This window comes from Mytilus galloprovincialis, chromosome 4, assembly GCF_965363235.1.
Source record: "Mytilus galloprovincialis chromosome 4, xbMytGall1.hap1.1, whole genome shotgun sequence".
NCBI classification, from domain to species: Eukaryota; Metazoa; Mollusca; class Bivalvia; order Mytilida; family Mytilidae; genus Mytilus; species Mytilus galloprovincialis.
Window position 1 is genome coordinate 65,296,223 of NC_134841.1, and position 64,193 is coordinate 65,360,415.

The 64,193-nt window shown below is 31.0% G+C and overlaps 1 protein-coding gene across 4 annotated transcripts; it reads right to left on the bottom strand.

Moving 5' to 3' along the window:
* Positions 1-9,570: 9,570 nt before the first annotated feature.
* Positions 9,571-60,677, bottom strand: LOC143072711 (zinc finger protein basonuclin-2-like). 4 transcript variants are annotated; one of them, XM_076247800.1, is made up of 7 exons: positions 60,564-60,677; positions 58,851-59,038; positions 56,012-56,142; positions 54,859-55,070; positions 47,701-47,803; positions 25,108-25,346; positions 9,571-16,032 (listed from the first exon to the last, which is right to left on the bottom strand). In XM_076247800.1, exons 4-7 carry the CDS (start codon positions 54,871-54,873, stop codon positions 13,591-13,593), a joined length of 2,799 nt encoding a protein of 932 aa, XP_076103915.1. In that variant the 5' UTR covers positions 54,874-55,070; positions 56,012-56,142; positions 58,851-59,038; positions 60,564-60,677; the 3' UTR covers positions 9,571-13,590. The 4 variants fall into 4 exon arrangements, with proteins under 4 accessions (XP_076103915.1, XP_076103916.1, XP_076103917.1 ...); XM_076247801.1 differs by lacking the exons at positions 58,851-59,038; positions 60,564-60,677 and having other exon boundaries at positions 56,012-56,194; XM_076247802.1 differs by lacking the exons at positions 47,701-47,803; positions 54,859-55,070; positions 56,012-56,142; positions 58,851-59,038; positions 60,564-60,677 and adding an exon at positions 41,175-41,211.
* Positions 60,678-64,193: the final 3,516 nt, after the last annotated feature.

Consider the following 64,193-nt stretch of genomic DNA (forward strand, 5'->3'; position numbering starts at 1 on the left):
AGCTTCTGGGCCCCTGGAGGACATATTTTGCCTCACTATTAGAAGAGGCTAGTTACGGCCCTTGATTGACAGTTGATACATACTGTATGATTATACCACAAATTTGTGAAAGTTTTAACCTGTGTATATATACTTAAAATACTATAATAAAATTCATATCTTTTCTAGGACTTCTGATCCAACCACATAGTATGGCATGTTTGCGAGATATGGTTTTAGTGGATATGATGTTCAATCATGAAGAACCTGTAGTACAAAGTATATCACTGGATTGAGCTCTTTGTCAAAGTGTATTATTAAAGTGCTTTGCTTTGAGCTCAGTTCATTGTTATGCAATTCTTTCTTTGTGAAATAAATATTTGACACACAACTCTCACGTACAAAGATTTGTAAAGAAGTATCCTTACTATGTACAATGTAAGTAATACGGAGATAAAAGCATTTTATTTCGATTGGTACAAAACTTTTTTTTGTCCATTAACCAAATTTAATAGAACAAATTTACCCGACAATGCTGCTCTCGCAGAGGCGTATTTGGAGGGGCTAGAGGGTTGATTACATGGAGAATCACTGAAGCATGACCGGAGCTGGTCCCCTCTTAGCCAGTCAGTGGCCCCACTTATAAAAATTTCTGGATCCGCTACTGTCACGCTACTAGCAATATGGTGCTACTACTAGCAATATGAAGCTAGGTTGTTTTTGCAGTTGAATCGGGTCCTTCAGCATGTGACATACCTCACTTAGGTTTTGGGGACTAAACACAAGTATATATTATCAAAACGAAGAGCTTTCAAAATTATGATCCTTTTACTTTTCATTCGAACGCCAAAAGAGGCTGATACATCATCATGTAATCATTAATGATCAAAGCAATCATGATTAAGACAATACAGTTCCGGAAAATACGTACAGATTTAACATACAGATACATATATATTTATAGATTATTACATGGCATTTTTCATATTGCCCTGGTATCAGCCCTAGACTCCCATATCAAGCCAGAGGGCTTTAGCCCGAGGGCTTGATATGGGTCGTGGGCTGATACCAGGGACCATATGAAAATGACATGTAATAATCTATTTATCACATATTTTTAAGCAAGAGAAAACAAATAGCTTACACCAAATTATGTTTGATATTTCATCAAAAATCAAAAAGATATTGAACGAAAATAAAATAAAAAATGTACTGTGAGTTTAAAAGTTCGTATCACAGTAGGTAAACAACGTTTTGTGAAAAGTTTCAGAAATGATTAACAATAAATATATTAATTCTAAGAATTGCAAATATTAAACGACTTTAAAATGTTACATTACAAATGTTAAAAATGCTTAAGAAGAATCCTATATCGCTACTCATTCCAGTGTGGCGTCATATATTTTATAAATTCTTTATGACGTCAAAATTTTACGGGAACTTTTGTGATTTTCACTGTTGATTTCTACTTTTTTCTTCTACAGCAGATTCGTAACTTTCTAAATTTCTTTTCATTGTGTTCAACTTGTTTACAAATAGTCTTTGATTGACAGTTTACCGGAAGTTAAACTCGGGGGCTTGATATGGATTTCGAGGGCTGATATCGATATCGGCCCCGAGGGCTGATAACCAACCTTGACTTCCGGCTATTATTGGCCATGCAAAAACGTACATATAAGTACAAAATATGTGATAAAGAGAGAATAATACATGGCAAAATCCGTATCATATGTCGTATCATCCCGAGACATCAATATCAGATATTGGTCGAGGGTGATACGGCATGTGATATGGATTTTGCCATGTATTATACGCTTTATCATATATTTCAACAGAAGAGTATTATATTATATGAACTGTTTTCTGATCCATAGCACTGGGTTACTTTCAGTTCTACTTTTGTCTTGTTTCAAAGGCCTTAACAGAACTGCTCAATTACTTATCCGAAGCACCTGGGTTACTTTACAATTTCCGTGCTGTTGTTTTAAAAATATTTTGTTTATTATTGTATTTATTTGTATGTTTTGTATTTTTCATAGTTGCATTTAGTGTGCCAAAAAATATGAAAACTTGTAGGGGTGTGATAAAGGGTAGGGGTGTGATAAAGGGTAGGGGTGTGATAAAGGGTATGCGATAAAGGGTGCGCATCGAAGTTGCGCGATATACATGTATTAAACAGCAGGCTATTTATCAAATATGCAAAACTACTGTATTTACTTCTAAACATATGATAAATATATTTATAGTACTACATGTATACATGTCTGAGAAGCCCAAAGTATATACTCTTAACGAAATACTTCCATTTAAGTCTGTTTTCATATTCCCCACAGTTAATTGAGCAAATTTGAATAGAAAAAATATGTTAAACCTGAACAAATTGTGTTATCTGCATAGTGCGGTTCCAAGTTGTCTTCTTTTCCTGCATATTTCTTGAAGTATTTGTTTAACCTGGTTAGTCACTATTAAGTGTTACAATTCATATTTAGACGCAAAACATAAATAGTGACCAAAAAGGTACCGCTTTCACACGCATGACACGAGAGAATTCTGAAAAAAAATCATATGTAAATTGTACACATTTTCAACATTTCTTTGGGACTATCATATACAATTAAGGAGATATGCAGGTGGAAACTGCTGTCGAATGTATCAGGCTCTGCTTGGCAAAAGCATTTTATTGCTTCAGTCTGGTTTGTAGTTTTTTTACTTTGGTCATAAAAGTTAATTTGTAATTGTAGAAGTTGTTATAATATGAGGGTACCCCAAATTTGCACCTTTTTGAAAGTTTTTTTTACAAGTGTTTTTAACAATAGTTTCGGGTTTGAAATCTATGTGCTTGTCTGTGAGCTACAGCCTCAGGAATAATCGTGTTCACATTCAACAGTATAGAAAACTTCATTATAACTGTTACTCGATATTGGGAATTCCGTAGCAAATGAAAAAGTAGTCATGGTCAACCAGAGTACCAGATTTTACTACCTCCGGCTACGTTTCTCTCGAAATTTATCGCTTGCAAAGGGTTTTTCTGTGTTCTCATGGCTGGACGGAACTTTAACACTGTAAATGTTATCAATAATTATGAAATTGTCATTTTTAATGAAGTATACTACCTGTGGTTATTTAGGAAATTTGTCACTGGTAATGGAAATATGAAGCAGACGCTAAAAAATGGCGTAAGATTTTCTAATTCGAACAGCTTCCAAATTTCATCCTGCAAAACACAGCCTGAAGTGTAGGGTTGTAAGTGCTGATACTAGAATCACGGTTTCCTTGTTTTGTTATCAATTTCTTGCAAAATATCAATATAAACCTCTCAATAGTGCTTTAGAAGCAATGGCAATGATTGTGTCTGCTCACGAGTTCCATCTGGGTTTTCAAAGTACATGTATAGGTATGCACCAAGTTTTTCTGATCGAAAATACGCTTGTTCTCGTCATACAACCAATGATTTGAATATGTGTCTTTGGCACCTTCAACAGTTCCATTGTCAATTTTATCATTGACATTCGTTTTCAGTAATTGATCTTGGTATAGATTGAGCCCGAATTAAGACGTTATGTCGGGCATTATTCATGATTTTCATTATCAACATAGCCATATTGCAGTAACTAATTATAGTGATAGGCAATTAATGTAATTTTAGGTGACAATCCCGCATGTTAGAAAGTGTATAAAAGTATTTGCCTGAAGCACAGCTGGTTTAAGTATTCTTAAATATTAGATTTGCAATTTCAAACACAATGTTTCTATCGCAAATGATTAAAAGCGTGCATAGGAATTATCAAAACAGTCTTTGATTAATCTCATATAATTTTGTCAATTTATGTCTAATTTGCCACTTTAACAAATTTAGAAAGTTAATCAAAACCAGAAGAAAGTTAATCAAAATCGAACGCATTCAAATTCAGTTTCATACCAAACATAATTAAAGATTTGAACCTACTTCCACCGGATATTTTCATTTAAAAGTTCAGACAGCAGAATAACCTTCTAAAACTTTCAGTGATTATTACTTACAGATGATGGTATTCTGCTTTTCTGCTGTCATATTCACTTGACTGCTCATCTTTCTACATCTCTGAATCTCTGAAGCTCTCACTGGTGCTTTGATGACTTCAGATAGTACCAACTTTTACCAGATGTTTCGATCCTGTACCATTACACGCTCCGGTTGGCTGGTCAGTATAGAGGTGGCCTAACCTTTATACTCATCAGCACTCGGCTCCCAGGTCAGATTATCTCGGTGATGCCATAACTAGCATTTGTACTTCCATACTGACTGTGTAGGAAAACCTCTACGTGGAACAGCCATGCTTTCCAACCTCTCTCTCTACATGTTGTCATCAGCTCTATGTACTTTTGGGACAAAATTATAATGTTTTTGGCGTAGGGTTGTCTATACGCATTTAGGAAACACAAGCTTCTTGTCAATGTCAGCCCACATGTTCCATTTATTGCCCTTGTCCAAAATGAAGTGCTGTTGTGACTTAGTTGCATGACCAGTATCTCCCTCTCTGACGAATCTGATCTGATTAAACTCTGTTGTTGATGGTGTCTTCTTCCTTCTCTCAATCCAAGGATCTCTTCCATATGTTTTAGAACCTTGTCATGCCGCTGGAAATAACCCTAACCCCAATTGGATAAAAAAAAGAAGTCCTACAATGATACAAAAATAGTCTAAATCAAGAGTTTCCCCATACATTATCTTTTTATAAAGTCAAAATTTCGAATTCTAAAAAAGTAAAAATTTCGACTTTTTTTAAAGTCGAAATTTCAAGATTTTAGAAAGTCAAAATTTCAAGATAAAAAAGTTAAAATTTCGAGTTAAAGTCGAAATTTTAAGATTTGAAATGTCAAAATTTCGACTTAGCCATAATCATCATTGGGGTATCTAGTTAAAAAAATGTGTCCGGTAACTCGGCCGACAAACCAAGATGGCTGCCATGGCTAAAAATAAAACATGGGGGTAAAATGCAGTTTTTGGCTTATAACTCAAAAACCAAAGCATTAAGAGCAAATCTGACAGGAGGTAAAATTGTTGATCAGGTCACGATCTATCTGCCCTGGAATTTTCAGATGAATCGGATAATTGGTTGTTAGGTTGCTGACCCTGAATTGGTAATTTGCTGTTTTTTTGTTATTATCTTGAATATTATTATAGATAGAGATAAACTGTAAACAGCAATAATGTACAGCAAAGTAAGAACTAAAAATAAGTCAGAATGACCAAAATAGTCAATTGACCCCCTAAGGAGTTATTGCCATTCATAGTCAATTTTTAACAATTTTCTTAAAATTTGAAGATTTTCAATAACATTTTCCACAGAAAGTACTGTTATAGATAGAGATAATAGTAACCAGCAAGAATGTTTAGTAAAGTAAGATCTACAAACACATCACTATCACCAAAACACAATTTTGTCATGAATCCATCTGTGTCCATTGTTTAATATTCACATAGACCAAGGTGAGCGACACAGGCTCTTTAGAGCCTCTAGTTCTATTTGTTTTGTTTCTGACTGTACCATACTGCTCTTCTCTTTTGGGTTTGCCTTTGGCCACTGTTGGAAATGTGAAATTCATAAGCCCTGTCTACCAGTACAGGTGTTGTCCACAATGTCTTTGTGATGAAGAATACTTTCTGCTTGATCTAATCAGTTCTCAGTGACCGTTTTCGCCCAGTACGTGTTTGGATTTTAGCCTTACTGATCTTGCTCTCCTTTGAGCCTCCGAGAGTTATTACACAAGTCTGCTCTTGTATTCCTCCATAGATGATGTTGAAGGTAGCTGGAGTTGTGATGATCTACCGTAAAGGCCTATGTAAAATTTGGTGGTACTCCTAGCCATCTTCTTATGTGACTGTTTATCTTTTTTTTTACGGCTTCGACTGTCATAGATCATGAGAAGTCATGTCAGTCTTGGTAACAACCCATGTTGGTATATCAAATTTTAAACATCCCAGGCAACCCACTCTTATCTACCTTCTTAAGCCATTCTGTAACCTGTGTTTGTACTGTCGTCACATTGGTATTGTCGTTAAAGTTACCATCAAACCATTTCAAAGGCACTTTATATGTTTATCTACTATTGTTGGTATTTCGTCCCTTTGGATAATAAGCTGGAACTTCGTTATTATCTGACCCTTCCTCAGTATCATTGATCTTGACTTCCTTGGCTTAAATTTCATCCTTGCCCAAGTGACTATTCTTCCAGTGCACACAGTATTCATCGTGCTTAAATATGGGAGGATGGTGTTGGTGTAAGGCCATCCATGAACTCTCTGGTTGCTGGAAGAAAATCCCTGAATCCGTCTTTGGGCCTCTCATTTCTCTTTCTGCTGCCTTCATGGTGATATTCATACTCATAGTATAGTATCGGTGAGATGGTACAACCCGCAACATATATATTTAGCATTTCTCTAAATTATGCCATGCTGTTGTCTTAAATTGTTACCAGAAATCGCAGGTGTATTACACCAACATACTTTTGGACTATTATCTTGATGTGATCTGGAATGTGGTAGTGATCCATTGCCATTTCTATCAATGTGTGTGGTATTGATACATATGCGTTTGCCAGGTCTTACCATACAACTGCCAAATTTATTCTGTTCCGTATTCGCCTCATGTATGAGTTGGCTACGACTTCTAGTACCGGTATGTTCTACATATCCCGAAAAACCTGCAATGCCTAATTTCTGCATGATTTGACTGTATTAATGTTTGCTTAAGCATTTTCTGTGCAAAAACTGCAAATATAGAAATATATCTTTCAAGAGCAATATTGTCTGAAATTTCACATTTCTGGTTCGTATTGACGTGAGCAATTAGGATCCATTAACGATTTCAAATATAAATTTGTGGATATCATTTTGCTGAACATTTATGCTAATATTATTCCCCATCTATCAGTAAAAATGGTAATTCAAGGGCAACAACTTCTAAAAGGGTCATTTGAAAGTTTTTTGACTTTGTATAATTTTTACAGAAAAAGTACTAAATTATAAATAAAAGACAAAATTGAAAATTAAAAGTTCTCATCACTTCTGTCATAGCAAGAGCACAACTTCAATATGTGAACATAATTTCTGTGTGTGTTTTTTTTGGGTTTTTGTTTGGGGGGGGGGGGGGGGGTAGGAGTGGTCCTAATCCCGAAATCCCTTGCTTTAAACACGAAGCAACAATTTTCAAATGATTTTATTATCTTCTATTGGAAGTTTCACAATTTGAAGATCTGCATGTGTTAAAACATTGCTGTGGCATCATGGAATAGGTAAAACCAATTTGACTCATAAATTATATGTATCATATATCTATGCATTGCACAATTTTATACTAAATATTGAATGATTTTTTTATTAATATACATCATTTACAAATATTTCAAGGCCATAACAAATTATCAAGAGGCCCAATGTTGTGGTGACTGAACTACAGTTTTTGCCAAACTGTGTTGTATTAATTATTTTAACTTCAACATATGATCTATTTAGGCAAAGGTGGAGGTTTGTGCACACATAAATCGGATTTGATCCCCTTAAAGTCTATGCTAATGCCAAGTCAGGCTATTTGGTACATTTGTTAGATATAAGGAGATGTGGTATGAGTGCCAATGAGACAACTCTTCATGCGAGTTGCCTTTATTGTATGTGTGTTTTTTTTTATAGGAGTTGGGTGTTGGCATGTTCTGTCCATTATTGTGGTTAGACCAATTCAAACTATCTGAACCGTTTGTTGCTTTTATTGTAAGTATTTTGTTTAAGGAGTTGGGTGTTGGTATGGTCCGTCCATTATTGTGCTTAGACCAATTTAAACTATCTGGACCATGGTTTACCTTTATTGTATAAAATTGAGAATGGAAATGGGGAATGTGTCAAAGAGACAACAACCCGACCATAGAAAAAAACAACAGCAGAAGGTCACCAACATGTCTTCAATGTAGCGAGAAATTCCTACACCCAGAGGCGTCCTTCAGCTGGCCCCTAAATGTATATTTTCCAGATTTGGGTGTTGGTAAAGTCAGGCTATCCAGATAACGTGTTGCCTTTAATGAATGTATTTTCTTTTTCAGGAGTTTGGTGCTCGTATAGTCTGTCCAATATTGTGCCCATGCCAAGTTAGGCTATCCGGATAACGTGTTGTCTTTAATGAATGTATCTTTTTTCAGGAGTTGGGTGTTGGTATGGTCTGTCCAATAGTGTGCCCATGCCTAGTCATGCTTTCTGGACCATGGCTACCCTTTATTAGCTCACTTGGCCCAAACGTCCGTAAACTTTTACAAAAATCTTCTCCTCTGAAACTATTGAGCCAAATTTAACCAAACTTGACCACAATCATCATTAGGGTATCTAGTTTAAAAAATGTGTCCGGTGACCCGGCCAACCAACAAGATGGCCACCATGGCTAAAAATAGAACAATGGGGTAAAATGTAGATTTTGGCTAATATCTCTTGAAACCAAAGCATTTAGAGCAAATCGGACATGGGGTAAACATGTTCAGATGAATTGGACAACCCATTGTTAGTTTGCTGCCCCTGAATTTGTAATTTAAGAAAATTTTGCAGTATTTGGTTATTATCTTGAATATTATTATAGATATAGATAAACTGTAAACAGCAAAAATGTACAGCAAAGTAAGACCTACAAATAAGGCAAAATGACCAAAATGGTCAATTGACCCCTTAAGGAGATATTGCCCTTAATAATCAATTTTCAATAATTTTCATAAATTAAAAAAAATAATTTCAAAATAGTTTCCACTGAAACTACTGGGCCAAGTTCATTATAGATAGAGATAATTGGAAGCATCAAGAATGTTCAGTAAAGTAAGATCTACAAACACATCACCATCACCAAAACACAATTTTGTCATGAATCCATCTGTGTTCTTTGATAAATATGCACAAAGACCAAGGTGATCAACACAGGCTCTTTAGAGCCTCTAGATGTATGTACTTTTTTCTTAATTTTGTTTTCTCAATTGAATTATTCATATTTTCTTGTCAGAGCCTTTGATAACTGACCTTACTGTAAAAATTTTTTTCATTAATGAAGACATTACCGTTGCCTTTAATTGCTTACATTTATTTCTTTTGAACTTTTGTGGATTGTCTCATTGGTAATCATACCACATCTCCTTATTTTCATATTCAATTATGTAAGCCTTTTACAGTTCGTCACATTATGATCTAGTAATGGTATTTTTATAAGACTTGCTTGTACCACATGTTTAAATTTGGTAAGTAATAGAATAAAACCAACCAGTTTGCCCTTCATCATAGCTACCAAGGAAAATAACTCCATATCAAATACCATTCCTAGAAATGAACTCCATGGGAAATAACTCAACCCAAATAAAATCCTGGAAATTGAATTTGATCCCAAGGGAAAGAACTCCAACTCAATTACCATCCCTGGAAATGAATATGAAGGGACATAACTCCAACTGAAATAACATCCCTGGATATGATTCCCAAAGGATATAACTCTAACTGAAATAACATCCCTGGAAATTAACACCAAGGGAAATAACAGTGACCCCAAAAAAAACATCATATTTAGTAAATTATTGGCATATAATCAAACAACATTTCTGCTACAAAAGAACTTTATTCTATGCTAATACTGATACAAAACTGGTCTTCAGTATAATAAATAATAAATTTAAAAATATTCAACAACCAATGAGTTCACGAAACAAAACTAAGACATTGACTAGATGCTTGAGTGAATGGCTACTAAAATAGCCTCTAAATGGCTACAAAAATAGCCTCTAAACACTGATACATTTAGTACACAATTGCATTTCATCAAATGAATTGAGAATTTGAGACTGCCATTTCAGATATTATGCTTTGTTTATAAAATGTGCATAGTGAAGCTTAGATGTGAAAATAACAATAAATTATATAAACATATATTATCGATATTTTAAAGTTAAACAATATTTGTACTACTATTAATATTAAAAAAATGCAAAATGGACAAAAATATGATACTGAATAAAAATTATGTATAAAATGTTTACTTTTGATTGACATTTGCTTCTTACATGTGTAACTAAAAAAAATACCGGCCAATGGGTCCATGATTCATAGTATATATTTGAAATTATTGGTATAAATGTGAACTAAAACTAAGATTGTTTGCATGTTCGATGTTGACTAACTGTATCTATTTTTTTGGCATAGAAAATAAAACGGTATATCACAGGTACGTACTTTGTACACACTAAATTACAAAAAAAAAATATCAACAATTTGGCAACTTGACTGGCAGGATTTAATGTGTAATGGTATTAAATCATTGAAAACTTGACAACAGAGACTGAACTGTTACATGTTTCAGGGAAAGATGGCATGAAGTTTGTTTTATTTATTTACAAAACACCAACACCTATCAGATAAGCTATTAATGTTTTTCATTTCAGAGTTTAAGTGAACAAAAAGCTTGCACCAAATGTCAAAGGAGAAAATCTTATCAATTTGCATACATATGTAACAAGAAATTATACAAGATGTCTACAGATTTTTGCATTCTGACCCGAAAATATTTTTTCTTTTACTTTTTTCTTTTTCTTCCAAAGTCGAAAAATAACTTTTCAAATAATAAATACATCCAGTACATTAAAAACAATATGTTGTAAGATGACTGCTTGCATAAATTTATATAAAAAAATATCGCTATTTTATTCTTTTCTTTTAAATTAGAAATCTAGCAAATATGGTCAGAAATCATGGTCCTTCAAACTAATATACTTTCTTTTGGATATTGAGGTATTTGAAGTAAAATTCAATCTCTGTTGCCTTTCAAAAACTAGTCTACATATATATAAACAAATAATACTTTAAACAATGATATTTGCATCATGGGAAACTTCTGCATAAATTGATAATTCATATCCCTGTAAAACATATAAATAAATTTTGCATGCATATTATAAAGAATTATTGCTTTGATACACATATTTTAGCATAGTTGCTAGAATCTGATTAAAAATATCTCTATCTATATCTACATTTTACTTGCATAGGTTTAAAGTGAACTCTAGACAGAACTTTTCTGAAGGCAAAGAAAAGACAACTCTTTAGAAACTTAAAAAAAAAAAATCCAATTTTAAAGATTAAAACTTTAAAAGAATGTTGCAATTACTATTTCAGGTATTAGTTGATTAAATCTTAAAGAATAAATAGGCAAAGAAATAAAAAACATAAACAATTGTGAATTTTAATGAAGAATTGAAATAACCAAAGTTTTGAGATTCAAAAGAGTTATCTCCTCTTTGGCCATAGAATGTCTGTCTAATTTTTAGAATTGACTATTTCAACATCAAAAGCTTATTTACAAATGCATGGATGAAAATTATAAATATAGTTTAATATGAAAAGGACACAAGCTAAGTTGATAGATTGTTAGTAGATGATATGCTAACATTCAATTTCCTCAATGTATTATGAAGTTTGATTGAATCATTAGAATACCGGGTACTGTAATCATAAAATTTGAAATGAGAAAATTTTTTTAAATTTTAAACTTAAATTGAAGAAATTATTCTACAATTGAAAAAAAACCCCAGATATTAATAGAAGGAGATATAGGGTACATGTCAATGAAACAGTAGCCCAACAACATAATAAAAGCAAGTATACTGTAATTTACCAGTATAACTTGTTTTCTTTTCATGCATATAAATATTTCCTGTATTAAAAGGGAACCTTCAACTCAACAACATGTTGTACATGCCCTAGTCTTATGTTAACTTGAAAAAAAAAAAGAAGTTTTCTTTGGAAATAAACTATTATTACAATGTCATGTATCAAGCTCTCAAGAATATAACTAGTACTAAATGGTTACTACTATACTACTGTAGAAAAATGGAAAAGATATGAGTTCATCCACAATTCAGCAAATTTCTTCAGATTTTTGGTTATATTGGTAGAAAGAAAATTATGGATTTCGAAATACAATTTAAACAAAAATATTAACATATGATCCTGTACATTTTGTTGTTATTCGGACAGCACTAGAAAAAACATCAAAATTTATTTCTTTTTTGAGATATACATAGATATAATAGATATCTAGACATCGTAACGCAAATATGAATTATTTTTTTGATGTAATGCAATTATGAACATGATGAAAGCATGCATAGAATACTGATACATATAAATGCATGTGTATAAATGATACAAATAAAATAATGAAATGTAACATAAATAATATATATGTGTCTTCATACCTTCGAATAATTCAACTTTTGTTATAATATAATTACAAGACATTCAATTGTCTGAAAATTATTTGACTAGAAAAAAGGGATTGTCATAAAACCAACTTTTATGATCTTTAACAGCAAAACAAAAATCTACTCACTACTTAAAAAAAAACTTCCTGAGCTAAAATATTCATCACAACACATGAAACAATACAAAACAACCATGCAGGATTTAATATTTATTCTAAATAATTGTTTTCAATTCACCTTTTCAGAATCTAAAGGACTATGGGTAATCTCATTGTTCATACACCAAAAATAAAATAATGTTCATTGGTAAAATTTTCATTGTTTAGAATGTTTTAAACCAATCACAACGTTTTGGTGTACACTTTTGAAAATATTACCCAGGATGCATTAGATTTTGAAACCTCCAATTAATAATGATTTATTAAGACCTGCATAGATTTGAAATTGTTATTTCAATTTGAGGATGTGATTATTATCCTTCAAATTTTACTTAAATAAAGGAAAAAGTAAACGAAAATTAACGCAGAAGACATTAAGTGAAACCATTCACATATAACATTGATATCAACAAATTTTTATTTTTCATCAATTATATAATTTAAAATAAATCTCCTTAATCATCATAGAGATTTTTGTTGTCAAAATAAACTGACAACAAACAAACAAACAGTTGTGGACGGAAATCTAAACTGAAACAAAACAATAAAAGGTAGATTGCATTTTGTATATTCAGCTCTGATCTTTACATAGAACGATTTGGTCTCTCTAATAACTTGAACATCAAAGGTAACATCAACATTCATGTTGTCGTTAAAATAAGTTTTCACAGATATTTTATTGTGTATTTTGTTTGACCAAAATCATTATCCATTAGATATTTTGCATATGAAAAAATATGAAAAAATGAAGAAAAAATTCAAATATTATATGCAACAAAATGAAACAATAAAGACAAGAAATGTACACATCTCTGGAGATCTGATTAACTACCACAGTATGCTATGGTATAACAACACAACACAACAATTAAAATGCATAGATTAATATTATACAAATAGTGCATAAATATTTGGCAATCGTGGGAAAGGTCTGAATAGAGTTATCTCCCTTTGACCTGTGAATTTATAAAATGAATAATAAATAAATCAAATTTAGTTTGTTTTGAAAGAACAAATTTTAAATAAATCCCCATAAAATGGCAGACTATTTGATCTGTGTACTCATTAACTTCACAATATCAACAACTTTGTTATAAATTAAAGAAATTAAATAATACTAAAACATTTAACATTTGCATATTGACAGCACATATCCAAGTTTATTGCATACATATTCTTCAGCACTTTTCTATTATGAATCATTTCAGCTTTTTGTTTCCGGAAGATGATGATGTAGATTTCCATTCTGACTATGACGATTTCGACTTTTGCGGGTTGAGAAAATCTTTTCACAGCCTTTTATTGTACAGTGAAACATTTCTTTTGGATGATTGATTTCAAAATGTTCTTTCAAAGCTAAATTATCCTTGAATTTGGATTGACAGACATGACAATGGACATTAATACCATTTTTATGGATGGCAATTTCGTCTTTTTCAGTTTCATTGTCAAAGTTGTTGTTTTCGTTTTTCTTGTCGATTTCGTCATCTGAATCTTCATCATCCCCATCAGAACTATCATAATGTTTGTTCCCATTAGTTTTGGCATATTTGTCAACAGAACTCTCCGTTTTTTCAATATTTATTTCTTCACGTTCCTCTGACTGATCATTGTCATCATCCTGTAGGCTTTGTCGCAACTTTTCACAGTCAGCGCTATGTCTCTCCTGATTTCGTTTAGATTTAAAAAATGCATTGCATCCATTTACAGAACAAAAATGCATAGATTTGAAATGTAAGTTTTGAAGATGAGAGCGGACATCTTCCATACTTTGAAAGTTTTCATTACACATGACACAAGTTTCTGGATTTTCCTTACTGAAAGGTAATTCTCCAACAGAATCATCAGAAGAGGATATTTTTTGCCCAGTTTCCAAATTTGTAAAAGATGACTTAGATTCAGACAAAGCACTATGGTCACTTGAAAGTGAATCCTCCTCGTGATTTAACGGAACCTTTTTAGAGTAATCAATAACCTCATCGTTGCAGGATTTTGACAAAAGGGAAGCTATTTTTGGGTACTCCTTCTGTGCATGTCCGTTAGGTAGTTCATGACTTCTGTAATCTCGCCTAATTTCACCCAATTCAATGTCATTATCATCACTGGTATCCACGACTAATTTACGTTTCAAATAATGTTTTTCGGCTAAACTATCGTTATCCATTTGATACCTTTGATGAAGGCTAAGGTATTGTTCATCATTCATATCTTCTTTTCCGTCCTCTTTCACATGTTCATCATCAGAATTATCATCACTCATATCAGGCATACTAGAAGGCTGTGTCAGACGTGTTGGTACCATATTTTTACGACGATTTGATCGGTGGTGAGGAGAATCATCACGTTCTGACTTGAAGTCTGAATCTTTCCTATCAACAAGACTGAGGTCTTTGGGCATATCGTCATCCAATCGGTATCGTTTCTCTGGTGATGGAAACACGGACATCTGTGCATTTAAAGCAGAATAGAACAGAGCATGATTAGCACGAGCAAGCTCATGTGTGTCAAACTGTGAAACAATACTTGGATCTGACAAGCTTGTAGGCAAACCAACCATACTTGGTGGACTTGCTACCATATTTGGAGACATACAAGAGTCCTCATCAATAATACTGGCCCCTTCAGGTAACTTGACTCTCTTCTGCGGCATATGTAATTTAGGATTAGGATTAGCACTGTGTCTGTTACGACTCCTTCTGGAACTAAACATCATGTTACATCCATCAACGCTACATTTGTGCATCTCCTTCAAGTGCACTGCACTGTAGTGAATCTTCAATGCACCTTTATCACAGAAAGTTTTATTACACGCTGTACATAATACCCGCTTTTTACCGTTAGGTCCTATGAAAGAAGTACCAAAGCTAGCTGATGGAGTCCATTGTCTTTTGACTGGATTGTGCGATTTTCTTAAATGTTTGGCATTGTGGTCTTCATACATTAAACTGTTCCCATGATCCCTTGGTGAAGAAAAATCAAGAGCTCTACTACTACCCAGATCTCCAGGTTGCATGATGGGTAATGACATCAGAGCTGATGATTTGACTGGCGTGCTGTCACTCTCTGATATCTGAGGTGTGTATGGTGGTGTATCTGATTTCGATGATGTTGGTGTCAAACTCATATTTTTAGGACTATCACTTGAATATGATTCTGGATTATGTTTCTCAGGTATGCCTGGGCTAAGGGCAGGACTACTTTGTTCCCTGTGGTAATCGAATGGCTGCATGGTCTGTAGTCTGCCTAATGGTGATGATGTGACGGGACTTGATGATGGAACTCCGGAGGTCACATGACTTCTGACATCATTACTCAAAGGTGGAGAAAAGTTTAAAAGTGATGGAGGAGTCATCAGACGACTTCCAATTGGCACAAACGGAAGTCGATTTCCAAACAAATGACGAGGCTCAAGACCTCTCATGTAGTTATGTACTGAATGATTGCTTCTTTCAATGAATTTTTTGATTTCAGATTCGGCTCTGGTTGATTGCATCTTAAATAAATCCTGTTGTTCTTTGGTGTCTTGAAGAATAATTTCTTGTGCTATAGATTTTGTTTCTCCAAATCGTAAAAACTGCTGCAACATAATGTGTTCCTCTTCTCGAGAAGCAATGGACCATTTATCTAGGACTTTTCCATTAGTATCCTGAAAAAAATAAAAAAAAAATAGATTTAGAATTATGCTCAATTGGTCTGAAACAGAATACTGCTACCGGTAATTCAAAATATGCCATACACAAGTATGGCTAATCCTTTCAAAATTAATATTCAAATCAAAATTCACTTATCAAAATCATACCTTTTTCACCAATGGTTTTAAATCAGAATTGTAATTTTAAAATACAGTACCACTAATGTGTCAAATATGAATTCCAGGAGTTCAACCTTTTGTAGCATTGTAGACCAGTAATTTATAGGTTATAAAGTAAACTACAATGTAATAACAAATAACCTTATAATTTAGTCAACATTAGAAAACCTTTAGATACACATTCTATACATAAGCTGATTCATCATTAAACATATATCAAGTATCTATTAACCTAATAGCAGAAGGACAAAAAATTATATCTTTTTATTGCCTATAATGTTTTTCTGCTGAACACTGTAATTTTCGTTGACCTATCCACATAGAGTCTCCTATTTATCAGTTCTAGTCCCAGTAGTAATCGTGTTATAATGTTACGTGATGGCATTTGCTTATTTAGACTACTTATTATCGTTACTATAATACAAATTCTCCCAACTGGACCATAAAGTTAAATCATTCAACGATCATGAAAGAAACAATCAAATTACAGCAATTTTTTTCTTGTCAAATAAAATGATGTCCCACACGTTGATGCAAATATTATTTAATGTATCCTCATAATATTGGTAAACTAATTTCTGACACCTTGATGGCGTATTTTCGTCATAAAATGTCATTTCCCAATGCAGCGATTAAGACGAGAGGTGTCCAGTTTATTCCAAACATGCTGACATTCGTTAATATTTTATTCAACAGATCAAGTGAGTTGCTCCACCGAGGACAGTCTAGAGTTTTATTGCATTGCAATTGACAAAGAATTAATTCTGTTGAACATGACATGGGTACACTGGAATAACCATAAATGTCTGCAGTGTTTGGTATCAATTTAGAATTATATGGCTTATTTAGTAAAACTCTCACAGCGACCATATTAGATCGTTGTCAGTCAGAAGTTAGTCAGCTAACTTGGAAAATTACATGCCCACTGTATATTATAAAGCATATAAAAATGTTATATATTTTTTGATAAAACTAAAAATTATTTGCAGTAAACTATGATTAACAAAAGTATTAATTGGAAAAACTGCATTTTTTGCGGCATGGAGACTAAACTTAATTATTATTTGATTAATTCTAATACCCTGTTAAAAGTTTTGAAAATGAGTCGTTGGAACCATTAAATGATGACAAAACTTATTTTCATGTATTCTGAATATCTATCTGTCTATACACTTCTACATTTCCTGAATATTTAATTTTTGGGAAGTTGCAAATTTAATTCTATGTAGACAATGACAGTTTTAGTTTCTGTCCATTAATTTTGACATTGCAAATGACATTTGTGTGACTAGACTCTACCTCCCTATTCCTTTATGAATAAATGAACATAATTTAAATTTCTAAATTATTTTTTTATTTAAATTTTGCTATTAAATCTGCAAAATATGACCCTCACTTATAATACCTCCTCCATGTCATAGAAAACTGAATAAAACTTCCATTCAAAAGACAGTATCTTAGTTTAAGAAACTGAGCCATTTCTTGAAACAGAAATTACTGTTTGATGTGTCTATGGGAGAAATTGATTAACCGGTGTTTTTTTTCTAATCAATTTTACATGAAGTCATGCTACCCTTGTCTCACATGGGACAAACCAATAATTAAGGAATATCGCAGTTGGTCGTCAGAATGTCATGTCTACAAGCAGTCTTCCTTTAAAATCAAATCAAATCATTCCTTTTTTTCCTTCTTCTTAAGATCAAATAAATTATTTCTTTGATTGACATGCAGAAATTTTTCATTTCTTTGCAAAGTTCGTTAATATTACTTTAAATTTTTTGTGTTGGGTTCTTTAATTTGTCAACTGCTAGTTTAAATTAAATAGACTTACACATTAATTATGCCTGATATGGTAACTAACACTTATTGTTTTGAACTTAACTTATACTTTCACATTAGCTGGAGAACTCTTAGGTCCTTATGATATTTTTTGACAATTTGCTGACTTAAGATCTAAGTTCTGCAAATTGATAAAAAATAGATACTTTTACATCTACTAGGACACAAATCAATGCTATGAAGATTTCAACACAACTATGAGTAACTTTAAATTTGTTATTCATTAATTCTGAATAATGCACATACTAAAATTTTGTGAGGCTCATTATTTTTTCCATTGATAAAAACCGTCAATATGCTTTCTGTAAGTCATCTGCAAATGATGGATGAAAGGCATTAAAGCTAAAACAGATCTTTTATGTCAGGCAAGGTGATACTTCTTAACAAATTAATGAAAGATTTCACTTGTAAATGCACTAAATTTAATCCCCCATAAACTGTAATGAACATTGTGTTATAAAGAAACATATATTTACGAATAATAAGAGACCTCCAAATATCTCATTTTTTTTAATATGTAACGTCACATTTTCATGATAAAAGCACCACAAAATATTCGGTTTTATGATTAGGAATCAATAAACAACACATGTAAACGGGACGCTTTTGCTTGTTTTTTTTTCTGCACATGCATCAAAAATTTAGCTAATTATTGTAGGAAATAATTATAAATCAAGCAAACTCTGATGTTTTGCATTTTCTAAATTATCACCCAGTAAATATGTGCTTGGTTATTATCAATTTACAGTGTTACACTTCGCCAAAAACCATCACAAAAAGATAATGGCAAATCACCTGAAAGAATGTCTACAATTAGAGACCATACCGATAATATCATCTTATAATCACTTTTTGTTCATTTTCCAAAATCCTAATGTCACAACGCTAATGAATTACACGATTCAGACTCGTCCTTTATTGAAGTAAAACCTAGTAGATATACACTCTATACCCTTTCAATTCAAATTTTATTTATTTTCAATTACATATTTATTAACTTTGAACCAAATGCTTTATTGCAAATTATTTGAAAATATGATTCAAATTTAAATTTATTTCATTTATCTAAGAAAATAATCTTTAAATTAAAAATAAAATTACTAATCCAGGTGGTCTTTAACTTCTCTTGAAATAACAATCACTGATTTGCTGAATGTAAATCTGTCATTTTACAAATGCAGAACTTATATTCACAGAGGCTATGGCCGAGGTGCATATACATGTGAAAACAAAATGCAAATCAATTTAATAAAAATTTCAATATTTTGTTTTTAAATTTTAAAAGTTTATCCTTCAATATGCTGTCTGAACACTTCAGCCTCCCCCACCCCAAAAAAAAAGGGATGCATATAATAAAATATGAGAACTGCTACTAATTCCCTGTCCCCTGCAAATCTATGTTGTGGGTAAGTATTTCTTACCATATGATCAAGCATAGCTATGTGGGTGTACAAAAACATTTGAATATTTTCAGAACACAGAAAATCTCAAACAAAATATTTCAAGACACCTGCATGTACTCTAAGCAAAAAAAGAAAAGACTGCTTGTAAAATGGTTTCTACTTCAACATAAAATACAAGACCGTCCTTCATGTTAAAAGACAAAAACATAAAATCACTTCTGTTAAAACTTAATGTAAAAGTGAACTTTACTTATATTTTATCAATTAAATGTGCATTATCTCCCATTATATAGAGAAGAAAGAGTGTTTGCTCGTAATAAATAGTTCCGACACAGATGTAGATCAAAGGCTATGGGAGAGGAAAATTCTTGCCAAAAATACAAAAAATCACTATCTGTTTGTAATAAATTAAAAAGAAGACACGGAAAAATTAAAAGAATGAAACCGTGAGAAACAACTACCGGAAAGAACTTGACAATCAAAGATACTTATACGTAATCATCAACCAAAGAGGGAACACTTCTCCCCCATCTGCATACCATCAATGACAATTATCTGTGCGTTTGTTCACTAAGGCAGGACACTTGATTTATTCTTAGCATGTGCTGATGAATGCTTCCGGACAAAAAATTCTAAAGCTGCAATTATCTAATTAACCCTCTTCCCAAATGTGCTTTAGACAAAAAGACAGTCATATGTTTTTTCTTGTTTACAATGAAATATGAGGACGTATAGGCTAATTAAGAATAACGAGAAAACCACAAGTAAACAGTACTATAGGATTTCATAGATTACATAACATTATGAGGGTCTCTGCAATGTCTGTCATAAAAACTATCAGAAATAGTACTTCCAAATTACTACTACTCAATAGTTCTGTCGTATAATTAATCAACTATATCAGTACTAAATTATAACTCTTAACAACAAGTAGTTGATGTGGTTTTAGTGTGAGAACAAGAAAATAAACAAAATCACAAGATTTCTACAATGTATTTACCATGCTCAAAGTCACTATTGGTTAAATCTGCTTAAAATAATTTAACTCAATAAAAAAAACAAGTCCTTACTTGAGAGTTTTGGTAAAAAGAAATCTCTTATTGAAAACTGAATGCTGTCAAATAAGGCTTACTAATACATATTCCACGCATCTTTAAGGTGGTACCCAACACTTTCACCAAAATTAATTTGACTCGTTTAATTTTCATAAAATTTTGTCAAATTATTTACTTTGACCCTTTAACAAAAATATAAAAATTTCAAAAACTTTGAACCAACCGTTTTGTCCGAAAAATTACACTGGTTATATTGCAGTTTGACAAACACCAATTTTGATCATTGAGAAGCTTAATATTCCTTTTACAACACAATGTTATTAAAACGTTTAGCTGACTTTACAGAGTTATCTCCCTGTAGTGTTAGGTACCACTTTAAATTAAATGAATTTAGATTTATTGATTGATTTTTTGTGTTTAATGCCACTTTCAGCACTGTTGGCTATATTGTCAGTTTTTATTGGTAGAGGAAGACAATGCTAAGAAAGAACCATGACCTTCAGCAGAAACATTATAATTTTAGTAAATTAATATTGAAGTTGAAGGCACCAGTGCCATATGAGTGTATTAATAAAATTGAGAATGGAAATGGGGAATGTGTCAAAGAGAAAACAACCCGACCAAATAAAAAACAACAGCAGAGGGTCACCAACAGGTCTTCAATGTAGCGAGAAATTCCCGCACCCGGAGGCGTCCCTCAGCTGGCCCCTAAACAAATATATACTAGTCCAGTGATAATAAGACTGAATTAATGAAGCCTTTATGAGTTTAGTAGTTGAATTAGAAATGAAAATCATTTATTTATGAATTTCTTGTTATCTTCTTATGTTCTGAGTTTTTACCAAGTTTGTGACGAACTTCAAATATCTATGAGAAACAATAAACAGAAAAATAACATTCCATGACAATATTTGATGTAAATAAAATGTACATATTTCCAATATTTACAGTGACATGTTCTTTAGAATCATCCTGTTTCTGGTCAAAATTGTATCCCATGATACATCATTATACCACATCATAATCCAGGTCACAAGTGAGTTTTCTGGATATTGTATAAAAGATGAACAAAAAAGATCTGACAAGAAGAGATGTCTAGAAACAAACATAATGGTCCACAAGAGACATCAATAACATATAATTAATGATGTCTTTTTAATTTAATAATTCAATATATGGGACATTATTGTATGATAGAGTTAATTATTCTATTGGAACAAAAACAGTCGATGTCCCATTTGTAAACTTAAGGGAAAATATTGAATGAAGTATCTTAAATACAGAAAAACAGAAAACCTTTGTGATAAAATGAAACAGTCGACACTAAAGTTTACAGAAAATGGTTGATTTTACCAAATGTTTTAAAACAAATTAATTATTATAAACAAAAATATTGTCAATCAATTATTAAATCCTATTTGGTGACAGTGGCGGATCCAGAACTTTTCCTAAGGGGGGGGGCCGCTCGAGTCATGCTTCATTGATTCCCTATATAATCAACCAAATTTTTCCCACCAAAGGGGGGGCCCGGGCCCCCCAGGCCCCCCCTGGATCCGCCTATGGGTGATTTGAAGAAGATGAATGATATAAAAAATTACATTTCATTTGGTAGCTTTTCTTTTGAATCAAAATGTGAAGAAGAAAATTATCAATAAAGAAAGATAAAAACCCTACCTATAAAAACTAGAAAAGATGCATTCATTTGAGTAAAAAAGGTTTAAAACAATGTCAAATTACTTATTTCAATTACCATTACAACCCACAATTCTGATTAAACTGTGAAAACTAGTGACTATGATTTTGTATGTAAGTGCTGTTTTGTGTCTGAGTGCTCACAGAAGGATTATTTAGACAGATTTTCAGCTGTAGGTGTATATACAGAAGACAGGATATGACTTCGTAAACACTACTATCCTAAAAATCATCCAATTTTCTTCAAAATCATTGACAGGTTTTAAAAGATGGCATGTGGTGTGATTCAGATTGACGTCAAACGTTTTGGTGATTCTGACTCTCTGCCAAATGATGATACCACAGATAGATAGGTACTTCAATAGGACAATTTAATGTGCCTATTCTAAAAGTTGATAAATTTTCTTTGAGGAGAAACTTTTTCTGATATTTCTGCACTGCAGGCTGTCTTAGTTTAATGTTTATAGATCTTCATGTCTTATCTATTATTTTGAAGATGAGTTTTGATATCATTTCTGCTATGTCAAAACTTGAGAAAATTGACAATTTTTGCCATACTTATGTCATTCAATCGTGTATAAATAAATAAATAGCGATTTGAATAGTAAATTCTTGGACCTAAACCAAAGTGTCATCAGTTAGCTGTTTCATTCTTTATAATTTATTATTACAGTTTGTATATATCATTCAGGTCTGATGCATATTAGAAATTATTCTTTGTTTAACAAACGAATATAATATTATCTGAGCATCAATTTGATCTTGCACTTAAAAATTAGCAAATATTTTTTTGAAAAGCACATCTGGTGCATTAAATTAGCTACAGTATCTTGTAGTTTGATAATACTTAGATATTAACATTATTAATCTATTAATGACGGAGACATAGTGTTCTTATCAAGAGACATCAACCTTCAAAAGATTTGACGGAAAAACATTAAAGTTCTGAGAGGAGAAGGTTAAAATTATTCAGCCCTCAGAAAAAAGCATCCACCCCTTTAGCAGACATTAATTGAAATGGTTAAAAAGTATTACATATTGATGGAAACCAATGGAAACCTGCAACATCTTGCCCCAACATTAAACATTTCTGTTTATGACAAAGATATTTGTAAGTGTGCCAATAATGACCCAGAAATCGTGGAAGGCATGTGGCCTGTCTTTCTGTTGTCAGTTTAATGAGATTATGATGATAGACAGAACTGTGTGCTACTACCAATACATTTATTGAGGACCTGCAGGAAGAATTTCAGGGGGTGACACAGGGGTGCTCATTTCCAAAATCCTGTTTTAAAAAATATTCTTTCCATCCAGTTGTTTTCCTTGTTTTTCCCAGATCCCACATTTTTATAGACTTTATCCCACATCCTCATTTCCTTTATCCCCTATATTCCACATCCTATATGCGTGTCATCCCGCACCTTGAAAATTATGTCATACCGATTCTCTTTGATGAAAGTTGCTATGACAATTTAGTTTTTGACCATGTTTCTATGGATCAAAAGCACGAACTACCAAAAAATATAGTGTAACAGAGATGTGAGTTATAAAACAGATCATTGAAAACTCTTGTAAATTTGTTCTGATTTGACTTTGATTATTGCAGAAGAAATGATTTAGTTCATTTTATGTTATCATTTATCTAAATTTGAATATATAAACATTAATATAACAAGTTTGTTCCTCAAAACTTATGATAAACTATTATTTATGAGTCTAAGACATGAGGTTCATCCATTTTTAGCAAAGAAAGTAAAATAAGAATCACTGATAGGTTTTAAACAAGTAACCGATTTTCAAAATAAACATTGTCTTTACAACTATTTAATAAATTTTGGTGAACAATATTTCAAGACATGAGGTATAAAATTTTGTGGTAACTTTTTCATCATTAGCATTCTTCGTTAATGTTACTCTGCAAGATGTAACACCTTAAACTTCCGCATCAAAGGAGGCACAATTACGTTTATACCAGTTTCCGATTTTAACAGAACTCATTTTCAAGAAAACCTATTAGCAGACATAATTACAAATGACATATACACGTGGCATTTGTTAGGATCAATCTCTCTACTATCTATTTACCTGCAGAAATTATTATCAAATGGTCGCATATGCCTTACAGATGTCCCATTAAAATAGTTTATATTTAGAATTTAATGTAAAAGTTGTGTTTTGTCATTAAATTTTGGCTTTGTTCAGGGTACTTAATGTAAGCTGCAAAACCCAAAAAATACATTTGACAAAATATCACACAGAATTAGTTGCTTTTTCGAAAATTTGAGCAACTGCCAAAGTGATTGCTGATTCATGTGCTTCAATTTATCAAAAGTCACTCCTGAGGTAGAAAATAAAAGTGTCAAAAAACAAAGCTCTAAGAATTGATCACAGTTAGATCGCACACTATTGTCTCATATTTATCATATGCTTGCCAAATTTTCACGCCTCTTAAACTTATGTTGTTGTCTAGTTAATTTTTTTGGCAAAACAAAATCTATTTGAAGAAATAAAAACAGAAAAAACGTGGTAATTTGTCAGTTACAAAAATTAATAAACAATTTATAAAAGATTTGTGAAATTCAATACAAAAAAGTAGGTAGTTAAATACATTTATATTGACTTGTGATAAATTTGATACAATGGAAAAATAATATTCAGTTATGATTTCAAGAACAAAAGACACATTCAAAAGTATAGGTGTAAAGTAAAGTAAAGAATTGAGGTTTCTTCTAAAGCTACAATGATTCTAAAGCAACGGTACTCTCTCTGAAAGAAAATTATGAACAAAGCTTTAGTTGCTTATATTCATTTGCAACTAGTAAATAGCTCAACATCATTTGGACTCTCAGACCGGTGGATAGTTCTATCATTGGCAATCATACCACATTTCATTATTTAAAAAAAAATATTACTTTTTTTACCTGTAAGATGTATCCTCTTGCATAGTCTTCATATGACCAACCAAAGCTCTGTAAAACCTGAAGGACTTCATCATGTTGTAACACACTAAAAAGTCTGTCTAGTAATATCTTCAGTCGGACTGGTGTAGCTGTGGCTCCATATAATAGTAGACTGGCTATGTCAAAGACAACATTGGGCTGTACCACTTCCACCGACATTCCTAGATTGTATATGTGTCTGTATCCTAATTTATCTAGTGCTGAAAATAAAAAAAGCGAATATTGTAGCAAGAACAAATTGATATACTTTTTGAGACTGAGCAAGTTCTCTGTCCTATTGTGTGCATGATTCAAAGAAAACCTGCAGCATTATTCTCATGTACATATTACAAACAATGAGTTTTAGTTATTTCTTTTTTCATGTTCAAAGGATATCTCAAATGATAGCTGAAACAACAGCAAACTTATTTTTTTGCTTTCTTCTTTAGTCTTAGTCTTATTGACCTTTTGTAATATTATTCTTCATTATTTTGAAATATATAAAAATTCATTTAGGAAGAGTTGAGAACAAACATAAAGCACCATTGATTCCAATACATAAACCTTTTCAAACATTGCAACAGGGACAGCATGTTTTGACCATCAACGCCCAAGTAATTTTTCCCCCTTTGATTTTCATCTTTGTTTTATTCCCATGATTTTTGTTTTCATTTTTTCCCATGATTTTCATCTTCCGTTAGTGTGAAGAATTGCTGTTTCCCATAATAATTGCTATAAATGACAGCTGAAAATCAGTCCCACTCAGGATCTAAGTGTATCAGTAATTAAATGTCTATTTCTAAAATATGCTAATTTCATGTCTCTTAGAAACACTGTATTATCAAATAGTCTAACGTAATTGCCATCTATGAAAGTGATACCTGATGATTTTCTGACATCTTCTAATGAATACGATTGATCTATGTCTTTGGAAGAATTTTTTGTGAGAGGAAACTTGTCAGAAATTTTGAGAGTGGAAACTGGTGTAACAAATTCTGCAAGTAGCCAGTTTTAAGAACAAAGTTAATATTTTTATTTTGGAAGGATGGATATTTAAAACCAGTGATTTTTATAATCTGTTGATCACATTTGTTCATATAAAACAGCATTTGATCTTTTTCCTCTACAAAAAAAGTTTTTGGTTGGATAAAATTCCATCAGATATATTTCTTAGATTTAAAATACCATCAGAGGATATATAAAATGTATTGGGGAATAATACACTAGGACATGATTTAAGCAGATTCCATTTTAGTATATCTTCTTCCCATCCCAAGGTCAATGGACGTGCATTGCATCTAATTATTTTATGAATTTTGCAATTGGACCTTAATTATTGTTGCCAACAGATGTGCACAAAATGCAACATGTGCTCAATATTCTATTAGCATTTACATCTGCATGCAAAGCCAAAATGTCAACCATGAAATACAACCAATTTTTTTTTATAAAACCTTGAAATTGTTGCCTTGCATTCCTAATTGTGTATAAAACCATATATCGGAACATCATCTGGTAAAGCAAGCTATTTTTTCTCTCAGTGTGACGATTGCTCAAATTCTGGCATTGGCTATCATGTCAAGTGCAAATTGTTTGAGGGTACTTATTGTAAATTAGAATGAACCTGCTGATGAGCTTCACATATTTATAGATAACAGGCCGATATACCAAAATACTGTCTTAAATCACTGAATTCAAAGTCTCTTTTATCATACATCCACTGTGTCAGTCGTAGCTTATATCAAATGATGAACCATGTAATTATATTTTATCAAAATGAGGCTACCCATCCTAATCTCGAACGCAGGAAACATTTGTACAAATGTATATACTTCCTACTGAGAAAGATCAGTGACAAATAATGTTTTTTTCTCCAGTATGTTTTGTATAATGCTGATTGTTAATTTGCTGGGCCAAATAAACTAATCCCCTGCTCATTAAGTTTGGAGGTAACATATAGGTTATTATTAATAGAAATAACACACGTTTATTATCAGATTCATCCATCCTGAAAAAAGTTAAGCTTTTGATGGACAAAAAAAAAGCAAAACATTGTCTCTTGTATCAGTTTTAGTAATATGTATCTTTTTAGTTAAAGACCTTTGACCTGTGCATAAATAAATCCAACATTTTGTAACTAAACCAAATAAACACCTTAAAATCCTATCATTATAAAATGTATTGTAAATTTTTATTTATTTTTTCTATAAGGCAATTTTCAAACTTTTCAAAGATGATGCAAAAAGAAAGTTCAGGGGAGACAATCACTCATATTTTGTTCTAACTCTTGCTAAATTAACATGCTTTAAGGATATACAATTTTATCATACTATACGTAAAGGGATTATTTAAATAAAATCCATTTAAAACATCATATTTAATTATGATAATTTCTTTTTTAAGTTAAGATAGCTGATGTTATCTTTTTTCTTAATCATAGAAGGGAGATAACTCATAAAAGGCAAATTTAGTTAATTAATTGACCAAATGAAAATTGTGAATATAATTTCTGGCAATACAAAATAAACATGACTTTATTTGTAGGAGTGGGGTTGAAAGTGTAAAAAGGTTGGAGATGGGCTCATTAATCTTATCCTATTGATATATAACGACAAATACTTGTCACAACAAGCGACATTTCAGCGAAAAAATACAATGTTGATTATTGGCGTTGTGAATCGGAGACACTTTTACAGAAAAGTCGTTATATAAATTGTCTCTATAAAAAATAATCCTGTTAGTTGTAAGAATAAAAGTAAAATGTTGTCAAAGCACTGTAGACATTGATCAAACAGAGATACAGCAACAAAAGATAAGTGTTCTATCACTATTGGCCGTCATTAACTATGTTTACAATAGTCGTGTCGCGGGACAAAAACTACAGCTACAATATCTGTTATTACAGTTTGGACTATTTTAATGTCCACTGATAATATTTTGTACTAATGATTCTTGCTGTCGCAGAATTATCAGGGGAGTTCTAATGTTATTATTTTGTCCATTGCAAGTGAAATTTTGCTTTAAAATGGATTTGTTAGCTAATGTCATCATTTTTGCTGTCAATTTATAACGAAAAATTATTTTTAATAATTTGAGATGGATAACAGCCTACAAAACCATTTTTATATATTGAACAATTAAATCAATTCTTTTTTATTTATTTCTTCCCAGACAGTCTTTATAATACATGTATGCCACATGATGTCTATTCCTTGATTTTCAGTACAGCAAAGACTTTGAAAGAAAAGTAGCCATTGCACACTTTTTTAGAACTCTGCATGTACAGTAGCTTTTGTTTTGACATGTTTTCATTTCATGGATAATATAATGTGAAGAGAATGGCTGAACTTTGTACATTTTTAACCTGATATCATGTAGATAATTTATGTTGTCTTTCCTCATTCTTGGCATTTACCTCTTCAAAGACACCATTTAGATAAGCATGATTAACTTCCACCACTACTGTTCAGAGATAACTGTTTATAATGAGTGCATTGCCAGTCCCTAATCTTCCAAGATGACATGTATACATATACTGACAGTAAACTGCACAAAAACAAACATCAAAAGCTTTTATTTATCAAATAAGTTACATATAAATAAGAGACTTTATCATTTGTGTGCTGATCCATTAGCATATTATGATTATCAGTGGGGAGTACTTGTATGACATCAAGGACTGTCCAATGACATTGCCTTATATGGTCACATGGTATGTCACTGATGGAATTACCAGATATCAAAGCAGACGGTCACATGTAGCATGACATCAAAGCCATCCACCAAATTGTTGACATAATACACATGATTAATTAATCATGTCTAATAATAATCAGAATCATGATTGTTATCAAGATGGCAGTTTTGTTGTGGATATTTATTTGTACAGTATCTGGTCAAGCAAGCAAATCTCGCTTCAATTATTCCTTGTAATTGAAGTAAAACAAAGTTTCTTGTTCTAGTAAACATTTGATAAGCTTCAAAGATATTATCATGAATTTCTGTCTTTAAAGAATTTCTTAAAAGTTGAATGAGACTCATTTTTTTTTACCTTTTAGTTTAAATTCTATAAAAATATATAATTAAATAACAGTATGTTGTAATCCAAAACTAACAGTAAATATTGTCAGAAATATTTTTTTTATTGTCCGATATTTTTCTCAAATCATTTTCCCCTTTGTTTAGCCCCAAAATTATTTGACAAGATAGTCATAACAAGATAGAAAGGACATAAGCCTAGGACATCCCCACTGAGATCATCCTCTTACTGTACAATTATCTCCCAGCATTCCTTGTTTATCTCAAAACCAGTTGTCATGCTGAGTTATCTTCCCCTGATGTGCCATCTTTTACATTGTTTTGTCACAAAAGCATTGGCTGCTCTCCAAATTCTTAAAAGCTATTTTCATAGCCAAAATTTACAGATGATATTCCTCTTTGTCATATCATTTTCATGTTAACTTTCTTACAATATTTTCATCAGAAGCACTTAACTGCAGCATTCTTAAATTTTGGTGGTGACGAACATCACTTTAAAAAATATCTTCAAGATACCAAAAACACATAGAATTTCAAATAAAAGATTTGAATTTGTACAAAAAACACAGAATTTCAAGTAAAAGATTTAAATTTGTACCAAAAATATAGAATTTCAATAAAAGATTTGAATTTGTCAGAAATGAGGACAATTTGATAGATTAGTTTTTGATAAACCTTATCGTATGATCGTACTGTAAATGATCACTTTGAAGAAAATCTTATTCCTTTTAAAATCTATACTTAGTATGGAATTGATGGATCTTAAATCCATTACTAAAACAATTATTGTCCTAAGTAAAAACCGAGGAGGACTGACCAAGCCATTGTTGTATACCATGTTATTTTGTGACATTACGCCAATGACAATATTGATCTTAATTTCTACAGTGTCAACTCTTCATATTAATTATATCTTCAGAATTCCAGGAATGTGTCTAGAAGCTTTTATTAACGGCTCCTGATGTCTTATTTTTGGTGATGGGACAAACTTTAGGGTGTCGTCTGCCATTTTAACTTTGTGACAAAGATTGAGTGTACTTATCCCATGCCTTATTATTTACCATTGATGTTTGGTCTAATGCCAGTGAAATAATTGCAAGTAGCACAAAAGGAGGACAAGTGCACGACTTATACTCAATACTTCAAATCTTAGAATTGTCTGAGAAAAGTAATATATGTATATAAAAAGTAAAATCACAAAAATACTGAACTCAGAGGAAAATCAATTCGGAAATTCCATAATCACATGGCAAAATCAAATAACAAAACGAATCAAAAACGAATGGACAAGAACTGTCATATTCCTGACTTGGTACAGGCAACTCTATGCCTATACTGTTGTTTTTGTTTTCTCTGCAGACAACATTTGAAATGAGTAGTTCTTTTTCCATTTTATTAAAATTTTAGAAGAACTTCACATAAAGTTGATCGCTTGAATTAAAGCAAAAAATTAAAAAAAACAAAATTTGAAAGAAAATTGAAAAGGATAAAAAAAAAATGAAAATTATTAGAAACTTAACAAAGAATTAATGCTCTTTCAAATAAAGGAAAGTTCTGACCTTTATAATCTACAAAGTTAAATCTGAAAACAAACAATTCCCCCTTAGAAAACCTTAAACAAACATACTTTTCTATATATAAGTCACAATAAAAAAGGTTTCAAATTCTGACATACTACATTAATTCACAAAACAGAAGAAAGCTTTGAAGTGTATCAATCAAGTTTGATGATGGTACATGAAACATTTGTATGAACTGTCATCTCTAAAACAAAATGAAAAATATTTTTGTTAAAGATTTTGACAAAGGTAAGCTGATTTTGGACGTGTGCCTACATTTTCCTGACCATATGTTCTTCCTCACCACAGTTGTGATGTATTTTCTTGGTGCATACTGATTATAGAAGACACATGTCCATTCTTTTAATGAGACAGCCAATAGGACTATTTCCAGATGTACTGAAATTCAGGAGTAAATTTACCTTCCTGTGTACTAATTAATGAAGCGTCTGCAATCAAGGACTACTTCCAGATGTATAGAAGTGACAGTTGGTACATACAAAACAAAGCCATTACACCTACATAAAGCTGATATTAGAAATTAATTGATGCTTGACAGTGAAGAACATGGTGCATATCCATCTTCAAAAGGGAATGAAAAATCTATGTGAAGTATGAAAGATGGCTTTTTCTTCCTTTTGCTTTGATAACCACATTCATAGATTGCACAATGAATCCATTTGACTAATAGTTATCAGTAAAACTTAGGGAGTAGAATTTAAGACTTATAAACTTTCTACAAGAACTTATCTGTTTGATGACAAGCAACATTTTAAACTTCAAACTCTCCTCACATGTAAAGTCAATGGATGCCTCTTAACTAAAAAATATTAAATAAATAAAATATCTTTAAGAGATAACCTATTTATGTCACAAACCCTGAAACTCAATCTCTTTCAGTTGTCGCTGGTCTTTTTTATGCCTTTCCTTTGAAGATATGAGGGCTGATATAAATCTGTCTATCTGTTATATGGAATCCTGACTGATGCAAATAATTAAAACCTAGAAGATAATCTTGAGGAAGAATCAGCCTGGGTCCCAGCTGTTTTTGACAGCAGGTGATACTTAACAGCTTCAGGACACCAGATACATCAGAGGTTTGGAAATTCAATCCTCCCTGACTCGTGCTGCATTAGATAGCTGTATATTTCTGAGATTAATTATGACTTATCTATATGGTTCAATGCTGTTGCTTCTGTGCAGTTTTTATTATATTTAATAACTTTACATGAATTTTTATGTTTTTCTATTTTACACACAGTTGGTCGCCTGATGATTCTTGATTGCTAAAACAGTTATTGTCATTTTCGGTTTTTGAACTGCAATGGTTGAAAAAGAAGGGGAATGTATCTGCTTGTCAAATCAATAATTCCTAGTTTGTAAAACTCTATCTGACCCAAGACAAACATAAAATTATCACTTCATATTCCTATTCACTAAAATAAGATTCAAAAACAATTCAAGGACAATTTATTTTAATAGAAAATCAAAATTTTGGGTTTACTTAACTACACAAATACGTCTTTCAATTTTTTGGAAAGCAACCAATTAAAGCTCTTAAAAAAGTCAACATCCATTCACGTGTCAAACCCATCGCTGAAGTCAAGAAACAGAAAATTTATACACAAAGCAGACGTTAATTCAGTGTAGACAAAATTTATATTTCCAGTCTAAGTGAAAGAGACAAGATAACTGTCTTTAAAATATTTTTGTCAGCAATTAGCTCTCTGAAGTAACGAAAATAAACTTGAGCCAAAAGTGATGTTCTCTGAACAGATGTAGAAATGACAAAACATGTTAAAGTAACATCCCATCATATGTGCTGTCAATTCTGATTCCTCAAGGTCATTAAACTATAATTCTTACATCCTCTACCCTCCCGTTTCCAAAATTAATTTACTTTTACATGATTTTGACAAACTGTTTTTTTCTTCTTATTATTTACATCATACTTATTCTACTTAATACTGATGAATTTTTCTCAACATATTTTGCTTATTTATATAAACACATAGATATGAATTAACATATCTCATCTTCAGTGTTTTTACCAAAGAATCTTCTAAATAAATGTTTTTGAATATTTGTCTAGATGTGTTTGTTAGCTATATGTGTTGTCTCTATCATTTTCAAGAAAGCAGAGCTTTTTTTTTAACAACTGACAAAATTACTCATTTGACATTTTATCAACCAGTACTAACTGTTTTTAAGTTTCTTTTTCTCTGGAATTTCAAATTAAAACATCTGTATCTATATAAAAAAACAAAATAAACCACAGAAAAAGATAAATACTTTACATTCAATAAAAAAAAAGCTAAGCCCAGCCCAAGATATGCACAAAAACCCCCAACAAAAACTGATATGCCTTAAACCAATCAAAAGTATCCCTTAAAAATCATTGTAGTAGAAAACATTGAACTTCATCTATCTCTTTTGGCTGTTTATTTACAATTTTCAATTGACATTTGTGACACACTCTCTTTTTTTGGTAATACAATGTACCATGAATTCTTAATTTGCATAAATCATTTGCAGCTCAACATATTAAAGAGAAGAAAATTTAATAATTATTTAGAGCTAAAACAAGTACCTTGTATCCTCAAAACATAACCTTTTCTCTCAGACAAAGAGAATTGCTGCAATCCATGAAAAAAAAAGTAAATCTATTGAATACCCATATACATTATCTTTATCCTAATAGGGTCTTCTTTTAAAAAAAAAAAATACTTCCAAGTTTACTGAATTGTTCATGACTTTGCTCTAATTCAAGACTACGAAGTCAAAATTTGAAACAGAAATCATATAAAAAGTTTAAATGTTTCTTAAAAAATTTGTAAAACAGGCGTTTTGTTCCAGGTGCGGATGTCAGTATGGTATAGAATTACACTGAAGGACAGAGCTAATGGCTTCATTCAGGAAAAAACACACTGCTTTTTTGTAAAATTTGCGTGAAAGATTACTGCCAGATAAATTTCTGTGTGATCTGTGTTTTAAATGTGACATTTCCCAGGTATCCCACGATAAGACACCATTCTAAGGATGTATGGATCATGAGAAGAGTCAACGTTTTATCACAAGAGCGTGTCCGCATCAATGAATGAAGTATCTGCCAGCCAGGCTTGTGTCATGTACTTATTGTTTTGCCAACAGTTGTCTTTAGAAGGGTTACCCCGGGTCATGAATAATGAGGTTACTGTTAGTTTTAAATGAAATTCATTCACGTCTTGATTTGATAACAGACACCATTTCCTGTCACAGGCTCACAGCGGTAACCTACACTTGATTCATCGTCGCCAGTTTTATATGAATTTGAAATTTTTCTTTGTATTATTTCACCCACCACAATGCAGATGAAAAGAATATATATGATGCAACAATTAAATAATCTTGTTTAGCAATTATTGGGACAAAACAAATTATCTATGCTAGCTACATTTTTGCCGAGCATGTAAACTCATCTATCTGTGTTGAATTAAAATATATCTGACTTAAAGAATAGTTGCTTTAGTAAGAGGAAATGTATTTGAGTTTTAATAAGATTTATGTATTTTTATCTTAATTTACCACTTGAAAAATTATAGACCTAGTCACAAATAATTGGATAATCTTTATAAACGTCTTTGTCAGGGATGCTATAAAAGGACATACAAAGACTTACAGTGAGTGACACAATCAGCCCACAGCTGAAGTACTCGGCATATATCAAAAGTCTTAAGTAACTTCCCAATGCAGATTTGTACTTTTATGTTAGAGTGAGAATTAACTTAAGTATAACAAAAGTACAAAAGTCATTCCTGGTTTTGTAATTGATTAAGTAAGAGTTTTTTTCCAATTATAGTGTCTCAGTAAATACAAAAATATCTTTTTCCAACTCCTTTAAGATATATTTGTATATGTGTATACATTTATTTATTTGATGAAATATTTGATTTGATTTGATTATTAATGCAAAAATACCAATTTCATTTTAATATCAAACTGTCCCCTCCATTTTGGATTCAGCAGAAGATAGCACTCAGTAATAAATATTTTATCTGTTATAATCTATCACTTCCTGTTTTGACATGGAAGATGAAAAATCTACAAGTCCTTTCTTCTATCAATAAACAAATATCTTCTACAGATTTAATGACAGTAATTGGCTCTTTGACATACTGTGCTAATATCTGATGGAATTCCCAAAGGCATTTCTCTTGCATGGAGTTATGATTCTCCAATTTGTAGGTGACATTCCGGGGATTCTCTTTTTTCTATTTCTTCACACTCTCTAATAGTTTAATGTATTTCTATTGGTTGTAGGTATGATTTGAAGCTTTGTGAGTCGGAAGAAATCCCGCCATATGTCTGTCATACTGCATTAACAAAATACCATATGATAAACAGAAACATGTGGTGCATAGAAAAAACATTTCGGAAGGAGACATATATTTGTGTGCATTTTGAATGACAAGTTGAATGGCACCTCTCAAAAAGTTCTACGATTGTCAAGCTGGCATCTCTATGTTCCTTTTCCACTTGTACCCTTCATGCACAAGTAGACATTAAGAACTAATTTCCGTTAAGATGTGCTTGAATTATTACATAAACTATGAATGAAATTGTCATAAGGCTTCTTATGTCATTATGACACACAGTTTTCTTACTGATGATGTTTTTTGTTGGAATTTTATGACAGTTTTACCAATCAAATAAAGTGTGATTATGGTAGTAAAAACTTAAGTAAAATTCCATATGGCACCCCTAGGGAATACACTGTTAGGTGCTATTGTGTTTTTTACTAGGGTGGGGTTGTCATGTGAAATTCTTGCCACTATTGCAGGTATTCCTTTTCCAAAATTATTAAAAAGTATCAGAGTTTAATTTCTCATGTTTTTCCTTATATACCTTATTATACACTTCTTAGAGGTTTCAAAGTATATTTCCTTCAACAATAACCAAATTAAAACAATTTAAAATCTCAGAAAACTGTAAAGATAAGGTAAAATTGTAGTAGAACTCACTAAAGTTCCATATAATTGTCAACATCTATTAAATATCAGATATAAAACATAATGTATTACAGATAATACTTATTGATTCTATAGTCATTACATGATTAAAGGAAACTAAAAAAGAAGGCTAACGACACAAATGACATTTAGCTGACACCAGGACTAATTCCCCAACACTTTTACTAATTCTATCACAATAGTATTAAATTAGATTGATTAAGTTCCGCGGTGACATTGCAATTAGCCTTTTGTCTCTGGATGGGGACAATTCAATAAAAAAAATTGTGTAGCACTATTTTCTTGTAATCAGATGAATGTATCATGCGGTTTGGCTGGATATTCATGGTTAATTTATTAAGTTGACACACGACAAGCACAGTAAATGACTATTTGCTTGTAGCCAGATAGTCAAATTAGTGCTAAATATATTTTCCATCACTTTTGTCAATAAAGTGACAATTTCAACCCAGGAGAGTTTGTGTTTGTGTCAATGCATTTTTAAGCTTTTATCAATGTCCTTGGCCTTTTAAAAACAACTTCGTAATTTTTTTCTGTTGACAAACATTATTTATAATATGAAACAATTCTGTATCAAAAATATTCAAAACTCTTCAGGACTAAATTATTAAATTATTTTGCAATAGTTATCTCCCCTTAAGCCATATCTGAATAATATGGTCTTATTATTTTTCTTCATTTCATTTGCTGGAACAGTACCATAGTTCTTACCCCTACAACCTCTCAGAGACAATTAAACCATCTTTCAAGAGAATTAACCAAGCCCTAGTTGACTTTAATAAATTTTAAAGACAGCCAATTTAATAAGAATTTTAACTTTTTAACCTAAGTCTGATCGATAAATAAGAATGTTTCCAGCAATTATTGAAATATGAAAAAATATAGTAATATTTGTGTTAAACATATCAATCAAGTAGATATGCCTTAAATTAATCAGAAGAATCCCTCAGACAAATAATTTTTGGTTGATAAAAGACAACTTGTCAGCCATCACGACCAAGCTTCTAATTAATCTCAAAAAAGGAAATCAACTGTGCTGTGTTGATTTGACAAAAATAATTACCTCACATAAATGTAAGCAAGATAGAAAATTTGCTATATTAGTTAGCAGTAACTGTTCTGTCAAAACTGATGACCCTATTTTGATAAATAGCTTGTCATTAGAGAAAATCGACAGTCAGAATTCGGGGTTCAAACTTTGCAAATGTGATCGGCAAACACCGTGTGACATTATAGAGACAAATGTTACCACCAAATACGCACTGAATTAAGCCGTGTAGATATTTTATCGAGATTAATCAAGCGATATGATTGAAATGATATTTTCCTACACCGTCTCATTAGTGCCGATTGTAGCATTTCGTCCATAAGCAGCCCAGCGAAATGGATTGTCATTGTCTTTTGCGGATCATTTACGTAAATTGATGCTCAAATCATTGCCTTCCTCATTCTGCCAAACAAACAACACAGACAAATGTTTTACACTTTTTGCTGTTTGCTTTTTAATCCAATAGAATATGACAAGAAAGGCAGCACTTACAAATGGGTTGACTCAAGAAATTGCAATAATGAAAGACAAACATTAGCTGTCAATTGTCAATGAATTTAATTAACCCTTATTTATGAATTAACTCCTTGACACATTAACTCAAGTTGTTCTCTTTATATAAAAGATGCTCTTCAAGACGTGAATAGAAAACACTGCATGAATTAAACAACATCTTCTTCAACATTCTCACGATTAACTATCATGTTTGAGTACAGTGTCAATGAGTTTCAAAAGACAAGCTTCACAGCTCTTTGCTTTAAGATAATCTGCTATTGGTTTTATGAAACTATTTGCTGTAATAAAATGCATTTTATTATGAAATGCCATAATGGTAATCTGCACTAATCTATTGTAACAAATACACACAAAAAATCACTGATATCATAATTATAGTTAAAGAGAGCACTTTTTAAAATAAATGGAATGCTGTTTGCTCCCAGCCAGAAAGTCTTATAAGCAAAATAATAAATTTAGCTATTAAACCAAAGGCAAGCTGAAATGATTGGGGTGCCAAAAAATGGCTGATTTTGAACACAAATGTAAATTTAAGCCATATACCCTGAATTGATGAAATTATTCTATTTTTTTAAAAATAATACCTCACCAAACATAACTTTTTAGATTAAAATTGCAATTACTCGAAATATATACTAAACAAAACAAGAGCTGTCAAAATGACAGTAAACCGGATTCTTTAACATTTATTTGTGTTCTGGCATTTATCAATATTACAAGGACCAAAACTCCTAATAGGTAAAATTTATGATTATCAATATCAAACTTGACTTCATGAGCAAATGCACGGACACCACATTTTTTAAACTTTCAAGAACCATAACTCCTGAACAGTAAAAGTCAAAATCGTCATTATTGAACTTGACCTCCATTTTGTTGTCAGTAACAACATATTAAAATTTTAAAAAGGTTTGGTTGAACGGTTCATGAGTAAATGCACGGACACAATATTTTTTAAACTTTCAAGAACAGTAACTCCTGAACGGTAAAAGTCAAAATCTCCATTATTGAACTTGACCTCCATTTTGTTGTCAGTAACAACATATTAAAATTTTAAAAGGTTTGATTGAACGCTATATGAGTAAATGCACGGACAACATTTGGTTGCCGCCCGCCCGCCCGCCGTACATCCCCAAATCAATAACCGACATTTTTGACACAAAAATCCGGTTAATAAAACTGTGTCTGAGGACTTATTGTAAAGATACGAAGCTGTTAATTCAAATTCCGCTATTGAGAATAACAGAATAGTTTTATTGAGCCGAGAATGATGAATGTAAAAACAAACAATGACAACACTGTGGGACAATCTAAATGTCCCTTGTTTACATACATAAAGTGTATATATTTGTCGTAGCTGGAATCACTAAGATATTGATTCCAATCTTTGATTTTCTTTTGTTTGTGACAAGATATGGAGACAAATCTGCTGCATTCCCATATCTTGTATCAATAGAGCTGAGAATGACGTAAATTATTAAAACACTGCGGTTATATCTATAATAAACTTCTATAGAGAGAAATATTTGTAATTAATCAATTACTCAAAAAGAAGTTATTTAGTTTGGAATATGCTATGTTACAATATCAAATTGATAGTTTGCATAATGTCCAGTGCCAAATATGTCATGCATGTTTAGGACAAGAACAAGTTACAAGTTCTGTATATTGTATGGTTTAAATTTTTTAAACTTTCATACAGAAAAGAAGAAAACTTGGAATCTAAATACAATGTGCACTCGTATTTTCAAATCAATTTAAATCAATGTATGCTGACCATATTTGACTTCACAAAAATATTCAGGTTAAGAACAATTATAGAAATTTATAAAATTCAGATGCAGAATAATTGTTTCTGTCCAGTTTATTATTTGTTATGAAATTTTCATAAAACCCTTTTGCCTTCATACATTTGTCACACTTATAAAATGTATCATTAATTGAAAAATATTATTTTCAAAAAATCTTCTGGTTATTTGATATTATTCATAAACATAAATGTTTTCGTAAACATTTGGCAAGAGAAATTAAGAATCAGGTTGCAGTTATTTTCTGATAATAAAATCTTTGTGACATGGGCATGACAGTTATCTGTAAAGTAATACTGAATTATTACATTATATTTGTTACTTTTGTCAATAGCGGTACTGTATTACAAACTCAAGATTTTTCACACAACTATTTTGATAAAAAGTTTTTGATTTCGTGACTTTTCATGAGTAAGACTCTTTATTGTCATGTTATGAGACTGGTAAAATACTTGATATTTGACATAATGAATCTTTTGTAATAAAATATCGCTGACAACAAGCAGTAAAAGAGCACACCCTAACACATGACCATGAAAAATGGCTAAGACATGGATGTCTCTTAGTCAGAAAAAACATTAATGTCCATTATATACAGTAATATTAAATTGAACTAAAAAAATTGTCAATATAGTTTGAATTCTAAATGAGGAATTAGAATAATAACTACACTGATTCTTAGATTATATAAATCACAATACAATGTAATAACAGTTCAAAATGTTGAAGCACTTATAAATGACCATTATACAGTTATTTTAAATTGAGTTAAAAAGAACTATTGCCATTACAATTTGATTAAATGAGGGGAGGTAACAATAACAACTTCATTTGCTTTTAGTTTTTAAAAACAAAATAATTATTGTTTAAAACTTTGAGGCATTTTTCCCAGAGCATTAGCCTTGTCAAAATAGAGGCAGTACCTTGACAAAAGAATCAGATTAATGTCCCAGGGTACCAAGGGTTAATCTGTGGACACACCATTATAATTCATACCAAATGTGCTTTTAATTTGGACATAAGCCATGTGTTAAGTTCTTCATGGGAAACTACTTAAGAAACATGATGTCAAAGGGGACTTTCCCTGTTGTCAAGGTGACTCGTTGACAAATCTCAACATGTGACACATATCAAAAACTGTTGAAAGCAAACTAACCATATCTTTGTTTTTATTGAGGCCATGTGGTGTTCTGTGTGAGAAAATTTTTGCTACTGTGGCAAATTTCCATTTTAAAATTGTCCATAAATTGTTGACTTCTGGTTTTTGACTGACAACTGATTTTGAGATTATAACCACAAAAAATGACACATTAAAACTCCCAGGAATATACAATGAAATATGAGATATTAAAGTGATTATTGTTCTAATGAAAGAGTTATGGTCCTTCAAAACATACTTTACATTCAATTAGACATCAATTATTGACAGAATATATTTAATGAATGGCTATTATTTATTTTGAATTTATTGAACCATAAAATTAATTTTTGACTCTTCACATTGAATAATCCGCCAAGCAGATTATGTAAAATGTGAAGAATCAAAAATTCATTTTATGGTTCAATAAATTCAAAATAAATTATTGCCATTCATTATAAATAAATTTCTATCAAAAATAAAGCTCAAAGAACTTTTTATATTATTTATATTAACAATAACAACGTACACACATGTTGGCGTATGAATACACAACGTCAGAGTGGGCGTGTCGCCATAAAAATTGACAACATTGAAAATAAAACTAATAAATTTAACTAATCAGAAGACAGTAAATCAAACAAATATAACTGTTGAACATTTAAAAATTTGTTTGTTTGGTGCATACAAAAACGTGTCAACCCCCAGAACAATGAGCTCTAAATAAAAATTAAAAATGTATTGACCATATTCTTCAATTGTTTCCTTCTATTAAAAAAAAACCAAACAGCAATGACCATTTCTAATTTTTAACTTAAAAAAATAAATAAAGATAAAACATATATAGACAGTGCAAACACTTTCATCCCCTATCTTAACACTATTTAAAAAAAAACCAAGATGTCCTCCATAAATCCTTTTTTTAATACTCACCAAAAACAGCCTTTATACACATTAACCATTACATGTACATCAATCCATTGTTTTCATGCTTAGTGCACAAAAGTAAAAAGGGTCAAGGGTTGTTAACAAAAAAATAAAGACAGAATCAAATTTCCAAAATGGAAATACTTTTCAAGTACTTATAGATGTTTTTGATTAAAATTTGTCACATGAGAACCAACGAAACTGAGACCTGATACCATCATGAGGCTGATATTATAAATTTGCTGTCTTTGTGGGATATCACATGACAAACTTATTTTCTTCACAGGTCATCTGGGTCAATAAACCAAAAACATCACATTCTGTCAATTTGAAAAACAGTAGGTGACATGGAAGAAAGTCTCTGGGGATTTTTATAATGCTTTTTGTCTGTCACTGCTAAAACAAAAATTGGTGGGAAAATACTAAAATCTGAATGAAAAACACATGTCCCATATTTTCCTGACAAATAGAAATTATCAGCATCATAATTCAATGGAGGTGACAAGCATTTTAAAGCTTTTAATACCAAAAAAGATAAGAAAATCCATAATCATTTTAAATGGTGATATTATGTTTATTAAAATAATCTAAATGAATCCAGGATTACGCAACAAATGTGTCACTTTTCTCTTTAGATAATGTCCTTCCCTTGTCCATAGTGTCTTTATTCAAACATATTGAACACCACGAAATAACAATTGATCATGTTCAAAACGGTTTTTGTTAAGAAACATTTCCCAAATCAATAAATCAGCTATATTTAAATGTCACAATGTTTAAATATCATAAACTATTGTGTCCCCTGAAACGGCAGATTTTCAATAGCTTTTGCTTTTTGTCAAGTATAGTCGATAAATGACTCTTTTAACTTATGCGACAGGAAACATGGCTCTCAACAGAACTTTGGAACCATAAACTTTAACAGCTAGTGTCCTCAAAGACTTATTGAAATATTGGTTCTCGAAAACAACTTGAATAATGTTCCCATAACACTTGAAAGATTTGTGAAAATGCATCAATATATTTCATTTTCCACTAAGACTCAAAGTCTTGGAGGAGACAGGGCAACAGGAACTTCTATGTTGACATAAAATGGAAAGTGATTGGAAAATTATACAGTGTAAGGTTTAAACATTTTCCCAGAGACATTTATGGAAACTAAAAATGTTGTTTTACAACATTGCACAAAAGTCCCTCGATCTTCACTATTTTAAGAAAGTAAAAATATATAAATAATAAATCTTCTTGAATAAAAAAGGATTTCAGATAAATACAACCTCATCTTAACCAATATATTCTGTAAAAGTTGATTTTTTGAAATTTAGGTTTTTAGTTCATGAATTAGTACTGCAAGGAGGTTGGATATGTGGAAATAGTCAGAAAATAATATTTTTAAAGATGGTCCCCCCCCCCCCCCAAATTGTTTTCAAATCAATGAATCTATCTGCCTGTCAGCTTTCATTTCTTAACTTAAACACACTTAGATTTGCCAACCCACACAATGAAAGACAGGGGAATTTTTAGTAAGTTTGACAGAATCATGATGTAATAAAACACTGGTAATAAAGATATGCTTTAATAAATTAATTGCAAAAATTATCAAAGTAAATTAAGCCTTGCATGTTCTGAGCTTGCAGAAATTTAAATGTCACACATCAGGTTCCGGTTTCAAACATTATAAAGATAAGCCATTACCATAAAAGGACATCAGGGATTTGTGTATTACGACCATTTTTATTAATTTTTGCTCTTATATCTTCCCGTTTTTTTCATAAATTGTGTGAAAAAGATATAAAAATTATCGAAAGACACCATATTACTATGAGATAAGTTTTATGTCTTGGTTTTAGAGATTATGATGTGACAGATTTTAAGTTTTATGTCATACTTAAAGATAATCTCTAAAAGTAAACGTCTTTGAAGATGGTGTCAATTAATCTGTTAATTGCCTTTAATTTACTAATCGGTGTCATTTATTTTATCACATTTATGACAGAAATGGGACTGTTAAAAAATATAATCATTTTAGCAAACTTCCTGTCAATTTTCAAACCAAAGGAATTTTGTGTCATAATTTTCATAAAAGCAATAAATTTTATCCACATGTTATACAGTAAAGAGAGATAAAATCTAAAGGAATCCCCCTAAAGAAAACTGCTAATTTTTGCAACAAGTATTAAAACAAAACAATTGTTTTAATAAAAAGTTATAAAAGACTTGTATTATTTTTCTTAGGCTTATATTTTAATAAATCTTTGAAGAGAGTGTTTGTTATAAAAAGTTAAATCTATGAAAATTAAGAGAATATTAAATTCCAAATTGTACTTAGCACAAATTTCACTCAATAATCATGATAAAGGCAGATGGAATTGACAATTTAAGACATATACAATGACTAAATGTTACATAAACTGCAAATACATTAACAGTCAACATAGACTAACAATTAAATTCATTGACATTTTCACAGCAAAACTTTGATTCTATAATTACTTAGAGAGAAACAATGAAATGAAAAATCCACCACACAAATCAAAAGTCAAACAAAAGCAAACTTAAATAACTTATAATGCAACATTCATATCTTGTATTTTTCTGGATCTAATTTTGTTTCTAAAGTTTTTGGCCACCAACAATATGATTAGTGAGAGGCATGTGTTTAAAAAAAGTTAAACTTTGTTTGTCTAAATTTTTTTTTTCCAAACTTACCTTAGTATTTAATTTTTCTAAATAAAAGATGTGTTACTGCAGACTGCTACCAAACAAATTTATGCATGGACAAACGTCCTCATCTGACATATAGCCCTAACACACCTTGAAAAGGAAATGCTGAGTGCTTAAGGCCACAAGATAAACAAATGCTACTGAATGCAAATAAATATGAATCAGATTTTTTTAAAGAAATATTGCCAACATAAATTTACATCAGCCCTATTTTAAATCATTTCTTCCAAATACTTTCCCCAAGGGACCATGGTCCCTAACATTTTACATCATGAAAGCCTTAGCTCTCTGTATGATTTACGAACACCATAAATTAATATTTCATGAATAAATTCACAAACTTAACTTAAAACAAAGGAATAATACAAATTTGCATTACTGGTCTTAAATTGGATTTTAAATGGTTCCATATGTAATACAAACAGTTATAACTATTTGTGTGACTTGGTTTCTCCACTGTCTCCATTTTCTCTGATGCTATGATAGTATAACAAGGCCATTGATCTTTATTTAATGATCGTGGAGCTTCCAAAGGGACGTTAGCAATCTTCTACATTGATCAAATACAATAATAGCTAACAATTTTGCTGATTCTCTAAACATTAAAATAATATTAGCTCATATTAACTGGATTAGTTTAATAACTAACTCAACTGCTAAAGGACTTTATTTATTTTGTTCTATTTAACAAGAGAAATCAGTTAAAAGCTTGTCTGCAAATTGTCAATTTGGTCTTTACTTAATTTAAGGGAAAGTAGTTTTCATTTTATTTCAATGTCTAGTTTCATTTGACATCTTTTGTACTGAATTAAATTGGAGCTAAAGACTTAAAAGGAAGGACTTATAGTATCAGATTACTATTAATCATTTAACGTTCAAAGATGAAGCTAAGATTAATTACTGTACAGGTTTAATCTTAAAAGGTTTTTGTTGTTGGGTTACTGTCAAATATGAAACAATCTAAATTAATGAAATGTCATAAGGGGTTTGTGTTGCTCAATTTTGAGTTTTGTGGACTACTGATTGTCTATTTTGGCATTATTCTTATGGCCATTGTTATATTGGCTTCTTTTTGACTAATGGTTATCAATTGCCTCTTTTGAATACACCTCTTTTTTCTTAAATGTCTAACTGCTTCAATTCTGTTGCAAAGCAGCACTGCTTCAAAAATCAAGGATGTAAAACAGAAAGACAAAAAAGAGAAAGGTTTTACTGTAAAAAAAAAAAAGCAAGAGTTTTTGGTTTATTAACAGGTTTTACAGTAAAATACGCTCCTTTTTTCATAATTTTTACAGGTTATCATCAACCTTAAATAAGTGATTGTCAGTTATCATGTCCTACAGTTCTCTAAAATCTTTTAGCAGACGGCACAGCTGACAGCGGAAAACACCTGGAAATCTCTTTAGTTTTTGTGCATAAACATGATCACATCTTATAAATTTGAAGGAAGATGGTATAAATATGACATCAAAGACTTCAGCATAATTGTCGAGTAATAAAAAAATTTCTGATATTTCTCCAGTTTGAAGTAGTTGACTATTGAAGACATCTGGACTGATGTTCCAGCACACTTAACAGTTTACGTTGATTTAGTGATGGTGGGGTAACTCTAGATACTGATAATAGTTCCACAAATTATACTTACTCACTGAACTAGTAGTAAAAATATCAATGAAAATCCATTAGTACAAAACGGCTGTCATTCCTCGAATGACTTCATGTAACCATCTTGAACATTCTCGTTTTAACAAATATTTACATTTGCTTAAGTACTAGGTACTGTCTATTGGTGAAATGCAATCTTTAACAATGCACTAATAAATATATTTAAATTTTCTAGAAACTGTCAAATACATTCTCTGTGTCTCATCCCCCCTTTTTTATTATCAATAAATTTAAAAAAAAAAAGGCAGGGCAACCACTTTCAGCAAAGTTTTAATGATAACTTTCATGACTGACAGAAAAGTAGAAGTACAAAAACTTTCAAACCAAGACTACTTTAAGCCAGCTACTATCTTCTTAGCAAAACTTCTGAATACTAAAAAAAAAGGCTTTCAGTAAACATTTACCTCCAAGACGACCATATAAATTCAAGAAAGAGGCACCTGGGTTACACTTAGCCATTATTGCAAGGTGTATTGTTATTTCATGGCTTTTTAAGTGTACATCAAAGGAATAAAGACAATTGTTTCTAACAAAAAGTACACGATATGGTATTCTAAAGTGGACCACTATTGTGTGCACATGTTACAAACAATACAAATGTATGGTTATAGCCATTTTTGTGGTGCTTTAAAACAGTTAGTAGAGTTCTGTGTGACTTAAATAGACAGAATGTAGAACTTTTCTATCTATCTCTTGTCCAACATCTTTGGATCAAAAGAAAATATTGTCAGTCAATTTTAATTTCACATTTCGAAAAAAGACATAAAGAATAGTTTACATCTCTTAGAGTTTCCATTTGTTCAGCAGATGTCAACTTCTTTATGTAATCTTTTAGCATTTTTATATCCTTTGACTCTAATATACTTTCAGCAAAATAATTTTACTGTGATAAAATTGAGAATGGAAATGGGAAATGTGTCAAAGAGACAACAACCCGACCATAGAGCAGAAAACAGCAGAAGGTCACCAACAGTCTTCAATGCAACGAGAAATTCTCGCACCCGGAGGCGTTACTCATTTATTTTCCTGGATTCAGGAAAAATTGTGTTTTTGTTGATATTTGGCTTCTTGGTTTGGTCAAAAACTGCATTCAAGGATTTAAAATATTTTTCTTTTTGGAACATTTGAATAAGTGCTTGAGCTGAATGCACAAAAAATTGGTATACAATATCACCAATACTTATGAATCCACAGAAAGGAATAATTCTTTGAAAACCATCAATATATTTAAAAATCAACTATCAAGAATATCAATAGGAATTTTGCTAACTAGACAAAAATCAAATTCAAAGTAAATGTAATCCTTTATCAATATCTTAAAATCAACTGTAATTGAAAACCCCCTATCTGTTCTATATATAATTTATATTTAATAAGATTTTTATAAGATCCATATTAGAAACTTTCATGGGTTTAACATGGAATTTTCATTTAGGTTGGATGCTTCCATTTTTTCTGTAAACCAGAATGCATGATACACACGACATAAATAAATGGAAGCTATGGTAAGTTCTTTTTCTTACATTTAAAAAATTATCTCTCAATCATGGTATATACTGATTATATACATTGCTGATATATGGACTATGCCTATCTTCTTACACTGGTACCTTGAACTGTAGTTGCTACCGAAAGTCCAACTGTTGATTAAATTCTCAACTACCTCAGTGTGATTTCAGGTCTTTTACTTTTAAGATCTGACTTATGATTTTTTTTTATGAATTTCTCAATTCTCAATATATTGAAACTGAAATTGATTAACTTGCATTCTGAAACACGATGACAACTGATCCTAAATTTTTTTAATTTTCAAAATATGTAGAGGATAAACTTGTTCAGAACAAACTTATACAGCATGAAAAACAGGACCATGTAAACTTGGCCATAAACACAGTTTACTATAAGTGTAAAATCTTCTGGACAAAAATCTATAGTCTTCTTAGACAAATTTTGAAACCAGAAAAATCTGTAATATTTCCAAATAGATTTCATTTTTCTTGTAAAAATGTCAAACTAACAGAAAACAGTTTACTTGAACTTACCAAAAATTAGCTACTTGTTTTCGGATATCATCAACTGAGCTGTGACAAAGTCATCTAAATGTATAACTAACATATTCTAAGTTAATAAATAAACAACTTACCATGTGACACCCATCCATGCTTGCAGGATTCACAGTTTCTTAGATTGTCCTTGCCTGGCGTGAAACATTCACAAGCACAGCTTGGTACAGTGCATCTGATAGCCTGAAAACAAAGGCGTGGCGTCAATGCATTGGATAAATTGACAAAGTTCATGACTCTCTTATATTGGTCCATTTTTGTATAGTCCAGTAACGAAGATGACATCCATGGATTAAATTTCTTATCTTCCATTAAAGTTTTCATCTTTGCTTGTTTTAGAAAGTCTTGTGCAGAATGAGATTTTGTTTCATGAAAGGTGACAAGCAAATAACAAACATTTAATCTTAAAACAAGTTTCAAGTTTCGGAATAAAGTCGCACACTTTCATTTCAAACCCATCATCCAATGAAAGCATCCATATAGATCTTCAGATTTTCTAATTTTTTAAAGTCAATAAATTTTTTTTATGTCAATTTCCAAAATTTGTCCAATGAAATTTAAAGTTTATACACTTCTCTAAGACAATATTCTTTTCACTGATGAAGTTTCTTAGAAAAGAAGAGATAAAATGTCCAACAAAAGCATGAAAAGTTAATCATGTGAGTCAAATTACTTCACACATGTATGGAAACCCATGCTGAGGCTGTATCTTTATATTTGAAACATTATCGCTTAAGTCCCATTAATTTAAAACAGTTGCATTATAGCCAAGCATATTGTTTACACTGTACCTTCTAAACTTCTTTGGTTTGTAACAAATGAGACATGTGATAAATCAAATCTAATCAATTAATGCTTGCACTATTGATGAAAAAGTTACTGAATAATACAAAACCTTTGGAAAAAAATCAATTAATAAAATATTTATTTAATTTTTGAGTTATTTTAAACACAAGTAATGAAGAAACTTCATTTTTTATTTGTTTATCTTCTTCACTTAAATCCAGTGTGGAAAGAGTTGGAAAATAGAAGAAAGCAGCACGAACACAATGTAAAATGCGTTTACAGGATTTTTTAAATCATTGATTAATTGAAAGAATAGTAAAGACAAAAAAGATAAATCTTAAAGAAAAATTATTTTTTTTGATAATTGACTATAAGAAATGGTACAATTAATGCAAAGAGTATAAAAATTTGAATGAAAAGTATAGAAATTTGTACAAAAAGTATAAAAATTTGGATGAAAAGTATCAAAATTTGGATGAAAAGTATCAAAATTTGTACATAAAGTATAAAAATTTGTATGAAAAGTGTAACATTTTGTATGTTGTGCTCCCTCAGGTATTTTCATTCATGAGAAAATAAGATAATTTCCCCCACAATCCCTTAGTTACATTTGACAAACAAAAAATTGATGACAGTCTGGATGGAAGTCTAAAGTGTGTTTCTAAGCACTGCCACAAAAACATCAAACAGCTGTAATTTACCATCGTGTTTTATGTGATTTATACTTAATTATTTCCGAAATGTTTTGCCTCATCAAAGACTGTGATGCATCATGCAAAGGACCTATCGAGGAGACAATGACAAACATAAGAGTCTCTGTCAAGCTATATGCTATATAACTTAATGACAGTCAATATCTGTATAATTGTTAAGTTCCGGTTCTCACAACAAGGTACTTTACCGATCTTGAGGACATTATGTTGTATATCTTCAATACGCCTTAATCGCCTTACAATTGACTCAACTACTGCAACATCACTCATCAACCTTGCACTTATTGTTTTGGGAAACTAATTTTTCTATCATCTGGTAGATTCTCAAGTTGGAGTCGCATGACAGTGAATTAGCAGCTATGCACATCCTATGCGATATTTTCTGCCAGAAAGCTTTAACATATGTTGTTAAAGAGTTGTATAGCTTCTTTCTTCCACACTGTCAAATTTTGTTATTTAACTTGGGTGTACAGTTGGCGGTAAAAAAAATTAATGTGATATTGAAAAAAAGAATTGATGACGTAGATTTATTTCCAAAAAAAAAACCCAGGTGAATTTGATATTATATCTGGAGGTGAATGTGTACTTGTGCCAATTAATATAAAATAATTTTGACATGACTTGCTTCTTACTAAGTAAATTGCCTTGTCAAAATTTGCAGATGTTCTGTATTCAATTTTGTGTAAAAACAATTAAGAAGGAACAATTAGGTAACTTGGGAAAAATTTATTAAAATCTTTCATTGTCATGCCAATATTTTGTAATCAAATTGTGCACGACAAATAGTGAAAAGATCCCCCAAAACCCCCCAAAAGTCCCAATGGCCATAATTCTTCATGTCATGTCTAAAGAACTTGATTGAAATTCGTCAAATTTGATTTTTTTGGCATTTAGTCAGATAGACACTCAGTAAAGAAAATGTAAAATAAAGTACTTCTTGAAATGTATGTGGCACATCACTTTGTCTATAGACAATTTTCACATTTGAAGTATATTCTTCATGATGCATTTCAAGTAGTGATTTTTGGGGATCCATGTGTGTGTTGCTTGAGAACTCACATGACTTGCCAAGACGCCCTAAATAGCTGTACATCTTCAAGGAAAACTCTATTATAATTCTTCGATATAAACTCTTTTATTGCAATTGAAAATTGATATGCACTTAATTGCTACTTATTTTTTATTATTTCATGATGGCAGGCAAATGTTGCTCTATTTCTCCTGTCAATTCTGACACCAAGTTCTGTCCATTTACTTCAAGATGGGCTAATATCATTTGCAACTCTAAATTGATTGAATAGCTTAATTTATCAATTTAATGTAAGAATTTTGTATAATTGTAAACACATTTTAATGAATTTCTGATTTTAATAAAACCCTTCACCATTTTCAATTTGGTGAGTTTGTCAAATCACTCAAAATGCTGGATACAATAAATAAAATAATCTAAAATGGCCTCTTAAATTTAACATTGTTATAACAGTCCTTCTTGTTCTCAGAATGCCATCCTAAAATAGCTACATTAAATCTGTGTGGCTGTTTCAAACCTTAATCTATTGGTGTCCAACTCTTATCATATTATCCTAACATTTTTTAAACCACACTTTAAGGATCTTTTTCCTTCCCAATTCTAGTATTAAATGAAATTAAGAGTACTGCACATATGGCTCTATTGTACTGGGTCCCTTCCCTGCTTCCCTTACTTCTTTCATCAAAGCATTTGCTTCAAACAGAAAAAGTATGACCAAAAGAAAAAAATCTTAAAAAACATGTACCGGAAGTACAACTTTTACTAAGGAAAAGCATTAAAATGATGATGTGGTACATCTGGAAGTTATGAAAGGGTTTTCAACAATGGGAAATCACACATCACAGGAAATAATAAATGTGCATTTATACCAGTTTTTACAAATATATTTAATGTACAATATCTAGAAACAGGAAGTACTTTAGCAACAATTTATGTTTCCACTAATGATAGCCAATACTTGATGATCCACAAGGAATTAATTATCATTAATTGGATAATGCAATAAGTGTCTCAAGATTCAGCAATATAAATGTCACTTGTTCTCTTCATCAAAATATCATTGATTCATCTTTTTTTGAAAGGAAATTATCCAGATATTCAAAGCCGTGTAGGAATGACTGTCAGTTTTGAAAAATGACATTGGAAATTGCTTCATTTTTGTCAACAATTCACTTAACAAACCCAAATGAATGACAAACCAGTGGTTTTGGAAACTGGAAAGAGATTTCACGAATTCTACAAGGATCTTGTCATGCCGTTGACAGATGATGGAGATGTAATGGAACTATTAATTTGTGTAAATTCCCAGGATAAAATTCATTCTCTATTTTGACAATGCAAAGAAGTATATACCATCCCGTGGGATATTAAATCTTGAATATGAAACTTTAAATAACAGTTAAAAACTATGATGTCGCAGAGAATAATCAATGCGATAAAAGAATCGTAGTTGACTACAGAAGGATTGAATTGCCCTCGCTAAATGAGTGAGAAACCCAGTATACTCAAGGGACACTTTACTCGGAGGACAATTTTAAATAATAATAGAGCTTATATAGAAATGATAGAGATTCTAAATGTCACTTTTGGTCGCAAACGTCGCAACGAGTTAAGGGGTGAAATCAATAATCCGTTCAATAGCTTAAATTCGTTGTCATGTGGGGACACATTATGTGTGTTTACGACAAATATATCTCGACATTAAGTGACAATCTCTTGGATGGCACTGTTTTTCGATAAGTGATTAATACAACTGAATAGCTACATAAGCGCCAAGGGTAATAATCGTTCCATTATGGCAATCCACATAAGAGACAGTATCACTGAATTAAATAGTTTACTGAATGCTATTTAGGCCTGTTAGAAAAACCAACAGACTTTTTAATTAACATCTACCATGGCCACCTAGCTCTAGTGATTTAATGCACATTTACGGGCAAGTACGACTTCTTCTTGCTTATTAAAAAAAAGTTTAGTACGGATTAACATGCGAGCTTGTCTGATGTCTATAGAAAATCATGACAGTACACCCTCATGTGAAATTCTGACTGCATTAATGATTTATAATATGTGTTCAAATATAGATAAAAATCTGCTGACATAGAAAGAAATCACTAGATATCCAAAATGACATGATTTTTATAGACACTGAAGATTATTTCAGCAAATGAATACCTGTGTTTTAGCAATTTATTGGGTGGAAACAAAATTTCTTTCTTAGTATGCCAAAAAAGTAAAAGTTCTAGTTTGGGCAAAACTGTTCAGTTCAAATACTTTCTCCTAGGAAAATTGTATTTCTTTTTTTACAAAGGACCATGCTAGAAACTTACAGAAACATTTGTTCCAGTTTTTATGCTTCAAAAGTTAAGAGAGTTTTTCAAATGCATGCGGCCACATCATTCAAATCAAACCATACACTAAAAAACTTTAAGGGACAAATTGTCATTTGCAAACAGGCAAAAGAGGGCCTTACAACACCTCCTAATGACTCTAGATATACAAAGTCAGATAACTTCAGAATAATACAATAGAGGCTGATAGACAACTTCCATTTTTTTATGAAATTGATTACAACTTTTTTGACTTTGAGGAGAAAGTTTTTTGGCAGACTGATCTCCCAGTAGTGTAAGATAATACCCTATATCATACACCATAACATATCTCAAGTTTAATGTCCTGCTAGATTATTATATGTCAAAGATACAAGGATGGGATACTACTGTGCAGAAGGGGTAACCATAGGGAGATGTAAAAAAAAATACAAGGGAGGCAACCCAGGGGGTAAATGTAAAAGATAGCTAAGTGACATAATACTGAGGACAAGGACAATGTGGGTTTAATTTATTTAAATTCAGTTAGCTTAAAGTAGAGGGGATACATATACTTTATCTTATTTATTTCAAAGCACATGTAGAAAAAAATATTCCAACTGTGAAAACTTTTAAATTTAAAGGTAACTCTAATATTTGTGAAGAAAAATGCCAAAACAAATTTAATTTAAAAACAAAATAGAAAAAGACAAGACACCTAATGTTTTTCATGATCTTTAAATTTTTTAATTAAAATCTGTAACAAAAAATCAAAATTATGTATGTTTCAATTCATAGCATCATGTAGAACTTTGTAAAGTTGTAGAAAAAAGGTAAACCAACAGAGTTCAAGGTTGAAAGCATTTAGGTGACCTCTGAATGTCTACTTTGGTTAACTTGTGTTGTTTGTTTGTTGTCACAATCAAGATTACCCTACATCTTTACAATCTTATTTACAAACAAACAAACAAGAGAGAAAATATAAACTAAGTATTGCTTTATTTTTACATTGGATATTGTGACTATAGTCTTTTGATCACATAAAGCTTTCATTGAATTCCATAGGTCAGATTTAATGAGTCTATTCAAGTTGTGAAAAAAATATTTTTTCGCCTAATCGACAATTGCCCAGATATTGGAATTGCGGATTGCTTTGTCTTACCTTAAGAAATTTTTATGGAAAATGAATTTATCAGTAGTTTCTTTGTTTATAATATATTTCAATAGGTGCTCTGTATTAGGAAAATGAATCTGAATCTGTTAGTGATGGTTTGTATATTTAATACAGAAAAAAACTTAAAAATTAGTATTTAACCTTAATTTAAGTTTTGACATCTGTGAAAAATTATCATATCTTCTGAATTTGATCAGGAACATAAAGATATACTGTTCCCAGATTTGACAGCCTTTGTCTTTGGTGTTTGTGAAAGTGAATAATTATGCTACAAGCTAGTAAACAAATTTTCTAGATCTAAAGACAGCATTGACAAGAAACACACCCTGTGACTGTTTGAGCTAATTAACATTCTACATGATATTCCCATTATCTTTAATATTAACCCTATGGTGCCTCAATGAGGATGTGCAGTGTTATCTGTTTCTTGTGAATGAATATCACATGACCTCTATAAATAGAAATTCCATTAATGAAAATTCAGAAGCTGTTTAGTGACATAAAGAGATGGGCAAATATCAGATTTCTTCCTTTGATCTCTCCCAGGGACAGGCTTATCTTTTAGTTTTTATCAACTAATAACACTTATATCTATCTTTATGGTTTTGAATAAAAATATCTAAATAACTTTTTCATCATGTAATTAATTGCAATAGATTTTTATAATAATTACAAAAATTAAAATAAAATTTATATAATAACATGCATAAAAAAGAAATAGTAATTAAAATATCGGCTTAAAAAAATAGAAAAATACAAAAAAAGATAATTAAAAGCTTGGTCAAACATGTCTCCCTTTTAAAGCAGCTAAAACATTAAAAAAAATTCAAATGATTTTCAATAATTTGCTAATATACTTTATAAAAAAAACAGGGAGTTTTTTTATGCATAAATGAGTTTGAAATGAATTCCTTTTCGATCAATCAATCAAGCCATACTAATTTCTCATAACAGACGATTGAACAATTAGACACTCCCACATATTACATCAAAAAGTGATAAAACCAAAACAACAATATCGTGATGATAATCAACAATAACATTAGCTCATTAATTAAGGAAATGTTTTATGAAAGAAAAGACTAATTTATAAATTTCAACTTAAAACTGTCATATTTATAACAAAATTAAAAATTTTACAGGTAGTCAATTGTCATAAAATACGGTAACTTCTAAATTTCTACAGACAACATATAAAGACAAAATAAAAAAATAATGACCAGTACCTCCAATGGCTTCATTTCTGATGGGACACTACTATCCACATACCAACAACGAGATTTGATCGTCAGCTTGGTTTTTTAATTCCTTCCTGTTTCCTGTATATACACAAGTCACCACACACAACTTCTGCGTCTTCACAGTCGCCCTGATTGCCAATGTGATTCCAAATTTAGACTGTAGCACACTGAGGATCGTCAGCTTGCGCCTCTGACATCTATCAAAGATGATGTACACATTTTTAAACACAGGGCTACTTTTTATCTACCTCCTTTATCTAAGAAATACATCTTTTCTTTCATATCAGTCATATGGTTAAGAAATGAAGTCATCTGTTTCTAAAAAGTGTCCCAAATGGCTTATAGTCAGAGGTCTCTTTGATGTAATAAAATTCCATTTTATTATTGATACCAAAGAGAAAGTTTGTGTTTGGTATTGTTTTATTGGACCAAATTAGAGATACAGCTCCCATGGGACTCATAAGGTAGTTGACTTTCATTGACCAAGAGACCAGAAAGACATTTTCTTCTTTAAAAGCACAATCTTTAGGTAAATAAGTAAATAATAAATGAATCTAAACAGTAATTGGAAAAGAAAAAAATCTAATTAGCATGAATAATTAATACTGTCATGGAAAATTACTCCACTTAATTGTCTCCAAGCATGGAAAGGTAAAACATAAAACCAGAACTTTGATTGAACATTTTTTTTTACCCCGTTTCTTAATTTGTCAATTCAATATCTATTTTTAATTTCAACCCAAAATATAAGATGAATTTATTCGGTTTGTTCTCAGATTGACAGTCATGACAGTTTCTTGGCATTCCATATTACATTTGTATTTTCAAAGAAAGGGAAATAATAACAAGAATTTACAAATATATAAAAATTGTATGTACACACAAAAGCCTTTGTTTTACTTCAAAATGCACTATCAGACTTTTACATTATAATCACGTGCACATAGACATAGTTTTAGATGACAAACCAAGTTTTTTTTTTCATTTTTGAAAAAAAAATCAGTTTAAACATGACAACTTCAATAAAATAAATTCTCCAAACTTTTAAAATTTAATTTATGGTATGGGGATGGAAAAAAAGCAACATTATCTATTATAAAATATGCAAATAAATATAAACAAATAAAATATGTCTTACCTAAATAATCGAAGTAACTTCTATATGTTACTAAAACTGCAGTATACTAAAATCCTGAGAAAGTTGCAGGTTTCCTTGGTGACTGTGAGGAGATTGACAAAGATCTGACCTGTTGACAATCTTACTGCAGCCTGGAAAATGACCAAAATGAAATAGGACACTTCATACTCTTAATGGGTTACAGCTGCTGTAACCTATCACACAGTTATCTATGGGACACCTACCAAGGGATGAAGGAAATTATTTGGCCATGTCCCTATCAGTGACATGAGTCAGATTAAACAGCAGGATAGGAACTACATAAGTCATGGCTACTTGAACTGTCTCCCTTTATTATACCACTGCTAATTAATTAACTATAAAAATTATTAATAATAACTATTACCATATGGTATTGTAACAGTTTTTTAATGTGCTGGTTAACTGTTTAGATAATATACTAGGCTGACATGCAATTTCTTAATCCCTGTAGTGACACAAGTTTTGGGGAAGAAAGAAAATCCACATGGTGCTTCGACATCTTGTTTTTCTTTTTTTTCCTTTTAAAAAGAAGCAGAAGAATAGCCTGATTTCTTTTTAGTTTTTTATAATTATCAAGTGACATAAATATTTGGCAAAAGGAAATTTTATGATGGGAAAAAAAGGATCAAATTCGACTAAAAACAAACCTGACTATCCTTTCTTTTTTCTATTTTTTAATTTAATTTATAGAGTTCAGAAGTAGTTCAGATTGTTTTGCATCCAACATATCGGAAAGCAAATTATATTATAATCCTAAGATGTGTATGTATCTAAGTTATAAATATTTATTTGTTTCCCTTTTCATCCATATTTTAAATTGACAAAAAAACAATACTATTTCACAGAAACCGGGGAAACAACTTCCACTGATTATCTTAATAGTCTTTTCTTAAATTTTGTTTATAGATAGAGAATTTATTATATTGACATCTATGTAACAAATGTGTATTCAACCTGAGATATCTATATCAGGAAGAGGTTTGAAGCCTGAGAACTGACATATGGCTCTAGGTTGGACTACAGAGAATGCAATAATGAAAGAGCTTATGAAACAGGGAATTGGATAAATAGGTTTCAGTGAAGTCATACATGTAGGAGATATTCAAAACAGCAGTATAAAAAGCTTATATGATGTATTTTATTAGATATGGGTAGTTGTATCATTTGGTATGAAGGAAAGGAGATTTAAGGTATTGGTCAACAAGACAGAAACCCAACAACCCAAAGAAACCTGATTTTTTTCTAGTAATATTTTACCAAATATTAGTTATTGTACCTAATTTTCTTGAGATATTTATAGTATTTTACTAGTGTAGGATATAGTAGCAGTGGCGGATCCAGAACTTTTCCTAAGGGGGGGCCCGCTGACTGACCTAAGAGGGGGCCCGCTCCAGTCATGCTTCAATGATTTCCTATATAATCAACCAAATTTTTCCAACGAAAGAGGGGGCCCGGGCCCCCCAGGGCCCCCCCTGGATCCGCCTATGAGTAGTTATGGTTAAGAGGAAACGAGAGGTATAATTTACTGAGACAGATACCAGGAAAAAAAGAAAGCAATCTGGAAGTCTACATACTGTATTCATTCACTGATAGACCATTGTCAATACAATATGTCCAGCTCATAATTGTGCTCAGTCTAAAAAGGTTGCAAACAAATTTAACGACATGTATCGAAGATCAGCCATAACACTTAAATTCTTGAAAAATGATGAAACTCATTAAGATTTTACAAAAGACAACTTAAATGACAATTGGTTGGTATTCTTTGAATCATAAAGATTGATATCTGTGATCAATCATTTTTGACTGGAAATAAGTTGATATACCAATAGTTAATAAAAAAATTGGCCTACTGGTATTCTATATTTAGAAACAGTTATCAATTTCAATAATAATGATTCAATGTGAATCAGTTTATTCAGTGATTTATGCCTGAATATTCTTCATCATATCAGCAATTATATAATAAGGAGATGTGCGTGTTTGATCCATTTGTCCTTTTGAACAATGAAATATGTTTAAGCTAAACTATCGGCAATTATGATATTTGTTTCAATAAAGTATAAAACATGCTCAATGACATTCTTAACACATCCTACAATGACACTTTTTATTTCAAATTCAAAGACACCTGAGGACTTCTTTTTAAATTCAAAGTTTTATCGATTCTTAAAAATGACTTTGGTAGGATGGCTCAGTAGGGTATGCATCCGTCAATATAAGTTAACATTTCTTCCTATTGATTTAAACTTTTTTCATTGGCCTTGGCTCTGTTATTTAAAGGATTTAAATAAAGTATCAATTTAATTTTCTATTTCTAAATCACTTCAGCACATATTTAAAAAAAACTGCACTTTGACAATAAACTAGAAATAGATTAATTGATAAATTTCTCTTTATCAATTGTTAAATTTCATTCATTATTTGATTATTTGCTTTGTTCATATGTGTTTGCTTTTTTTTGTCTTAATAATTACATATTTTATCTTGTAAAGATTTGTATGATATTAAATAAAAAGCTTTTTGAGCAGAAAGTTAGTATAACTGTGTATCTTAAATTAATTCTACTTGGAATTATAGAGGGAGGCAACAAGTAGATATTTTTGCATTCACTTAAAGATATTGATAAACAGTCGTTTATATAAATGATCATGAAAATACTTATATAAGAGGGAAAAAAATGTGATGCTAAGCTAATAGAAACTTTGAGAAAAAAAAGTTTACCCCAATTTTTTGAAAAATTGTAAAAGTAAGGATTTATATCCTTCTCATCATTTATCAAAAGGACATAGTAAAAAAAATATATATTCACACCTACCTTTTTCATTTGACTGTAATAATTACTCATTAGGATCTTTTTTTGTCACATTTCAACTTTGTTAAAGTTCTGTCCCATCAACAAGTTGTTTTTAAACTCCACCAGAAGATTGTTGCTAAGGAATACACATTGGAAAGTTGTCACTGTATCAGAGCTGGGAACATCCCAATGACAGTCCAGAAACGATTCTACAATCAATAATTGATAACAGGACACATTTCTCTCTGTTTATACTAACAATTACTCAATATCTAAATCCTTCATTGAAGAATTATCTGTGATTAATTAAACCCCCAGCATGGTAATAATACTGGGTGACAAACTTCGTAATTAGTTTAGCCAGCTTAATTTTATTATCCCCTTTTTATTTGATTGGTGACAAAAAACGTAACAGTCAATAGAAGTATTTTACCATTGAAACATACCGATACATTTTACGAAGGAAAATCTATAATGTTTCTCGGCCCTGTTGACAATTCTCAAAGCCTTTGTCACAGTCAAATGAATTATGATTAAAGTTATCTATACAATTTTATTTTTCATTAATTTATTTTCATTAAATTGCAACAGATAAATCATTAAGTCTCTGATAGTTTGTCAATGAAAGTGACAGTATTAAAGTTGTGAATGAAAATAAGAGTCATTGTGTCCAAATTCGTGGTTAATTGAATTAATATTTATTTTCTAAATTGTAGACCAAATCGACAATTGACAAAGTAGGAACAGCAAATATCAATATTATTTCATTCAAAGTTTTGTCTTTTTTTAAACTATCTATTATATAAAAGTTAATTTTAAACGTTGTCTGCTGCTGTTATGATCTCCATTTTGATTTCTTTTTTTTTGTATAGTAAATTGTTAATGACAGTACATGCATCATCCCATTTTCAATTACTAAATGCACTTTATACCTTTCTGCATTTTAAAACAATTTATTTTTGGCATCAAATCAAAGCTTATAGTCATCATCAATTTCATCATGTGTCTTTTCAATAATTGAAGATATTAAACAAATGATATCAGCATGAAAACCTTATTGTCAATAAAACATAAATGCCAATTATTTATTTTGGCCTGGCCTTAATGTGGGACACAAATACCTTAAGTAGCTTTGATAGGTTCGTGTCACACTAAGTCGTCCTACAGGTAATGAAATCGTAAAGCACTAATTAAATGATCAATTTTTAAACATGTCATTTCATTATTCTGCCATAAAAATCTATACATAATCAATTGTCACCAATCTTTAGAGGCCTGTTGGACAAATACCCTCCCTTCAATCTATAGTGGTTTAAAGCCGATTTATGTTTTGTCATCGACAATTAGAACAAGATCAAAGAAGAATAATGAAACAGACATGAAATGACCATATGTCTTGTCAATTTCTTAACCAAAAGCAACCAATTTGTTTACGACTATAAAAACTTTTCTATTGATGTTACATTTTAATTTTTAATTTACTACTGCAGTGACAAACACTTAAAAATAAAAAAATACTTTTTTAAGGCTTTTAAGTACAACCTATTTTTTTTATACTGCAAACTTGTTAACCTTTTTAAACATGTTTTTTTGCTTAATATAGGGTGGCGACCTTGTCCTAGAAGGGATTTTTTTTACTTATTTTCTTGAGCAAACTTTGGTAGAAAGAATTAAAAGCTTGTAAAATGAACAAATTCATTAAACAAATGAATTTTTGAAAAGATTTTGACTTACCATGAAGAGTAAATGGAGTGCAGATAAATGACTATCAAACAAATAAGGGAGGGTTAACATTGATCATGCAGAATGCAACACATCTCTTTTCTTCATTCTCTTTTCAAGAGTCACCTTTCTAAAAATATAAGAATATTGGGTTAAAAAATCATTGTACAAATTTTTGAATATATGGATAAATTCAAGTTTTCTCTGGTCTGCATTTAAATATCTTTTTTGCATTTAATGGTACAGTTGTCCATCTATGCTTATCAAAGAGGCTTTTCCTTTTCAAATTTCTCCTGAACTAAACACTTTTTTCTAGTTGCAGTTTGAATTCCCCTCTTAAAACTGATTAAAAGTTTCAGCCCATTACTAGCCAAAGAGTACTGTTAGTATAAAAATATAAAGCATGTGTAGTGCAATGAACATATTATTACCATCCAATTCAAAGGATTTTTTGTGTTTCATATGAAGTGCGGATAATTTAAATATTATCACACATGCATAGTAAAAGTTTGACTTGGAGATCATTATAACTTTTTGTTGGTCGCTTATTCAAAACTTAAGATTCATTAGATACTGAAATGTTGCTGAAATTTTTTTTGTTAAACAAGTTAAAATTTTGTGAAAATGGTTGTATACATGATCTGAATGGGAGCTAACTCTAGTTAGTTGTACCAAACACCTCGACTAAAATTAATTTGGCTCTTTTAATTTTCATAAAACTTTAAAAAAAAATTATTTGACATTTGACAAAAATATATATTTAAAAAAACTTGTACCACACACCTTATCGGAAACTTTTAATTCGATATAAAGCAGTTTTATTAACACTCATTTTGATCATTGAGAAGCTTAATATTTCCTTTTCAAACAATAGAACATGGTTATTACATTCAGCTGATTTATACAGTGTTAAATACCACCTGAACAATTTTCCTTTTTTTTCTTATTTGTAGATCTTATTTTGCAGAATTTCTTTTTTGGCCACATATTATATTTCTATATATTCTATCTTTCTGCCAAAAAAAAAATATCATAAAATGAGGGGGTAATCGTCATTTAGGGTCAACAACAGTTGAACCCTGTTGACTTATTTGTAAATCTTATTGTACTTAAAATCTTCAAATCTTATTGTACTTAAAATCTACACTAACTGCCATTTCTCTTTTCTATAATGATTTCTGCAAAAAATGCAAAGGGTGCAATCAACAGTTTTTTTCTATGAGGTCACATTTTGAGGGACCATACATAAGTGACCCTTAGTGGTGGACTGATTAATAAAGATACTTGTATAAAACTAGATATCACTGGAATCAGAATGTTCTCTAGTTTATAATGAAATAAAAATAATGTGTACTTTTAATATATTAAAAATATTCCATCCAATGAACATGGGGGAAAAAAAAGGTCTAATTTGAACATAAAAAACTTGAAACCAGGTCATGTGCACACCCATGAAGACATGATCCATGCACATTTTACATAATCAAAACTGTATGAAATTTGTAGGTTTTTACCTGGCCTTTCAAAAAAATCTTGTTTCAGGGTACAGTCTCCTGCTCCAAAAAGAGCTACAGTGGCTGCAAATAAGTTTTCAATTTTCACTGCCAAAAAAACAGGATGTTTACAGTGGTCTCCCCTCAAAACACGTAAAGTTAATATAATTTTTAAAATCATTTCAATCATTCAACCTGTTTTAATTGAAAGCTTATTAACTAATTTTTACAAATACAAAAAACATGATACTTTTTCACCAATTGAGTAAATAAACAGGGGTTTCCCTTCATGGTTATTTTTAGTCGGGGAATAACCCCTAGTTTTTTTTATACGAAACTGTTTATAGCACCCAAATATGGGTAAAATCTTATTTCTAATTAGACGACACAGATTTATCCATTGAAAATGTTACATAACAAAAAAAAAGTTATGCCACAAAAATTCTAACTAGATTAGTGTTTGGTAGTAAGGTAGTAATGAGTAATAAGCATTGTCTATAAGTTAAATAACATTTTGTTAACTACAGTTCAAGTGTAGAAAAGGCAAATTTAGCAAATTTCTATTTATAAAGGAACACAACTCGAGACCTATGAGAGTGATACCAACCAAATTCCAACTTGATCTGAGTTTGGTGTATCAGTTTGAAAACTTGTGGTTGAGGTCAAATAAAGTTTCTGAGAAAAGTGTGATGAAAAAAATAAGAGTCATTTAACATATTGAAAAATTCAAAATATTAAAAAACAGGAAATAAACAAATAAGGATAAATAAAAAACCAATGCTTTTTTTATATATCAACTTTCATAGTTGAAAGTTCAATTGCTAAATTTCCAATGGCAAATATGTCATTCTTATTCAGGGCAAAAACAAATTAGGAAAGCTCTGTAGTCAAACAGGCCCTGAAATTAATTACATTAAAAAAAAGTTGTCTTCATTCGTTTAGGAGCCATGAATTGACAATAAATTCAGTAGAGCGAAAACAAAAATACAAAGTCTGGACTGTTGTGTCATTAGGGGTGATTATAGGGAGGGAGGGGCACTTACCTTATGAAGCTATCTATACTAAAAATGTTAAGACTTTTTCAGGTCTTAGTTGTATTTTTTTTTTAAATCTTGGAGTTCAAAACTGGTCATGTGCATATTGAGAAATAAAATAGTGCAAAAACTCGGTTAGTTATACATGTATTGAAACATGAAGAGATACATTACAGCAATACACTTTTTTAACTCTTTTCAGCGAATGGCCTTCTTAAATTTCTCTATTATCTTTAAAACATACATGGTAAACCAGCTACTTTCTTTCAAAATCAGGAAACTAAATTAAGGTTTTACCCCGCCACATAATGTATGTATGTGCCTGTCCCAAGTCAGGAGCCTGTAATTCAGTGGTTGTCGTTTGTTTATGTGTTACATATTTGTTTCGCGTTTATTTTTTGTACATAAATAAGGCAATTAGTTTTCTCGTTTGAATTGCTTTACATTGTCATTTCAGGGCCTTTTATAGCTGACAATGCTGGTATGGTATGGGCTTTGCTCATTGTTGAAGGCCGTACGGTGACCTTTAATTGTTAATTTGTGTGACATTTTGGTCTCTTGTGGAGAGTTGTCTCATTTGCAATCATACCACATCTTCTTTTTTATAATTACCAAATATGTTCTCCAGGACAGGTTTTTCACCATTCTGTTCAGCCCCACTTATCTTTCATTCTCCCTAACATCTATGGTATATACAAGCCAACCCATTAGCATTCTGAAATATAATATATATGTATGCATATCATATAACAATCTTCTGGCCTAGTGACTTTAAATTCAATAAGGTCCTTCCTCTCATTTTATGTGATTAAATATCCAAGTAAGATTGCAATCAGCAGAGTATCTTGAGTTTTTTATTAATCATCTAAAAATCCCTTTTTTGCATAAATTTCAGTCTATTTTTAGAAACTAAGACCTTGATATTTATTGGGCATCATGACCTTAAAATCAAGAGGGATCTTTCTCTTTTCATGTGACCATACAACTTAAAATGGTTACATTCCAATAAGTATAACTTCATTTCATATTCAGAAACCACTTTTCTGCACAAATTTCAGTCGACTACCTTAATTCAGTAACTTTGATGTTTGACCTTGGACACAATGACATAAAAA

Excerpts from the sequence above, each read along its gene's own strand:
- LOC143072711 (XM_076247800.1), bottom strand. Across the intron at positions 25,347-47,700 it reads GCATGGATGGGTGTCACATG|CACTAGATAAATTAGGATAC; the intron begins GTAAGTTGTTTA and ends TTTTATTTTCAG. Across the intron at positions 16,033-25,107 it reads CAAGAGGATACATCTTACAG|GATACTAATGGAAAAGTCCT; the intron begins GTAAAAAAAGTA and ends TATTTTTTTCAG.